Raw genomic sequence first — 72,089 nt, forward strand, 5'->3', positions numbered from 1 at the left:
CTAAAGAATGAAATATGATGATTTGATGATATGATTTTATGTTTCTCATAAAAAAAAAAAAAAACTGTACATTTGCATGCCGTATTTTTCGCACCCGAGTATAAGTCGCATCAGTCCAAAAATATGTCATGTTGAGGAAAAAAACATATATAAGTCACACTGGACTATAAAGCCTGGTTCACACCGGACGCCGAACCGGCGCGGAACGGAGGCCGCGTCCTTTTGGCGCCCATGTTAACCTATGGTGTCGGTCACACAAGACGCGGAGCCCGGCACGTGCCGTGAAGCGCCAGTTTCGGCGTCTGGTCTATTTTTTGCGCGAGCTGTGAGCGATCCGCGTCAATTCCGGAAGGAAGTCACACCAAGAAACACGAGACAATCTGGTGAATTGTCAAAATATAAGCAATTTTCAAATTAAAATACAGCGAGTGACAAATGCGATCATATTTGTGTATCTAAACAGACTAGAAAAACAAAAAAACAACACACGCACCCACAGAGCAACGGGAGTGGGCAGACTACAGGGCGGGTGGGAGGAGAAGCGCTTGTCGACCGTTGCGGAGAATACGCGTCTGGTTTGAACAGGCAGGTGCCGGACCGCGCGTGATTTTCCGTTCTGCGCCGCTCCTGCTTTGCTTTGCCGTCCGGTGTGAACCAGGCCTAAGTCACATTTATTTTGAACCAAGAACCAAGAGAAAACATTACCATCTACAGCCGCAAGAGGGCACTATATGTCTTCAGTGTAGACTACAGGAGCACAGAGCAACATAGAGCGTCCTCTGGCGGCTGGAGACGGTAATGTTTTCTATTGGTTCATATCTCTTGGTTCATTTCTCTAGGTTCATGTCAAATTAATTTTGATAAATAAGTCACACCTGACTATAAGTCGCAGGACCAGCCAAACTATGAAAAAAAGTGTGACTTATAGTCCGGAAAATACGGTAATTGATGATAAAAGTATGAAAAATGAAAGAATATAAAAATAAAGAATGTAACGTATATCTGTCTTTAAAAATGCTTTATTAATGCAAAAACAGAAAAGTAATGCGAAGGAAATAAGCAAAGCTTACAGATATATATTTTTTTCTAACAGATAAAAGTGCTGTTAGAGTACAATGCGGTAATTTTTCATGCATAAAAGAATTTGTGATGCAGGTCACAGCATGATCAGCTTTCCATAATTACTCTTGGAGTTTAACTTATCTGAGTTATTGCGAGCTAATTCAAGCCTTGGCAGGTCTTTAACCAGAACACCATTTCTTGAGCTGAAAATATCAGTCAGAGGGGCAGCCATTGGAGAAGGTATGTGTTCATCACACCGAGGGCCCTGTAGACTGGGTGCACATTTCACTTCATAGGTAAAATAGAAGGTGCCATATGTAAAAACACAGGCATCAGTCACAACTCCACTTCTAAGATCAAAAGAGCATGAACCAAGGAAATCTCTGTTCCAGGGGGTGTCTATATCATATAGTTCAAAAGTTAGTTTATTGGCCATTCTGATCTTAATAGGACCAAACTCAAATGTTTCTGGCCAGCATGGATTGTTATTATTATCAATGGTCTGAGTGCTCTTTTTTTGTTCATCATATTTAACTAAGACAAAACTATCTGTTTGTGTAAATGTATCTCCATACAGACCTTTGGCACTGAGACTGTAGACTTTCAGGGTGGCTAGTCCTTTTGCAGTTGGACAGCAGTTAGACTTTATCATTTGACTACTTTCACAAACACAAACACATCTGTCTCTTGCACTGCACTTCCTACCAATCTGGCAAGGCTCAGAGCAAACCTTCATAAGGGCATTTTCAATTATGTATTTTTCAACAGCTTTCTTCAGTCCGTTCCTGGCAGGGTGTTGATTACTCAGTAAGAAATGGAGGGGTTTTAGAGAGTAATGCACAATGTCAGGGAGACTCTTCAAAGACTCGTGCCAGTTTTTGAGGGAATTTGGGTGTGATGAACCAGAAAAAAGTAGATCTTCTCCATTTATGTTTCCCCCGATAATCTCTGTCTGACGCTCACTGAACATGGAGCTGAACTTTTCATTTGTGCCCATCTTTTTCTTCAGTTCTTTACAAAAATGTGCCTGTGTCTTTACAGTTACTACATAGTATGAACCAGAGGCTTCTACATCCAAACAGTCCTTCACTGCAGTGTCTGTAAGCCCATCCACTGCTGCCTGACAGGTTTTGATGGCTGTTATAGCTTTCATTTGCCCTCCTAACTCAACTTCTGTGATATAGTGAGTGCCATAGGTTGAGATCAGGTTGCGGTAGGCGTCTGGATCGTAGGATTAAGGGAGTGATTTGATTGATTCAAGAAACTCTGCTTGAAGAGGAGGCTTTTCAGCTACACGATATCTGTAAAAACAGTAACCATGTTTGAATTCAGTATGGTAATAAAGGGAGTGATTTGCAATTAAAGATTTAGTTTCTTTTCATAGTCATCTTTATAACAGTATGAGTGATGGAAAAACACCCTACTTTTCTCACCTGTAAAAACTGCACCCAACTTCATGTTTGGTAAAACTTTATTTGTCTTCTTTTGATTTTGTCATTGCAAATTTTGCTTCCCTGGAATGAGTGCTTCCAACTGCAGCTCCAACAGCTTTCACATCTAAACCAACTTTCCAGCCGACTGAGAGTGATGATGATGAATCATTGACCAGTGCTTCACTTGATTCAAAGATCTGACTCGAGACTTTCTTTGAACACTTTGGCAAGGTCCTCCAGTCTACAACTGCAGCTGGTAGCTTCTGTTTTCTTCCTCTTAAGTAATTATTTTTTGCCAATTTACAAGTGCCATTTCCCAAATCCCATTTTTCCAAGTTGATCACGTAAGAGCCTTTTCGCTTCATGGTCACAACATCAAATCCCTCTCCAGCAAGATTGTGTCCTGGAACAAAGGGAGCATCCTTACACTCCTTTGATGAACTTATATCATCCTCTCCAGAAATGGTCATGAGAAGCAATGCCCAGAAAACAATGTAAACCTTCAACTGCCCCATGATCTGTTGTGAGATAGAAACATTTATGTCAAATCATTATGGATGTAAAAACTAACATCAAAGGAACAATGACACAGAATTTTAACTTTAACATTGTTATAAAAGTAACAATACTGTTACTTCTAAATTATCAACATTCTAATACATCATATAACTACATTTGTTTCTTTAAAATCATAACTATTAATTTAAAGATTTTCCTTAAATTCACAAAAGTGTTAAATTGAACAGTTAAGAAATGTATCATGAAATGTTGTCTTGCTAACCCGTCTCCTTGAATAATGGATGAGTGGTTTTGGTTTTCAGGTTTGTGATATATATACTGGTGACATAATGACAATTCGTCAAATGACTTATTCATTTTGTGAGAACAAAGAAGAGCATTTATTTTCAGGTGATGTGTCAATTACATCAGCAAATGGATTGTAGTGTTAACACATGCACAGATGCCAACCCCTCAGAGGATCTCAGATGAGTCTAACCCTAATACAACATACAGAACTAACAAATATTGCTACAAGTGTGATTGCATCATATAATAATTGCTCTTAATTCGTTCATTGTGTTCATCATCTGGTTGACTACGTCTTGAATTATTTTTTCTGAAAATGTATGCCATATGTTTACATAAACAGACAGTCACCACTGATGAGCTACTACTAAATATTGTAGAAACTTAATTTTCGGGAAAGTTGCTTTTATACAAATAAATTTGAATTGAATTATATCATGTTATTTGAAGGGGGAAGAATCATGTACGAACAGCATAAATGCAATGCACAACATTTCCCCCCTTCCTACTCTTGTGCCCCAAATGACATGGGCATAAGGAACACAATTAACCTGTACCAAATTTGACTATTCATATATTAAAGGGGTCATGACATAAGAAATCAAATTTGCCTTTATCTTTTGGCATGTAAGTGGTTTTTGTACTATTAAATTATCCTGCATTTTACATAGCTTAAAATGGCCTCCTCATTATAAACAAAGCATTTATTTAATCAAGCTCCAAAAATGGCTTGTTTGGATCCGAGGGGGAATGTGACATCACAAGGGCATAAACATTTGCATAAACATGTAACGAATGCACACATGAAACGAGAGATCCAATCACAGTATTTTAATGGGGTGATCCAAAATCAAAATCCAAAAAACAGGCAAGAGGTCATAAACACAAAATTAGTGGTTATGCCGGGTGACTCCATGAAACACAATGAGACAGGCTGGTTTATATGGAATTTGTGATTAACAGTGATGAATGGGACAAAGGCTTGTGGAAAATGTAATGCCTGCAGTGGGGTGACTATGAGGAAGTGAGATCACTAGTAGACACCCAGGGAAACACACAGTGGCGGTTCTACATTGAAATACACCCTGGGCGAGACCCCTTTCGAGCGCCACCCCCCCCCCCCCCACACACCCCACACACACAAAAAAAATAGCAAAAAGTTCTGCACAAACAGCAATATTTTATTATAACAACTGTTTTCATATGATGTGAGATCATTGCATGCATGTTTCCAATTTGCCATTCCTGCACTTGTTCCTCTTGGAAAACAATTTGCAGCAGAAGCAAAAGAGGCTGTTGTTCTTAATTGAATAAATCAGCCAACTTCTTGCCATCTTTTCACCACTTACTAATGTCTTCTTAAAATATTCGTGGTGGCAACTTCTCCCATTACTCTCATTCCTACGGAAAACAAAGCCAGGTGGCACTTTACTTGGTCATCTGTGAACCAGCTCAGTCCGAATCCTGTCAGTCAGATGTGAGGGCTAGTGGGGCTCAGTGGGGGTTCAGCTCCAGGCATTTCTATCAGACAGCATATTGGCATATTACTCAAAACACATAGCAGTGAAAAAACACAGCCCTACTCATAAATTATCAGAAATATTAAAATTACATTAAATTGCAGTTGTCTTTTAGCTCATACACACACACACACACACACAAACAAACATGATATGCACACCTGAAAGCTCATGCTGGGTAGAAGTAGAGGCAAAGAGGTCTTCATCCTCAATATCAGATATTTGTGGAGACATATTTGTAGCGGAGGAGGTGGTTGGCTCATCCTGACCAGTGGCAGGGGATGCTCCAAAATATTTTAGAAGTGCCCCTGAAATTGCAATTTAACTGCATTTGAAATCAAAAGACCATAGGATAATGTTTTATAAAGCTAAAACAGCCTAGGGTCAAATTGACTCAAAACATAATAGAATGGTTACATAAACATGCTCTTACACACTACATGTCTGTCATTACACGCTATATCCTCCTAGACCCGGAAAAAAAACATTTATTTATTTTATTTCCCCCCCCCCCCCCCCCCCATGTCATCACATTGTTTAGAGCATAGAAACAAATAGTAAAAAAAAATACATTGAAAAATTATATTTTATTCACGTTATGCTATGGTCACTGGGACTCAGTTGTTTAAAAAAATAAAATGACTTTAAATTATATGTATAGGCAAAAACAAAAACTGTTTGGGTTTCAGGATATTTTTCAACCATAATTTGTATATCAATCTAACTTTCATGGAGGTGCCATTAGCCATTAGGTTACTGCCTCAAATGATACGCATGACACACTTTTAGTTATGACTTGTAAAACTATACTTAGGAAACTATACTTAGCATACTGTGTAGCAAATAAAATGCCATTGGTTATTTACAGGGCCTAATGTTAAACCAACTGATGGAAATGATAACTGAACTTTTAACAGTTTTATTGCAAAGCACAATATTATAAATTAGATCTCGTGATTGAGTTGAAACCAAATTATTGTTGTATAAGCATAGCAAGCATCACAGCAAAAAGGCTAACAAAGAGTTATACCCACCACCAATTAACATTAGCCCTTCATTCATGAAATGGATTCTGTAATCATACAGAGACAATAGTTGCATACCTTTATCTTTTGCTCGTTTCTCCTCTTCTTCCTTTCTTTTTTTTCGAAATTGGGCACCTGGCTTTGATCTTTTCTTCTCCATCTCTGTTTATTTGGCACTCGACAATCAACAGATTTCCCATCCCCCCAACTGTCACTCAGGACCAGAAGTCAAGGCTAAACCAATTCACCTTGATGACCGCATAATCGTTTTGTATTACCTAGTTTCATTTGCAGGAACTATAGGCCTGTATTATAACATTATGAATGAAATGTGCGTTATTTGGAAGAAAGTCGAGGTGTGTGACTGACTTTAGCCTATTATTAATTATATTACTAGTAGTAGTGTGGATCCCCCGTCCCCGTCCACCCCCGCCCTGTCCGTTCCATTTGAGAGAGACCCAGAGGTGAAAGGTCGCACGCGCCTCTCGCCCCACCCCCTTACACTTACACTTACAACACAAAGCTTCAGTGGATATTTTCAGCAAGCAGGGGCGCCGGCAGCTGCAGGGAGCGCCAATTTGCCAATTCCACACACAGTGAAATGATATAAATGACGAAAAACCGCTTCGCGACACAGAGGATTTTTTGTTTATCTGCTCGTGCTGCCGCCCCCAATGTGTCACGAAAAAATGACGCCCCGGGCGGCTGCCCGGTTCGCCCGTGCCTAAAACCGCTACTGGAAACACAGACCAGACACTTTGACAAAACACCACTTCCAGACCTAGATGTTGATGAATAGTCATCATTTCATCACAGGTCCTGTCCCCTGGCAGTTGCTTAACGGCTTGCATGTGCCTTACACTGGATTCAAGCATCGCATTGTGTCAAATCCAAATAGAATCCATTATAATAATTGCCACTGTCTTGTCAACACTGGATACAGTATACAGATACATGTTCACTTTCTGACATAGTCTGTCGACTGTCTGTCGTAATGGAAAGTTTGCAAAGAAACATTTGTTGAAAGAAGTTGGATCTGACTGTAGTTGCATCACAAACTGTAAGTAAAGTAATTTAATAATGCTTTTTCTCTTAATTATGGTTTTATATGGTTAATGTTTTCAAAACACTTTACATTTTTTAATAAGTCCATGTTTTACTCACCCTCAAAGAATCTTTCAGTTTAATCCAATTGGAGTTATACTAAAACTTTTCCTTGATCTTCCAAGCTTTAAAATGGGAGTAGGCCTCAAATAATAAGCAATCCATAATAAACTAAAAAAAAAAGTTTGTTGAGACAAACTTTAAGTTGGCTTGAGAAAGCCTGACCAGAAAGTTTGAAGAAGTTTAAAGAAGTTAGAAGTTTATAGTTTAAAGTTAGATTGATAGATTAGTTGAAAGAAAGAAAGATATATTAGTTAGAAAGAATGACAGATAGATTAGTTAGAAAGAATGATATAGATTAGTTCAAAAGAAAAAATGATAGATAGATTAGTTTGACAGAAAGAATGCATGCGACTAACATGTTTCTAGCATGATTAGCAAGTTACTAGCATGTTGTTAGCATGACTAGCATGTCGCTACCATGTTTCTAGCATGTTTCTAGCATGATTAACATGCTGCTAACATGTAGCTAGATTTTTTCTAGCGTGATTAGCAAGTTACTACCATTTTTTAGAATGACTAGCATGTTGCTAGCATGTTTCTACCATGACTAACATGTTTCTAACATGATTAGCAAGTTACTACCATTTTTTAGAATGACTAGCATGTTGCTAGCATGTTTCTACCATGACTAACATGTTTCTAACATGATTAGCATGTTAATAGCATTTTGCTAACATATTGTTATCATGACTAAGATGTTGCTAGTATATTTCTAGCATGATTAGCATTTGTCTAGCACATTGCTAACATGTTTCTAGCATGATTATCATGTTGTTAGCATGTTTTTTAGCATGATTAGCATGCAACTATCATGTTGCTAGCATGATTCTAGCATGATTAGCATGTTTGCTAACATGTTTCTAGCACGTTTAGCATTTTGTTAGCATATCGTTAGCATGTTTCTTGCATTATTAACATGTTGCTAGCATTTTGCTAGCTTGTTTCTAGCATGATTATCATGTGACTAGCATTTTGCTAACATGATTAGCATGATTTTAGCATGTTGTTAGAATGTTTGCTAGCATGTCGCTAACATGTTTCTAGCATGATTAGCATGTTGCTAGCATGTTTCTAGCATGTTTCTAGCATGACTAGCATGCGACTAGCATGTTGCTAGCATGATTAGCATATTGTTAACATGTTTCTAGCATGCGACTAGCATGTTGCTAGCATGATTTTAGCATAATTAGCATGTTGCTAACATTTTTCTAGCATGCATGTTGCTAGCATGATTAGCATGTTGCTAGCATATCGCTAGCATGATTAACATGTTGTTAGCATTTTGCTAGCATGTTTCTAGCAAGCGACTAACATGTTGCTAGCGTTATTTTAGCATGATTAGCATAATGCTAGCATGTTTCTAGCATGATTAACATGCAACAAGCATGTTTCTAGCATGATTAGCATGTTGCTAACATGTTTCTAGCATTATTAGCATGTTGTTAGCATGTCGCTAGCATGTTTCTAGCATGATTAACATGTTGCTAGCATGTTGCTAGCATGATTTTACCATGATTCGCATTGTTGCTAGCATATTCCTAGCATGATTAGCATTTGCTAGCATGTCGCTAGCATGTTTCTAGCATGATTAGCATTTTGCTAGCATGACTAGCATGCGACTAGCTTGTTGCTAGCATTATTTGCATGTTGTTAGCATTTTTCTAACATGATTAGCATGGGACCAGCATGTTGCTAGCATGATTTTACCATGATTAGCATGTTGCTAGCATGTTTCTAACATGATTAACATGTTGCTAGGATGTTTCTAGCATGACTAGCATGTTGCTAGCATGATTTTAGAATGATTAGCATGTTTCTAGCATGACTAGCATGCGACTAGTATGTTTCTAGCATGATTTACCATAGTTTACCACGATTTACCATAGTTTACCATGATTTACCATAGTTTACCATTATTTACCAGGGTTTACCATGATTTACTATAGTATACCAAAATTTACCATGTTCAAGTATGATTTACTGATTCTAGCATGATTTATCATAGTTTACCACAATTTACCATAGTTTACCATGATTTACTATTCACCTTATTCCGCCCCGCCCACTTTTAATACTTCGCATTTCCGCATTTTGTCATCCGACTTCCGCTAAACCGATAACGGCACATCCGGTTACTAGTTTAGTAGTTGTAAGATTGTTTATAGCTAGCTATAACTGTGGCGAAATGACAAAGAACGTTATGTTATAAATTGGGAGCACGATGAAAACGTCTTATGACGATCAAATGGTCTCAAATTGTCCCATCCATCGACGCTGTTAACGTGGGTAATGTTAGACGATATGAAGAAGTGGCCAGAGTTAACCACTTTAACTGCCCTGTCAGAAGGAGTTGATGGAGCAGCAAGGAAAAATGATTTAAAAAAAAATGTACCGAGGCTTACCAGTATTTACATAGTGAGACAGTGGGTAAACCTGTATGTACTGTTACACAGCGAAGGTTTTTTCGTCTTTTTAAAATTGAACGTGCAACCAGCCAGTCGAGCCGTCTAAACCTCTCAGCATGGTGCTGGTTAGTTTTGTGTTTGTGTGTGTGTGAGTGTGATGTTAATATACACGAAGTTATAAATGTTTAAAAGTATAATAACGTGTTTGATGACCATCATCAGACTAAGTATTTTGTCTAATAACTTAATTGTACAGTGGAGTAAGGTAAGTGAACGTTTATCAGTTACACATTAGAAAAGGAGGAGGCTGGAACTTGGAAGTGAAAAACGCCTTAAATCCAGGTATGCATAATTATTAGGCAGATTTAATTTACAGATTAAACGAGCCAAAAAAAGATGATATATCACTTCTAAAAGATTAAATGCAAAATTAATAGTTAAGATTGGTTTGGAATTGGTAAATTTTACCAAAAAATATGATCAGAAAATCAGCTTGCCTCTTAATTCTGCACAGTGTATATGCAAAAGGTAAGGTAAAGGTAAGATTTGGTAGGTGTACATTAAGTCTAATCAATGAATAATGTAGGTAAGTGTCAAGTGTAATAATAATGAATGATTCTGAAATAAGACAACTGTATAATCTTTGAAATGTATTTTAGGTTTGCCATGTTCTGTACAGGGCTGAGTTTCTGTAAGCTGCTCATCTGGGATCCATCACAGCAAGTTACATGTGCCACACAATCAGCAATTCTCTGCCAAGACTGTAGCTAGACTACAAACCTTTTATTTTAAGTGTGTGCTTCCTCGTGTCAGATGAGTTTCAGGCAGGCGACCTGCTGCTTTCAACAAGATAGTTGCAGCTTTGTAAATAAACAGGAATGAGAATAATTAGGTTAAGGATAGGATATTAGGTAATTGGGATCGGATGTAGAGGGTGTGGGTGAAGACTAACTATATGAAATAAGTTGTTTTAAATCAGTTGTGTTAAACAAGAGACAGACTGTGATTTGTTTTTTAGAACATGGATAATTTAATATAAGTTGTATAAAATCATTTGTGATGTGTTGATCAGTGTTTGTTGTTTCCAGGAAGCAAGAGACACCTCCTACTGACCATCCTATAAAATTTCAACATTTTATTTCCATATGTAATAAACCAAGATGGAATTAACTTGCAAACTTGACATGACTTATTCCTTCAAATCAGAGATTAAAGATGAAAAAAAAGATCAAATTAAGATAAATAAAAACTATTTACAGCAGGTAATGTCAGGTGACACTGTAAAGGTTCATAAAAATATCTATCACAGCAGGTAACTTCTGGTGACTTTGTAAAGGTTCATAAAAAATAACTATCACAGCAGGTAACTTCTGGTGACTTTAAGCAAGATCAGGGGCATGTGGATCTGATCACCCTCACAGCTGTCCACTGCATCACTGGCGGTCATCGATACATCTGTGGAAATAATTCAAAATTTTTACATTAGTACTTACAATATATCATGAGAATTAATATATTATGTGACCCGAACTTAGAACTGTGTGTGTGTGTGTGTGAGTGAGAGAGAGAGAGAGAGAGATGCATTAGAGACAAAACAGTATACACACTGTTAACTGTAGTGTTCAAACGTAGGTCAGTATCTGAATGAGAAATGTAGATAGCTGGCCTGCTATCACCTGCAATCTCTGTAGCAGGAATAATGTGAGCTATTGTAATGTACTATAATATCTTGTACTACCGTAAATATTAAATAAATAGGTGGACAATGGTAATCATGGAAAATTCGTGGTCTTTGTTAACTGCCTGTTACTGATCATAAATGTATTCATAGAACGGACTTCATAAATCTAACGTTAGGCGAGCAAACACATAGCTAGTTAAGGTTAGCTTACCCGAATCTGACAACCTTTTCATCCCCGGCGTGACCTCTTTAACGGGACATCGTAGTCGAGCCATTTCTCGGGGTAAGGGTGTTCGTCAGTCGCCTTCCCGTCCATGAAATGGTACAAACACACATAAGAGCGCTTGGGTGGGCGCTTCAAATTTAGCGCCGTCATCCATTTCCTCAGGTGTTTCTCTTCTTTAGGTGGTGGGTGTAAATTGTAAAGTGCACCACAACACTCCGACCGCGTCACAATGTGTTCGCTACATCGTTGGTGCAATTATTTTTTTTAAATACAATTGTTATGCAGCCCCTAACTGAGCATATATCATACTTCTCTTCGTTCTGCGATCTGTTATCTAGCCAGCCACTAGCTTAGGTACGTTACATCCGGTCCCTCAGCCGGAAGTAAGATGACAAAACGAGCGCAATGGCGGCACCGTTGTTGCCATGGAAAATAAGGTGAATAGTATACCATGATTTACCATGTTCAAGTATGATTTACTGATTCTAGCCTGATTTAGCATAGTTTACCATGATTTACCATTGTTTACCATGATTTACCACGATTTACCATTGTTTACCATGATTTACCACAATTTACTATAGTTTACCATGATTTACTATAGTATACCACGATTTGCCATGTTCAAGTATAATTTACTGATTCTAGCATGATTTACCATAGTTTACCATGATTTACCATAGTTTACCATTATTTACTATAGTATACCATGATTTACCATAGTTTAGCATGATTTACCATGATTTACCATAGTTTACCATTATTTACTATAGTATACCATGATTTACCATGTTCAAGTATGATTTAATATGATTCTAGCATGATTTACCATAGTTTACCATTATTTACCACGATTTACCATAGTTTACCATTATTTACCACGATTTACCATAGTTTACCATGATTTACTATAGTATACCACGATTTACCATGTTCAAGTATGATTTACTGATTCTAGCATGATTTATCATAGTTTACCATGATTTATGATCTATGATAATTAGATAGATAGAAATAGATAGATAGATAAGATGAGTTTGAATGAGTTTAAATTAATAAGCATCAAAGCTTGATTGAGTCTAATGGGATTTGGAGCTTGGGTCATCTGAACATCCGGTCAATGAAAGTCTATGGGCATTTTTTTATGATTTTTAATATAAATTTTTAAGAAAACCGTAACTCAAACCATTCTGAAAATATATAGCAAACCGAGCCAGAACAGTATGAAGGTCTGACCCGAGTTTGGAGTATGTAGCTTAAAGGTGTCCAAAAATTTTCGAAGAAGAAGATGAAGAAGAAGAAGAAGAAGAAGTTTAAATAGGGTTTCAGTAAGTTGGCTTTCTCAAGCCAACTTAAATTTTAAATAGGGTTTCAGTAAGTTGGCTTTCTCAAGCCAACTTAAATATTCCTCACACGGCTCCATGGGGTGAATAAGGCCTCCATCAGCGAATCAATGTGTTGATTTTTTTTTTTTTTTTTTGAGTTTTTAAAATGTCTTAAATAGTTTTTTCTCACCTTTGCATACTGTAATGTGTCTCACAAGCCTCTCACACACAATACCACTGTGTTCCCAAAATTCATTGCAGTCATTGAACCCTTATGATACTTTAATTGTCTGCCAATCTACACATACATTTCATTAAAAAAAAGCAGTGATATCATCAAAGGGTAAAAAAAAAACAACAAAAAAAAACACCTACATTCCCAACTAAAAATAGATTCGCCCCTGAGCAAATCAAAATGTTGTCCTCATTTTCCAACTGAACTGGCGAGTAAGCTGGTGAAAAACAGTCTGTTCCATGTAGCATACTATAGAAACTCAGTAAGAAGCTGTAGTTTTAAGTTAATGAATTGTGTTCTGTCATACCAAGGCTTTCAAGGCATGTTCCACGTATTGCAAGTTAGTACACTGCATACAGTATTCTCTGACATTTGCCCCTCAATTTGTCCATCCATTCCTGGCCACCAAAAATAACTCCAGGTGATCTCTTTCATGCAGACACCTCCACGCTGTCCTGTGTGTAACTTTTTTTTTTTTTTTTAAAGAACTTATTTACGCACCACAACAAACAGCCATACTGCACTGTAGGGGTGTGCTTGTTCTAGTATCGGTACCAAACCGTTCCTGGGCAAATTCCTGATCATCCTTATCCCCTTGGAGTGGAAACTTTGGAGTGCAATCCTGTCAACTGTCATTATCAAGTTGCTAGGAATGCACTTGGCAAAAAGAGTGACATAATTTCCTCATTATCTTCAGCTGGGATGGCCCCATGACAACGCAGCATGTGTTCATCAGGAGATTCGCTGATAGACACTGACACAAAAAACAATAGACATTTTATATTTTAAAAAGTTTTATATTTAGTTTTTATATATTATATAGCATATTTTTAAAACATTAAAATATAAAATGTACAGTGCCCTCCATACGTATTGGAACAGTAAAGACAAAATTGCTTGCTGTGGTCAAGAAATCTGTAAATAGGATTATAAAATGAATATGAGACAAAACTACAGAATGTCTTTCTAAGTGTTCAGCTGTGTCCTGTTGCATTAATTCTTCAGATACTAAAAGCAGGGATTGTATATTATCAGTTAGATCCATTGCTTCTGCATTCTAAGTCTTGCATTTGATGATCTATTCTATCAATTTGGCTCCTGCAATTGTCACGTAACGTGTTATGGGAAACACAGGAGAAGGAACCAATTTGCAGGTACGTCGTTTATTAGGGATAATCCAAAAGGGTAAACAGTCCAGGCAGGGTCAAAACCAGAAGATCAAAGCAGACATAAACAAGACACTAACGCAAGGCAAGACAAGGATGACGGGCATGAAATAACATAACATTAAACAAGGACTCCGTAACACAGACTAAGACAGACTGGGTATTTATACACAGAAGGATAATGGGGAAACAGGAGACAGGTGGGGGGAACAATCAATTACGCAACAAGGAGGAAGGTGACCATATAAGGAAACAGGAAGTGATCTGGGACAGACACCGTGAGAATGAGGACATCTAGTGGAACCCCGGGGAACAACAACCCAGACACTGTGACAGTACCCCCCCTCTACGGAGCGGCTCCCAGACGCTCCAAGACAAAACACAACACAGAGACCAGGAGGGAGTTGGACAGGTGGAGGCTCAGGGGGAGAGACGGAGGGCCGGAAAAGGAACACATGGGGGACAAACACCAGAAATGAAAACATAAAACAGGGAGACCAGGAGGGAGGAGGACCGGAGGAGGTACAGGGGGAGGAACGGAGGGCCAGACAAACACCAGGGCGGAGTGGAAGACCACCACAGCTTTGTGGTCAAAGTCAAAGCCCTCCAGGGCGGAGCGGAAGACCACCACAGCCTTGTGGTCAAAGCCAAAGTCCCCCAGGGCGGAGCAGACGACCACCACATCCACGTGGTCGAGACAGGAGTCCCCCAGAATGGAGCAGTAGACCATGCAGTGACTTGACTTGGCTCTGGAGGGTCCACTGGCACCCGACTCGACTCCTGAGAGTCCACCGGAACCTGACCCGACTCCGGAGAGTCCACGGAACTCCGAATAGACTCTGGACTGTCTGTGAAGACCTGAGGTGCCTCAGCTTCGGGCACTGCCTCTGGAACGGCCTCGGACACCACCTCGGTAACGGCCTTGGGAGCGGCCTCGAGCACCGCCTCGGCCTCTGGAACAGCCTCGGGCACTGCCTCGGCATCAGGCACCGCCTCGGCATCCGGAACAGCCTCGGGCACCGCCTCGGCCTCTGGAACAGCGTCGGGCACCGCCTCGACCTCCGGAACAGCCTCGGGCACCGCCTCGGTAACTGCATTGGGAACAGCCTCGGGCACTGCCTCGGCCTCGGGCACCGCCTCGGCCTCCGGAACAGCATCGAGCACCGACTCGGCATCGGGCGCTGCCTCGGCATCGGGTGCCACCTCGGCCTCTGGAACAGCGTCGGGCACCGCCTCGACCTCCGGAACAGCCTCGGGCACCGCCTCGGTAACTGCATTGGGAACAGCCTCGGGCACCGCCTCGGCCTCGGGCACTGCCTCGGCCTCGGGCACCTCCTCGGCCTCCGGAAACAGCATCGAGCACCGACTCGGCATCGGGCGCTGTCTCGGCATCGGGTGCCACCTCGGCCTCTGGAACAGCGTCGGGCACCGCCTCGACCTCCGGAACAGCCTCTGGCACCGCCTCGGTAACTGCAATGGGAACAGCCTTGGGCACCGCCTCGGCCTCCAGAACAGGATCGAGCACCGCCTCGGCCTCTGGAACAGCAACGGGCACTGCCTCGACCTCGGACACCACCTCGACCTCCGGAACAGCCTCGGCATCGGGTGCCACCTCGGCCTCTGGAACAGCGTCGGGCACCGCCTCGGCCTCTGGAACAGCAACGGGAACCGCCTCGGCCTCCGGAACAGCATCGGGCACCGCCTCTGCCTCTGGGACAGCATCGTGCACCTTATCTGGAGACTCAGGCTTTGAGTCGGCCATCTTGTGCTGTGGCGCTGGGCTGGCGGCCATCTTGTGCTGTGGTGCTGGGCTGGTGGCCATCTTGTGCTGTGGCACTGGGCTGGCGGCCATCTCGTGCTGTGGCACTGGGCTGGCGGCCATCTTGTACTGTGGCGCTGGACCGGTGGCCAATTTGGGCATTGGCGCTGGGTTAGCGGCCATCTTGTACTGTGGCGCTGGGCTGACGGCCTTCCTGGGCAGTGGTGCTGGGCTGACGACCACCCTGCCGGAAGAGACAGGAGTGGCTGGGGCATCCCACCGACACCGAAACTGCAGGTAGCGAACAAATTCCCAGAACTCCAGCGTCTCCAACTGCGCCATCTCTTCCTGAGGCACTGGATCATCCAGCCCGCCATTGAAGTGGTCTTTAAGGGCCGCATCATTGTATCCCATGCCTTCAGCCAGGGACCAGAACACTTGAGCCAGGGCACCCACTTCGTTGCCCTCTTGACGGAGGGCGGTCAACCGAAGATACTTGACCCGCCTCTCCGCCATCTTGGCTGGGGAACGGAAAAGTGACATACCGCTGGTTCCTACGTTGACGGAGTCCTTCTGTCACGTAACGTGTTATGGGAAACACAGGAGAAGGAACCAATTTGCAGGTACGTCGTTTATTAGGGATAATCCAAAAGGGTAAACAGTCCAGGCAGGGTCAAAACCAGAAGATCAAAGCAGACATAAACAAGACACTAACGCAAGGCAAGACAAGGATGACGGGCATGAAATAACATAACATTAAACAAGGACTCCGTAACACAGACTAAGACAGACTGGGTATTTATACACAGAAGGATAATGGGGAAACAGGAGACAGGTGGGGGGAACAATCAATTACGCAACAAGGAGGAAGGTGACCATATAAGGAAACAGGAAGTGATCTGGGACAGACACCGTGAGAAGGAGGACATCTAGTGGAACCCCGGGGAACAACAACCCAGACACTGTGACAGCAATGGGTAGGGGGGCGTCCCATCCCTGTGCGTTGAGCCGACTAGTTTAGCCGATTAGTTGTTTCCAGTGCTGACGGTCTTGTGCCAGCTGCTCTGCATCCTCCATATCAACTCCATGTTGCTGGAGGTTGCCCGCAATGACGTAAAGCCATCGGTTGCGGAGTTTACCTCTTGGTCGTCTCCAGCCTGCGGCCCTCGGATCAAAATGGAGAATGGCTCTCGTTCGATGGTCAGGAGGATGGTGTCGTCAGGTCAGCCAGGTGGTAACTGCCGAAGGACACTCCAGGGACCAGCTCACAAACCCTGGACATCAGATGGTCAATGATACAGTTGAAGAGGTCAGGAGCAGCCACACAGCCCTGGTGAATGCCACTGGAGATGGGAAACCAGTCTGAGTCTCTGCCGTTGATGCGGACAAAGCTCTCTGCATTGTTAAAAAGCAACTTGAACAGGCCAATGATCTTGGGTGCTGCTCCAAGGGCGTGTAGGATACTCCACAGTGAAGTGTGGCAGACAGTGTCAAAGGCAGCCTTCAGATCTATGAACTCAATGTAAAGATGGCGATCTTTATGGATTTCATAGGTCTTCTCTATCAGCATGCGAACGGTGAAGATTTGGTCTGTTGTGGAGCTATTAGGAATGAAGCCAGCCTGCTGGGGACGGTGGCTGCTTCTGATGGCTGGGAGAGCACGAGTGAGCAAGATCCTGGTAAAGAGCTTTCCGGGGATGGAGAGAAGGGTAATGCCTCTGTAGTTGCCGTAGACTAGCCTGTCACCCTTACGTTTCCAGAAGGGCAAGATGACTCCTCTGGTCCAGTTGCTGGGAAGCATCTCTGTCTCCCACACCCCATTGAATATTTGGGTAAGCCACTTAACGATGCTTTCACCACCTGATTTTAGCATCTCAGCGGTTATTGCACAGATGCCGAGGGATTTCCTGTTCTTAAGTTTTTCTAAACGGCTCTGACTTCCTCAGGTGTGACAGGGTCTGTACTGCAGACAGCACTAGGGGCTGCAGCGTTAACGGCAGATGAGGTGGCGGAACTGCAAAAGGAGGCTGAAGCGCTCTTTCCAGCGTTGCAGTTCGCTTCAGTTGCTATAAGGTTGCCATCAGAATCTTTCACCAGGGCTGACTTGATGTGTGGGCCATTACGGGCTTAGTGCAGCAGACTAAAGACATGGCTCATATTGTTGTTATTGGCCACAGACTCTAGGTGTTTAGCTTCTGCTTGCCAAAACTTTTCCCTATCCTCAGCTATAACCACATTGCGCTGGCAGTTCAGTCGCTGATACTCTGTCAGGTAACCACAGAGCCGGGCCTCACGCCACCGGTCGATGATGTTGAGTGTCCTCTCCGATATCCAAGGCTTTTTCGGGGAAGGTCGAAAGCATCCGAAGACATTGTGAGCTGACTTGATGACAGTCTTTCACCTTGTCGGTAGCCAGGTTATCAAAGGTGTGGCGGATGGTGCAGCTGAAGTCTGTGGTGATGTTTGGATCACTGAGTAGGGAGGAGTCCAGGTGATGCTGAGTCTTGGTGTGCTGGTTGGCTCGCAACTTTAACTTGAGCCGGGCCACTAGCAGGCGATGGTCTGTGTTAACAAGCTTTGCTCCTCGGTACACACTGCAGCTGGTGACAAATGGCTTCCAGCATCGAGAGATCTGGCCTTGAAGTGGCGTAGGGGTTACCCTAGGCGGGCTGGTCTCCAGGGTAGGTTCCAGACAAAGACCCCAGTAAGTCGGTACGCTGTGAGGTGGCAGCCCCACCAACCGACTATCCTGCATAGGGTTAAAAACCCACCCAGGAGAAACCATTTGTTACGAAACCGATCAGAGGAAGTAGTCAGACTGCCCAACACGGTAACAGACCCAAACCTGCCCTGACCAACGAGTACAGATCAACCTTTGTAGTAGGACCCGAGTCGCCACATGAAATGTCCAGACACTCCTTCACCCCGAAGCTGCCACCCTGCTGTCCTGAGAGCTCTGCCACTATAACATCTCCTTGGCAGGGCTCTGTGAAGTTCGATGGCATGGCAATGGCGAAACAACAGCAGGTGACCAATGCTACTTCTGGAGTGGCCCAGAGAGATGGACAGGCCTTTATGGCATGGCCCAAAGGCCCTCCACAAGTCCCTCATCAGCTGGACATCCCAGAGCGACAGGTTACTGTCGGCCCGCTTTCTCCACCAAAACAGCAAGATGACAGTAATCGTTGCTTATGCCCCCACCGATGTCGCTGATGAGGATACGAAGGATGAATTCTTTGACCAACTCCATCAGGCTGTTGGCCAAGCCTTGCAACACGATATCACCATCATCCTCACAGATGCCAATGTCACTCTATCTAGCAGTGATCGGTCAACAGGCTCACATGTCGGCTCAACCTTTGCTGACAGGTACACAAACGACAACGGAAACCACCTACTCCTTTTCTGCCACCACAACAACCTTTGCGTTGCAGATACCTGGTTTCCCCAGAAGCTTATCAATCACTAGACATGGTAAAGCCCAGATGGCAGAATTAGGAAAGCGCTGGACCATATCCTCATCTCTCGAAGTATTAAATGATGACACACACAAACCAGGATGGAGGAAGCCGACTCTAAAATAAAAAAGCAACCAATTTGGATGCTAAAAGAAAAGAGGAAGTCAATTGGAACTATAGATAAAACAAAGGGCATGGAGAAACTAACCAGCAATGACGACCAAATCATCTGAGAAAAACAACGGTAGTCGATGACAGGCAAATCATAAAAGCTGTGAAAATGAACCCTAAAATGCATGTCTGTAAAATCACCAACAACCTCCAGAAAGCTGGGATGATGCTCTGTCAATCTACAGTCAGCTGGAGATTTTGACACAGAATTACAGAAGCTACACAGCAAGATACAAACCTCTGATCATCACCAAAAATAGAAAGGCATGATTCTTCACAAATGCGTGCCAGTAGAGCTTTGGAACTGAGTTGATGGACCGTTGAGACAAAGATTAACCTTTATCTAAGTGATTGCAAAGCAAAAGTGTGGAAAGAAAAAAGAAAACTGATCCTAAGACCTGGATATGAGTCTGGTGATGTCTACGGGTTGCAGACTCGCTGCTCTGATTGCATGCAAGAGAACTAAATATTAACTTTTAATCTTTTACATCTGCCTTAAATTCAACTGTTCCAATACTTATGATCACATCAGATAGTGGGATAAACTCTAAAAGTGCTGTCCTTTTTATTTGGTAAAACATGTATGTGTTGAAAGACCTTATAATAAAATGTGACATTGTATGCATCTTCATCTTTTAATCATATTTGCAAATGTCTTGACTCCACAGCAGAGAAAGCAATTTTGTCTTTACTGTTCCAATAGTTTTGAAGGGCACTGTATATTTGAATTGTAGTACTTAAGTAACCCAAGTCTCATGTAGTTAGAAAATAAAGCTAGAGTAGTAAATACAATGAGACTGGCCTTGGGCTCGTTGTAGGGAAATACAACTTGTTTTATATGTTACTTAATACATGTATATTTGTAATACTATTGGCTATTCTTATAAAGACCACCACAACTGTATTTTGATTGCAAAAATATTCACAAATATTTATTTACAACATTAAATAAAAGATAAATGTATCTTAGAATAAAATAAAACAAATCACATTCCCTCTGAAAAAATGTCCAACCCCGTTGCAGTACTGTTCGATGACACTTTGTGTGGGGTGAGGCCTAAAAACTGGAATGGCCGCTTCACTCATAAACTGAGCATAAACAAAAAAAGCACGTGCATGTGAATGTTAGTACTCACGAATCCAGGATAACTTAGTACAGCAAAGGCAATGGTAATGGCGATGGTAATGGCAAAGGAAGAAGCACAGCACAGACGATCACGGCAGGGCACACAGAAACAGCAGAGCAGAAACAGCAGGGCAGAAACAGCAGGGCCTTCGGTTGGAAAACCAGTCTCTCTCTCACCAACGTCCATCTCCTTAGAGCATATTATCTGAATTGAGCCACATTATCAAACACTATTTATTATTGAATTAGCGTTAGCTTTGCTTTAGCTTTAGAGATATCACAATGCTAAAACTACTACTAAAACATGAGCACAAGTGGCACAGAATGCTACCGTTAAAGGTGCTGTAGGGAACTTTTGTAAAAAAATATTTTTTACATATTTATTAAACCTGTCATTATGTCCTGACAGTAGAATATGAGACAGATAATCTGTGAAAAAAATCAAGCTCCTCTGGCTCCTCCCAGTGCTCCTATTGCCATTTGCAGAAACTCCATCACTCCGGGAAAAAAATAACCAATCAGAGCTGGGGTCCGTAACTTTGTTTGTGTTCAAAATGTAGAAAAATTAACATAATAAGCGAGTACACCATGAATCCATTTTCCAAACCGTGTTTTTGGTTTGTCCTGAATCACTAGGGTGCACCTATAATAAGTGTTTATATTCGGACTAGATTGCTTCGGGGATACGGCGGCGGAGTAACCAAGTACCTTTGTGATTCTTCATAGACATAAACAGAGAGAAGTAGTTCCGGCTACGATGTTCTTCCGCAAGACGCAAGCAGTTCTGTTTATTAACCGCTAAAGCGTCAAAAGTTCCCTACCGCAGCTTTAATTAGCATGTCGCTAACCACATTATACATCCAGTCTCTTAACTATAACAGTTCGATATAGCACAAAATTACAGGCATACACAATCATATTCACCTCTTGCAGGTCACACCAAAGTTTTTTGTTGTAAGGACCACGAGTAGTCGACCATCATTACAAAACATTAATACCGGTTCTCCAAAGAATCGAACTCAGTCAGGGATTTTTCTCTCAGAAGAAAAGACTTTATTTTAAGCAAAACAAAGCCGAGACGAGGTCGAAACAAAGCTCGTTGCAAGGAGATCTCCCGAAATGCAATTTGGTTTCTCCTTATATACACTATTTGGGGCGTTTCCAAATAGTCAAACTTTTCCTTATGCTTGCAATTTTTATCCCTCCCTAGGGAGGAGAGGCCCCTACTTGTTTTGTTATAAGGAAAGGCCCTTTCTGGCCATATGTTTCTCCTCAGTTCTGAACATTCCAGCACGTAAACATCTTCCTTTCTCTCCATTACCTATAGGATTATAATGGAAAAACAACTAGCAACAAAAATGGCTAGATTCACATTGATTATGCTTGATTGATTAAAATCTTACTAATAAAAATCTTCCATATATTCTCCCCTTTGAGACTTAATAAGTCTCACATTTGATTATTCTTATCCAGAGTGCTACTCCATAATCCAGTCATATTAATTACACTACCTAGTGACTAAATAAGTCACATTGTATTTTCACCAGTGACTAGATTATGAAATTCCACTCTGAGGGATTACTGGACCAAACATCTCTCTCCTAATTTGACATGGAGTGAGTAAAAGATCCAGTCTCCCTAACCCCTCTTTAATAGTAAACATTGTTAAAAGCATGAATGTGCAATTGGTTCAGCATTTGCCTGGTTATCACAGTTTTGTATAAAAGGCATAAAAATACATACACATACAAATACAAATCACATCACACATTGAATATCACAAGATTATAAGAGTTGATCTTCAGCTTAGATACCTTATGTATCAATTTCCCATTATCTTGATATCTTTGAATTTAATTTGCTTAACTGTGGCTTTGACTAGTGACCTCAATATATGAAGTATAGAATAAAATAGTAAATCTCCTGTCATTAATGCAATTCCTAAAAACTTTCCCTATTTAGTTATAAACTATGCTCCCCATGCTCCTAACTGTAAATCGAACCAGTCTTACATTTTATTATCTTTTCCAACATTTTCTTTATCTACTATTCTTAGCCTTTTCAATTTGATCATTACTTCATTAAATGCTCCCTTCTATAAATACAGCATTGTCCCCAAACATAACACATACTTTTCCTTCTTCAATTCACAAATCTTGAGCTTTTCTATTTTGCTCCTTTCATTCTATTTGTTGCATCCAATTGCTCTATTTTCCCTTCAAGTCTTCCTACATCCATATTTCCCTTCTCATATCCTTCAAATTCTTCATCTACCATTACTTAAAATTCTCTTTCCACATTTTCTTTTCTATTTGTTGGCTCATATCTGCACGTATTTTGATCTCAGTAGCAGTCCCATCACTCTCTCATTCCATCTTCACCAGGGAGACTCTTTGCGAGTCGTTGCAATGGTCTTTCCCTCGTTGGCAAGGGTGGGTCGTTACTAGCACGCCCTTCATCCCTCACTTCATGCTGTGTGGAGTTGTTGAAGCTGGTTGGGGTATTTTAAGGTTAGAGATGTGAACTCAGTTGTCACTCTGTAACCGTTTTGCTGATTAATGCAAGGCTCTCTTGAGATCATTTCTGCACCCTCACTGGTTCTCTTTGATGGAGCGAAGCATTCCTTGGTCTTACTGGAACTGCTGTCACCTGTAAATGGAAAACTTAATTTTTTGTTAGTGTTATCAAGCATGCTAATTTGTTCATCTTGCCAGTCGTCCTTCTTGGTGTGACCTGTGGAAATGTAATGTGGGTTGAGGGCTGTCTTGGCCCCTTTTTGAGTTTTATATATATATATATATATATATATATATATATATATATATATATATATATATATATATATATATATATAGATTTTTTTTTTTATTATTATTTTTTTTATTATTCTTTTCAATTTTATTCTCAGCAATTTGCTTATTTAGTTATCTTTTTATTTTGTAAACTGAGTTCCACTATATCACTGGATATTTTATCTAGGCCTATGTTGCTCAGTAGCATAGGCCTTTTGACCTGGAAAACACTCAACCCACTGTATTTATTTTAACAGTCAGAAAGACAATATTTCATCCTTTTGACACAATCTGCTCCATCATGATATGCTGAAAAGAAAGTTAAATGTGGGGTGGACAGAGCAAGCTTGCTTTGCTCTGCCTTCCCATGTTATACGCTGCGCATGTGTGGCAGTGTTTTTCTTTCTGCCACAACAAAGACCTTGGTACTGACCAGGAAACTTAACCAAATTCATCCATGGTCATTATTTTACTGGGCATAAATTTGCCCTGTGGGCCCACATTCAAATTTGTATACAGCTGTTTGGGCAAATTGATTGAATTGCCTCAGTGTGTCGTCAGACACTCTCTTTCATGCCATACAACACCATCATTCATACTTTTTCACACACTTTCACTCCCCCTTTTTTTTTTTTTTTTTTTTGCCAAAAACTTTTCTTTTCTTTCTTTCCTTCCTTTTTCCAAAATCTCATAGATTAATTTGTTTAGAATATTAGGCCTAGGCATTGGGCATTTGAGAGAGCCAATTATCATTTCTCAAATGTCATGTGTTTGTCTAATTTAAAGTTTAGTCAAATACTTTTTTGTTATTGCTCATGAGCAACTCTGAGAAGAGGATTGGAGATCTCTGTAAATCTTGGATCCATGGCCATCAACATTTCCATCTGGTTATCCCCAGTGATGACAGTATATGTGATTTCATGATTTTGGATCTCTGGAATAATATTTTATTCAGTATTATTTTACTCAGTTTTACCTTAGAAAATTACCTTTAAACAAAATGGAGTGACCAATATTTCTATTTTCTCAACAATATATATTTTTTCTATTGTTCATCAAGATACCCTTTTTTATTTTATTTATTTATTCTCTTCTTTCCCAAAGAGCTCAGCATTGTTGTCAAGTATTTAGTTGTGCATTTTCCCCTAGTTGTTTAATGAAACTGTCTTACTATGCCAAATCCAGCTCCATGTTTATCTGATTGGTGAGTCAAGTACTCACTTCTGTCTGTCAAAATTATTTTTTCTTTAAGACATGAGGCTGGACTGGAACCTATTGAAAAGCAGATTGCGAGAGTTAGTTAAAACACAGAATTTAAGGAAGTGCTGTGAGACCAGTGAATAATCAAGATTAAAACATAGTAAATAAAATAATTAAATAAAATAATTAACATTTGAAGCAGTCTCTATGTGTTCATTGAATCTGCAGGACCTGTGCACTGAAGGGATGGAAGTCCTTCTGGTCAGATCATCAGCCTGGGCTGTTGTACTGGGTCATCAGTCTGTGATGGCACTCAAAGACTTGATGTTGTGGCGTACGGTCTCCGTTGTTTTTCTGCTTCTTCTCAGTCTGGCTTCTGGTTGCTTTCTGCCAGAGTTTTGCATTTCATAATGTTCTTTTCAACCTCAGGAAAAGTCTCAAGTGAAAGATTCACCTTTTCCTGCTTTAATTTCAGTCTTCTCCTTGCTGAAGTGTGTTCTTCTCTTTCAAGAGGGGAGGGGAACATCCACCAGCCCCTCCCTCTTCTTCTCTCTTCAGCTGTGTTTGCTGTTTTGCCATTCCTCGACAGACTCCATTTCATTGCTTTCCTTTGTCAAGGCACTGTTCCGGAAGTCATCTGAAAGTTGAACACTCAGAGACTGCATTAATCAAATGCACCTATGTAACTTCTGACCAAATTGTTTCTGAGCAATCAGCTCTTTTTCTAATTTTCACTTTTCAACCTCTTCTTTCAGTGGTCCCTTAATAAAAACAAAATCATCTGGTTGAAATCAGCAGTTCTCTTATTCTTTGTTAGTAAAGCAAGTTCTTCATTGCAGGAAAATGGCAAGCATTTTTTCTTCTTTGCAAAATGCAGAAATCAGCTAGCTTTATTATCTAAATATACTGGAATAAAATAAAATAAAATAAACCTTCCTTTTATAACAGTCAGACATGCATATGGTAAAATAAATACTTCAATCATAATTTTTCTTCTATATTTGCATACATGATTCAGAATAATCTGGTATTTGTGAATTAATGTTTCCTAACCAACATATTATAATTCCTATTACTGTAAATAAAATAATTACATTTAATTCTTTAAGCAACTAGTTCCCTTCCTATTGTAAAATGCCTATAGCTTTTGAATCAAAATGTCTATTAACTTGGTCACCCAATCTTGCTTTCATTCCACATTGCACAAGTTATTTCTTTTATTTTTTACATTTACACAAGCCCAATCTCTGAAACTCTGTAATGGATTAACTTTCATACTGTCCCAGGGATAACAAGATACAAATTTTAGATGTATTCACATATTAGATTTAAAGTTTTAAGCATGTGCATCTTTTAAATTCATCTATTAATAAAAGTTATTAAATAATAAATGCATATCTTATTTTAATAAATTTATTATTATTTCTATATTCCACTATATCTGCCATCTCTATATTAGTCCATTTATTGGAACATTTGTATTTATTTTTCTCTAAAACAACCTTCCTTCAGTTAACTTTATTGTTTTAGGGGTCCTGCACTTATCCTTTCTGGGTTGCCTCTGTGTTTTCACAGCTGGCTTCTTTTCCTCATATATTTCTATCTGCCCTTCTAACTCTAGTTCTCCGGTTACCTCCACTGTTCCCTTGAGTATTGGGAACTCTCCTTGTACTGGCAGCTAGGGGGGCTCTGAAAATAACTTTTCTTTTCTCATGTTATCTTTCTCTGCCCCCTTCAGGACTTTCCTAGCCTGTTTTATACTCTTCAACATATCCTCACCTTCTTTTTAAACAGAGCAATTACTCCTTTCTCTTTTACCCTCTTTGTGTCCCTTTTTTCTCTTTTCATACTGATGCTTTTAGTTTTATAGTTTTTTATCAGGGTTTCCATTTCCTCACACAATGCTACATCAAATGTCCCTTCCTTTGGCCATTTTGTCATCATATTCTTTGTTCTCTTCTGCCATTTTTTGAGATTTTGTTTATTTGCTCTTTACACAGTGGATATTTTAATCCAATTATTTCCACTGGTGTGGCTGCCATATCTTTATTTATATTATTACCCCCAAAAATCAACTTTTTAGTTTTATAGTCACTTGGTTACAATCTCTTCTTTACCTTTCACTTAATTTAACTATTTTTACCCATTTCACCCTACTTTTTATTCTTCACTATGTGTCATACCTTTTTGAATTTAGTTTTTTATTTTGTCTCTTGCGTTTACACTTTTTTATTTATTATTCTTTGACTATCTATTTTATTAACTCTATTTGCTTGCTCTCACTCCCACTGCACTGGGCTCAGAAAATTTTCTCCCCTTTGCCAAAGACATCCAAAATGCAAAAATCTATTATAGATCTTGGTTCAAACTTTATTGATACTATTTTCTAACCTCATTCACACTTTCTGCACTCTTTATTGAGCCAGAGTGCTTATTCTTGCATACTTTTTCCCTTTATTTAAGGGATAATCACACATTAATTGTCCTTTTATTATCAAGGCTCATAATACATTCATCCCTCTCAAGTGGATACTAGTTGCGTCCAACTCCACCCATCCACCCTGAAGTGACGGTCCAAGAATGGTGTGCAACTTTTACCCACCCAACACAGAATTTATTTGTTCACACATTCATTCGTCCGGACACAAATACATCCACACAACAAAACACAGCTCACCTAGAGCTCCTTAAGGGCCCACCTATTTCTGTCCTTCGAGAATTTCACTTATACATTCTCAAAGCGGTATCCGTGGGACTTTTCCTCGCGATTCCTTAATCTGCTTATCCGTTTATCACTGTCCTATCTGGTACAGCTATCCAATAAACACAGACACACAGCATGCCATGTCTTTCTGCCTACACCATATTTGTCTTAAATCGAGGTTGCCTTCCAAGGCCTTCCTATTAATAACCCAAATATGTGCATGCAGTTATTTCATCTGGAGTAAAACCCCTTTTTCAATTTGGATATCCTATTATTTTTCTAAATTTGGAAGAGCAGATTTTAAGTGTCCTTACCACTCAGAGCTGACCAGTTAATAACACACACTAATTATATAAGCAAAAATGCTTACCTTATTCTATGGTGGCCACCACTGTGTGTGTGTTGCTCATCAGTCAGCTCAAAAGCAGTCGTCCACTCTGCTCCTTTCCAGTCCCATCTGGGGTGCCAAATCTGTGGTGTATTTTGCCGGTTCTCCAAAGAATCGAACTCAGTCAGGGATTTTTCTCTCAGAAGAAAAGACTTTATTTTAAGCAAAACAAGGCCGAGAGCTCGTTGCAAGGAGATCTCCCGAAATGCAATTTGGTTTCTCCTTATATACACTATATGGGGCGTTTCCAAATAGTCAAACTTTTCCTTATGCTTGCAATTTTGATCCCTCCCTAGGGAGGAGAGGCCCCTACTTGTTTTGTTATAAGGAAAGGCCCTTTCTGGCCATATGTTTCTCCTCAGTTCTGAACATTCCAGCACGTAAACATCTTCCTTTCTCTCCATTACCTATAGGATTATAATGGAAAAACAACTAGCAACAAAAATGGCTAGATTCACATTGATTATGCTTGATTGATTAAAATCTTACTAATAAAAATCTTCCACATCAATCATAGCGTCTGTTCTCCGTTTCTCATACGTGCTCACTGCTCCTCACACAAACCTGTCCCACTAGTCCCGCCCCTTACACAGTGATGTTACTCTGATTGGCACAACCAAAAGCAAAACTGGAATTAAATGATTGACAGGTAACAGGTAACAGATTTGGTTACACAGATAAACACAGGTTCTTCTTTTCTACTTTTCTCTCAAATGAAACAAAAAAACTTTTTATAATGAATTTAACTTTAACTGTAAATAGTCTTATTTATTAAACTCTACATATTATATTTATACTTTTAACCAGCACACCTTTTACCCAATTTTAACTAACATGAACTCTATTTATAAACTTTTCTTTGTGTGGGTTGGTTACACTGTTAATGATCTTTTATACTCTGTAACTTATAGAAATTTTGTACAGGGCTACACTTGCTATTGAAATTCTATTATTAAAGGCGCAATATATAATTTTTCTGCTTTAAAAATAGCAGAAATCACTATGTTATATATATTTTTTAGTTGTGTACTTACATCATCCTGACAGTTTCCACGAACTTTCAAATCCGGAGAAAATTATAGTTTAATTAGAAGACACGGCACATTTCTTTATTTCCGTTTTGTCGCCCGTCTATAGCGTCATATAAACTTTGACCCCTCTAGTTTATCTAACTTCCTGCAGAACCGCCAAATACAAAGGTGAACAGAAACAAAGACGAGACGAAGAAGAAAAAGTAGTAGCCTTGATGGAGACTATTATATTTTATATTTATATTGTTTATATTCGTATTTAAACCTCAATCAATAAGTTAGTTATGGATCATGATTATGCTTTGCCTGCACGTTCTGTGAAGCGCAAACGTACGGGTGAAATAAATGACCCGAGATGGTTTTGGGAAAAGAGAAGCTACAAGACACGGGTAAATATTGGAGTTGCATTTCCAAGATAGAGAGAGCTTCGTGACAAGCTGAAACTACAGAGAGATGCCGAACTCGCTTGCATTCTGATAAACAGGTATGCATCCATTCAGCTAACTGTATCTATACGTATATTTTGTGAAATGAAATGATGTCTTGTGTAAAACGCAGACGGACTAGCTCTCATGTAAATCTACATTTGTTCTATATCTAGCTGAATAAAGTAGCTTCAAATCAGAGGGGTTACCAGGATGTCATGTTTAGGGGGGCATTTGGCTTCTTTGGGGGGGCAACATAAACATATATATAGATTCATATATATAACAGATCACAGTGATTGCCTGATGATGAATGACAGGTGTTTGCTTGTGAGAAGACGTGCTACATGAGGAGGCTTTTTTAAATGAATCTGAAGTCATGTTTGTATATGAGGTAAATTAATTTGTTTCTTCTAAGCTGTTCTAGACGTAGGTGTTACTTTTAGGGCTAAAATGCTTCATGAATTACTCTTAGTTAAACCCATTAGGAGTCTAAAGTTATGAGTGACCATTATTTTTAGGGTTTCTCTTAAATTCGCCAGTTAGGAGCTACTTGTAGCCTCTTATAAGATTTTTTGTGAATGCGGCCCGAGGTAAAAAAAAAAAGTATATATGCTAATTTGAACTGTATGAGGACAGTATTTGAATGGTATTCTCTGGTTGTAAGTGGGTTTGGATAAAATTGTCTGCTAAATGAATAAATGCAACATGTAGGCCTAGATAAAAGGAAACATATTAGGCTACAGGGGGTCAGGAGACCTAGAGAGTTGAAATAAAAGCTATTTTTGTGAAACTATAAGAATTTAATTTATGATATCATTAGCAGAGGCAATATAACTTTTTTTTAATAGTTTTATTTTATTTTATATTTGTATTTATTTTTTATTAGTGGTGTTTGGGCAAATATTATTATTTTATGGGGTGCCTGGAGTCTCTATGTTCTCCCTCAGCTAGGGGTGGGCGAAATGATAAAAATCTAACAAATCTTTTTTTTTAGAAATCATGATTTTATCCTGATTCTTTTTATCCTGATTCATGTTGGTTTTTCTATTCGGCAAGCTGTTTGAGCATCACAGCCAAACTAATTCCCCTATTATAAAACCTTTTCAGGTAACAAAATATGAAAAAGTATGGCGAATATTTAGGCCAAAGTGCATGGGTGAAGATAAAAATCTTTGTCATTATTTTATCTTTGTTATTAAAAAATGAGAACAAATATACACATTACAAAAACAGATATTTTACAAATAAAGTGTTTTATTTTCAGGTACAAGAGGTGTATTTAGCAGGAGCATTAAAAAAATGTATGAACAAATATAACAAATAAAACACTATATACACTGATTCCTATTAAAGCAATTGTATTAAAAAAAAATTTTTAGTCAAGAGTATTGGGTGATTTTTCTCTCTGTGTTTGGTGTTTTATTAACATTAAAGGAATAATTCACCCAAAAATTAAAATAGTGAAGAAGAAAAAAAACCTGAATGAGTATCCTTCTTCTGCTAAACATAAGTTATTTTGAAGAAAGTGGGAAACCAAACAGCTGCTGGTTCACATTGACTTCAGTATGTTTTGCTACTTCTGCACAAGAAAGAAGTCAATATAGGTTTTGGCAACATGTGAGTGTATAAACAATGACATATTGGGCCCTATCTTGCACCCAGCGCAATTGACTTTGTACACAGACGCATGTGTCATTCCTATTTTGCACCCGCGCAAAGCGCGCTTTTCCCTCCACAGAAGCACGTCACTAAACTAGTGAATGAACTTGCGCTCCCTGGGCAGTTCAGCGCAAAAAAGGAGGCGTGTTCCGGCGCAAACAATCCCTGGTGCTATTTTGCTGTTCCATTAAACAATTGCGCCACTGACCAGAAAAAACCTAGTCTAAAGTCAGTGGCGCGTTGCGCGTTGTTCATTATGCTATTTTAAGGGCGCATGCTTGACCATAATGTATAGCGTGCACAACGCGCATACACTTTGCTCATGTAATCTACACAGATGCAACAGTTATTTTTGCAAATCATAAATTGTTACACTAAAAAAATATTAACACATGAGTTGACGGAAATCATTGTGGTGTGCCACGGAGATGTGAAAAAAAATAGGCATAAATTTAGCTTACAAATTATTCAGGCTAATTATTCTCCCATCCCCATACAACACAACTTCTCTGTCTTTCACTGCTCTTACAAGAACATCAGTCTCCTCGGCTGTGAACCGCTCCTGGTGTGCGCCTGGTAAATACGCCATAATAATAGCAATCCATAATGGAACTTGCGCACCTGCTTTTAAAGGGAATGTTGGATGACGCTCTGATTGGTTTATTTCACGTTACGCCCAAACCACACCTATGAATAATGAAGCTACTTCAGACCAACCCATTTTAGATTTGCGCTGGGCGCAAGAGCCATTTATCCCGCTGGGAAAATTGCAACAGCGCCAAGACCCGCCCACAAAGTTACTTGCATTTCACGCTTTGACACTTGCGTTTCAGATCGTTAAAATAGGGCCCATTAAATTTTAGGGTAAACTCTCCCTTTAATTCACACGGCAGCTGTGACTACTGTCCCTTTAAGACCTGTGCGCATCTGACATGCATCCTCTCTCAGTTGTTTATTTTCATTTTAGACACATCCAACTGAGTCTATACAAAAACATTGTGTCTTTTGACAGTATTAGCACATAACATAACTTAGAAATCAGGCACAGTTTGAAAGGCTTTTTCGTTTTTGTGCCGCGCTTTGATTGGGCTCAGAAAAACCGCACGTCAGAAAAGCACACGAAAGAAACATTTAAATAACCAGTAAGGATTTAAAGCAGATACATAAAAGAAAAAAAAGAAAAAAAATTGTGATTAAGTGCAGTGTCCCTTGAGTGACTATACCACTGAGTTAACACTGATGTTATGTCGCAGTAGCCTATATTAATTCCGCTGGGCCAGAACTGCAGCTGATAGAATGTGCGCTGCAGCACAATACAACAATATTTCTTCAAAAGCAGATCGCGGAGACATTTTCATAGTCCACAAACAAAAATATTAATATCCTACCCTCGGCAGAAATCGAGGAAAGGGGGCAGACCGGACCGCGAGGGCACTTTAGCGTTGGACCTCAAAGTCGCAGTCGCAAAATTCTCTGACTTTCAAAAAAAAAATTGTTTCAGTCAAAATAACTGTGTTCCGCTCTCAATGCATAAAATAATTATTAACGAAAGGCGGCCGTGTTTTCTAACATATATTACTACTAGCTAGATGGAATATTGATTTGATAGGGTTTCATAATTCATATAGACGGTTTCATCGGGCGCACGCGCCTGAACCTAAGTTAACTTCCGGTCTGTGTTGTTTATATCGGTCTGGCTGCAGTGCCTTCTACAAACGCAGTTAAAGGCAAGGTGATGAGTAGACTGAAGTTGGGCTCAGGTGGTTGTGCTGTGGCATGTGTTTCCCATACATTTATTTATTTTTGGAGACTCACCACAATTTTAAAACTGATTTTTTTTTCAAAAAGGCTTCATTGAGTAACGTTAACTACTGCACGTTTAATAATAATAATTCCTTACATTTATATGTTTAAATATCAAAGCGAGGCACAAGTGTTTTTATATCGCTGTATTTCTGAAGGAAGACTTGCATGTTATATGCCTGATAGCAGCGTGTGAGCGTACCAGCTCTGCTTCGTTTACAGCTGTTACTGGGGAAACCTCTATATCTCGCGCTTTATGTCTATGCTTTAAAACATCTACTGTTGGCAAATAATGAATTGCATTTTCATTAAGTCCGCCTGATCCACGCAGCAAACATTTTGTTTGTTATCAAAAAATATCTACTCTAGAGGGACTTGGCTGTTGTTATTGATTCTATTTGGAAGTTAAGTTAGGTCCACAAAAGCGCTCATGCGCAGTAACATTTATGTTGTTGCCGTTGAAACCGTCTATATCTTTCCTTTCGAAAAGATGTGATTGTCAAAATACTAAGTTAAAATGAGTGAGGAATGATAGGGAGCGACAGAGCGCGTGTTCCAATGAACAAAAACTCCCATGAGCCTTACGCTCTTTCCCGACGTCATCAAAGTACGTCTTATGTTATTATTTTGATTGAGTGACCCCTGGTGGCCAAAAATTCCACACTGCGCGTTTAAAACAAATCTAACTACCTTTCTAATATTTTTGTATTCTATCTGTTTTCTTTTCATTTTTTATACAATTAACAAAAGCAAGTCCTAACACTAGCTTGCTCTATTATTTTCTATTCTATGTTTTCTTTTTATTTATTTTAATATTTTAAAGCGCTTGCTACGTTGTGACGGCTGGTGAAAGGACAGTCTGGAAACAATAGCGAGTTAAAGGTTTTATTGAGAAGATATGGCAATGGTACATAAACAGACAATGACGATGAGACAGCGATGCTCCGAGGGGATGGTGTAGCGGTGAAAAGTCCAGACTGTGGTGGAGAGAAGGTGAGGAATCCGGATGTTGACAGCGTGAGGCAGCAGGAGAGAGTGGCACCGGAACTGCGGGGAATAGAGCCGAAGGTAAGTGTCCGTGGCTGAGTGAACGGGCGAAGAGTGGATGAGGTTCTGGGAAAACACAGACATCCAAACGCAAAACAACACTGAAGCCAGAAGGGGGATAAACACAACGACATAGAACAACGATCTCACAAACACAGGACGTGAAACAAGCCATTATAAAGGAGATGGGTAATGAGTGCCAGCTGTTGCTGATACAATTAATGGAGACGCCCACAACTAATCAGTGCAGACGCAGAACACACAGAATTCACTACAAAGTGTAAACAACCCGAGATCACGGTTTACCAACCGTGACATACGTGTACTGTGCTTAAGCTAACTGAGACTTGTTTTAGCACTTATATATCATTGCTCTTTTGTTGTTTTTGATTGCTTCTATTGTCCTCATTTGTAAGTCGCTTTAGATAAAAAGCATCTGCTAAATGACTAAATGTAATGTAAAACAGAACATCTGCTGACGGACACATTCTGTGTTATCTATGTTAAAGATAATGAGGATACTATGTTGCTCCTTTTGCAAAGTGCATTCCCATGTATCCTGCTCATTTTAAGGGGATAGGGATGATCACTTCCATTTGGAAAGTGGAAGAGATAGATGGAAATAGAAAATATCAACCACAGGTGTGACTTTTATCTTGTCAGAGATCATGCCAGTCTGAACAGTCTGTCTGCATTGCAATGCAATTGTTTGTTTTTATCAGCATGAGAAGAGGACATGATGATGATTTCACTACATGCTCCATCATTACTCACTGTACACCAGTTAAGATTCAAAGAACGTGTAGGCAGGGTCAGGAACATTGCTTTAGCAACAATTGTATCAAGATTTTTTAAATTGTATCACTTTTTATTTGATAAGGTGACTACAAAGGTATCCTCCCCTTGGCAGGGTTTTCAGGTTTTTGCTTCTTACATTCAAAGCAGAGATCTTTTGCTGCTCAGTTTGCAGAACGTCTTGCAGAGACTACCCACTAGCTTGGGCAATGGCTTCCAGGCCCTCCAGGTATCCTTTCGTACCACTGCTGCTGACTGCTGACTCATACACACTCCCTAGGCTGTAAACAAGAAAGACAACATCAGCATTCTGAGTGCTTCACATAACCAAAGGCAGTGAGAGCTCCAGATTACTCATTTCAGATTCACAGATAAGAACAGACCACTGTACCATTGACATTCTGAACCTTGATAAATTGGTGATTCAGTTTTCCCATGTTTACTTCCTTATCAAGGTGGTGAGTGTTTAAATCTGTTGACAATTAACCTTTTATACCAAGCTTTTATACAATTTTTACCCGTGTAAGGGAAATAGGTCAATTTAGCTCAAAGATTTTAAAGGGTATTTGAACAGAATCACTGTCTCACGGCTGATCACAGAGACGCCCTGCGATTCACTGAACAAGCCGTTTAACATCAAATCTGCGCTGGATATTAATATCCAAAGTATAGTGAAACCCTATCAATTAGCACAGTAACAAGATTCTCTTTTCAATATGAATAAGGCTTTATTAGATAAATCTAAGACATATAAACTAATCTAACAAATAAACACACAAACTCACACATTCACACAAGTTGCAGGAAGATCGAGAGTTAGGGAAAGATGAGCTTAAGAGAATGGAAATGTGGAATCCCAAGTTTACAGCAATACGTGAAATTGCATAGACATGAACAACCATCAATCACTTAATTTACCCTCACATTGAGTTCCTCAATGAGGTTAAAATTATATTAGATACACCGGTAAAGGTCACAGTCTGGAGATACATTGCCTGTGTAAAGTTGTTGTTGAAAGGGGTTTCCCGATGTCGCTGATTGGCTGGAAGTTCAGTAGTCGTTGAAGTGACGTGTTGGGAAGTCCATGGTTGGGCGCTGGCTGATGATGCAGAGTTGTGTGGACTGGTTGAATGGGCAGTCGAGGTCAGACACGGCATTACAAAACTTAACTCAGAACACGAAACTCTCAAACGGAAAAGAAAAGAAAAGAAGTAAAGTTTGACGAGACTAGGTGGGGATTCTTCTCATCGTGGCTAAGTAGCAGCAGGCGTGCAGGCCGAAGCATGCTAGAACCACGCTCAAAGAACAGTGATGACTAACAGCATGGCTAAATGCTAAAGCTAAGAAGCAAAGCTAAAAGCAAACTAAAAGGATAGTAAAAGCTGGCATGACTGATAGCAAAAGCAAAGCTAAAACTAAAAGCAGGCATGACTAATAGCAGAAGCATAGCTAAAAACTAATAGCAATATTTGATGGTGTCCTGAGTATTTAAACTAACCTGTTGGCCACACCTCAAATGTTGTCTTGACCAATCAGATATTGTCTTGGCTCGGGGGTATCATAAACCATATGTTATCTTATCAAGCATGTGGTCCAAATTTTCCCGCTCTTGCAGGGTCTAATTTTGGACATGATTCGTATAACAATAATATGATACATTTGACAAATAACTGATGGTCATGACTGTTTCAAGCTAACAGATTTGAACATGTACACACTAAACATGACTATGTATCCTTGAGCTATCCAATAGTTATTAAAAGACATACACAATAAGTGTTTATAACATGATAGTCAAATGTGTGGGTTACACATAAAAGAATATGGAGTGAAGCGATGGACTGATATTAATTTATAAGTCTTTTTGAGTTCATCTTGGTCCATATATATGTAGAAAAGACAGTTTCATGTGTCATTATTTTTTGACAAAGATTTCTGTGGAGACCAGAGGTTCAAAGGCCCCCCCTTAGGAATTTCAGTCTGGTTCTGCTAGATGGGGGAAGTGTTTAAGGATATTGTGTATAACTCTCATGGGTTTACATGTTATGTCCGACGTTGCATCTCACTTGCCCCAAATTTGACAATCTCTTCTCCAAATTGAAATTGTCAATAATTGTTTTAGTGGTGTTAAAGGCCCCATTACATGGATTATTTCCTTTTCTTTAAATGCTTTTTAATGTTTCCTTAGGTGTATTTCTATTGTTAGTATGATTTTTACATTTAAAATTTAGAAATAAAAATAATTTTTAGATCCTGATATTAGCCCTCTGGCTTGAATACTCTGTTTGAAGGGGCGTGTCTGCGTTGAGACTCCGAGTAAACGACAACTGTTGTGATTGGCTGATGTCTTTGCATTCTAAATGCATATTACATGTGGAACCCCTCTCAAATATATATATATATATATATATATATATATATATATATATATATATATATATATATATATATATATATATATATATATATATAAATTTACTATTACAGCTGTCGAGATTAACAAATCATGTATTTGTTGATTATATAATTATTTTTCGATCTTTTCCCATCACATGAAAGGCTGCAGTGATGAGCAATGAGTAGACAGTGTCTGGTTATCGCGTGAATGCAGTGATCTTGTCATTATTGCAACACATTTTCTCTCACAAAATGCTTTCACCACAACTAACAGCAAACACATGAATGCACCACATTAATACAGTAAGAGCTTCGTTGTGCAGCATAACAGCGTCATTCAATGTAACGGCAGTTTAGGCAAGAGTGCAGATATACTCAAGATGTGTAACAGCTCCGGAAAAAAAGGGAGCTTTCTTTGGTCGCTCTCTGTAGTTAAATGACAATTTAAATAACAGATCTGTTTCATGCTACTAAGAGAAACAACGTGAAGTTGATCGTTTAGTCACTGGCTTGATTCACTCATGCATAAACAAAAAACACAAGACTTAGAAAGAAAGTCTGTGTGAACTTGAATGATTAGCTCAGAAATCACTGATCACAGATCAGGCATTAATGAACACTGTTACTCACTGTTTGTGCCGGTGCTGTCGAATCCATATCATAAAAAGTCTGTTTGTAACACCTGTGCTGACATTGCGACTGAATTATATTTAAATATTTGGGCGGGCAAAGCAGAGAAAAGGGAAGTAACAATTCTCCTTACAATGTCACAATGAGGAGATCCAAGATCAGCCCGGTTGAGAGAAAGATAGCAAAATCTCGATTTACACCGATTCAAATTTCTAGAAACTTGGGGAACATATACAGGCTTTGGGAACTCATGTTTAAAACAAAGTCCTGATCGACTCTTTTATTTGTCTGATTCGGGGTCAGATCCTCTACATATCCCCCTTTCGATCGGCGAGGTGTTTAGCTGAAGACATTGTCGATCGCTGGAGAAACAAAGGCAGAAGAAGCAGACAAACACAGCAAACAACAAGACAACACCTCCATGAGTTACAGTTACTGTGGTCTACTCGGGATCAGTCCAGCAAGGCAGGAAGTTCTTTAGCAGACAGTCAGATTGGGTTGCTCTGATCACTATCGGCCGATCATTAATGCGCATCTCCTCAGTAAAGCCGGTTCTCTAATCAGCGGTAAATTCCATCAGGTGCGTCATTTCACATAGAGCAGCTATTACTACACAGGACCGTTGTTAACTGAGAAGATGTGCAAATAAACACTAATAAAAAACATGGATTTGCGCATCTTCTCAGTTAACAACAGCTTCTTCTGTTTGTTATAGGCCTTCTGTGTTAGGTCACGCAACTGTTGGATAGTCATGGAGTTCGGACAGGCCATGACACCTAGATGGTGACTGACTCTAGGTAGCAGATTCTTTAGGAAGAGGCTTTTGAAGTTCACATCCTCTTCAAGGTCAGGTTGGTTGCGTGCACCAAAGTAGGCTTGTTGGAGTCGGTTGTAGTAAGCTTGTGGAGTCTCTTGTCCACCTTGTTTGATTTCCAAGGCAGTTAACAATTCATGTTCAGACTCTGGGTCTGTAAACTCTTTAATCAGGACCTCACAAAGTCGCTGGTAGTTTGCCTTTGTTTGACTGTGCTTTCGATCTAGAAAGTTTTGTACCTCTGGACTGGATGTGGCTCCAAGGAGGTATAACCAGTCTCTGTCAGTCACATGAGGTCTCATTTCCAGATGAAATTTGATATCTCGCAGGTAAGCCTGGATGTCAGGGCTTTCTGTGGAGTCCGAGTTGAGCCTTCTGATGTTTTTAGACAGCTTGTTGAGGTCTTTGATGGTCATCCCGTGTGCAGCTCCAATGTCTTGGACGGGAGGTTTTCTTTCGTTGGCAGGAAAGGGTTGTGTGGTGAAGGCAGGTGAGGTCTTGGGTTGTGGCCCTTCACTCCTTTCATCATATGCTAGTTCTTGGACGTGGGACTCTGCTCTGCTCAGCAGTGACGAGGCTAAGAGAGGTTTCTCTTTCCTTGGCTCTTGTTTGTGCTTGTAAGCATATTGGAGTTCTTTTCTGACCATGTAGAGCTCATCATCGGTATCGTCTAGTTGTTGAGTCAGAATGTCCGTTTCAGTTCAAGGTGGTCTTTCAAAGCACTGGTTTCAGAATTCTTGTTTCTGATGTCTAGCTTGGCTTTCTCTAGTAGCTGTTCGGCATACTGGAGTCTGTTTACCAGGTCTTTCTGAGCAGCCGTTGCATGTTGCTGGTCAAGCTGGGCTGCTGCCAGGGCTGTTAGGAGCTTCATAACTTGTTCCGCTGTTTCCTGCTCCCTCTCACTAGGTGCTTTAAGTTGATCTTGAACTTTCACTTCCAGCTTGTCTATGCGACGTTGAGCATGTGTCAGCTCCTCTTAAAGTTGGGTGATGTGCTTGTCGCTCAGTTTCAGCTGGGTTGTGAAGGCATAGCTTAGGGAGCTGCTTGACTAGCTTCTCGTGGTTGTTGTTCTGGCTATAATCTTGTGTCAGGAATCTTCTCAGGATTAGGATCATTATTAAAAATAATAACAGTTCAAAAGACTTGGGGGTGAGGCTGTCTGTCATGCCTCTCAGCCAAGTGTTCACATCTTACCCATGGGCAATGGGGTCTGCAGTGTGCAGCATGTTGGCACGCTAGGGAGAAGAGAGACTGACACAGATCTGTGTGGAGTAAAAGCCTATCTAGCAGTTTGAGCCTTGCAGAATATATATATACGGGACATTTTTTTTAACAATAAAGATTTCACTGCAACAGCTTTACAGTATCAATAATCGATCATGCAGAAGGACAATAGTAAACACTCAATTTTCTCATCATTGAATTCAGTGACGTCATCGTCCAACTCAGTTCAGTTTAAATAGTATCTGTAAAAGAGAATGTTCTTAAAACAAATAAAATGTCACATTTGAAATTTTTCTAATTTTACTAATTGTAAAATGTGAGAGTAAAGTTTGTAGAATGTTCTTACAATGTTATTTGTACTTGGTGAAAATTCATATAATATATCTTTAAAATGTTATTAATATTTGCTGAATGTTTTCAGAGTACTAGCATAATGAACAACATTCTTATTATGCTATTTGTACTTTATGAACATTAACTTATTAACCGAAAAAATCATCATCAATAGCCATTTTGTTGAATGTTTTTAGAATGTTAGCACAAAACATTGAGGGAACAAAGTTCATGCATATTATTTGATCTTGATGATTGGTCTAAAAATATTAAGATTAATATTAAGATTAATATTTTTGTGATAATACTACAATAAAAACTGTTCATACGCTTTTACAGAATGCAATTTGTTTGTTAAAATCATTCTCACAACATATTAGAAAGATAATCAATATATTAAGGGGCTAAGGGCTAGGTTTAATGCTTTTCAAAAACATTCCACATAAAAAAAAAAAAAAAAAAAAAAAAAAAAAAAAAAACTAAGAATACAAAATCACCACTATGCTTCATTCATGCATGGGTCTGTGCGTTCATCTTGCATCTCTGTCTGGTTTGTGTGCCTCTGTTAACTAGTGCTCATTTGCGCTGCGTATATATTTGGCTGGCATTTCTGGTTGTGTTGTCGGTTTGTTAATTCTTGTCCTGTCTCTTAGTCTAGTTTCGTTAGCTCCAGATCTTGTCCAGTCTGTATTTGTATTACTCACCCACCTCGGACTCACCTCCTCACTCTTGTATCTTAATAAACCTATTTAGTTCTCGCACTTGGATCTTGAGACTCGATCATTGTGACAGAACGAACTGACTAAGATGGATCCAGTGAGCACTGCAGAATTTAGAGACTTTTTGTCCAGTAGTAAAGCATGCATGGAGCATCAGGAAGAACAGATGATGGCCACGGGTTGTGCTGTCCAGGCCCTGGTCACTCAGGTTTCTGAGCTAAACACTCAGTTACAGCGGTTAAAGTTGGAGACCGTTTCGGCTCAGCAACTACCTGCGACCAACCCACCTGTTGCTGTGGATCAAATCGCCTGTTCCACTGAGCCCCGTCTACCACCAATAGCTTTTTACTCTGGGGAACCCCAATTATTACGTGCTTTCAGACACCATCAAAGATGAGATCTATTCCTTGGATTTACCCGCGTGGGTGGATAAGCTCATAGATCTGGCCATTAGTGTGGATGCCAGATTGAGGTGGCCTGGCCAGCAGACACTCCAGGGAATCCTAGTCACTCATCAGGGTCACATTCCATCAGTCACTGGCGAGAATGTGTTCACTTTCCCAGATCCTAAGCCCATGCAGATGGGAAGGTCGGTTCTTTCACAGTAGGAGAAGCAGAGACACAGGGAGAGGGGTTTACTTTCTGTTGACTGACATTCCCACTGCTCCTGTGGAAACAAGTGCTGTGGGAGTGGGGGCTTTCCTGCTGCAGGAGGATGGTGCAGGAGTAGAACATCCAGTCTGTTACTTCTCTAAGAAGTTCTCTAATTGTCAACAAAACTACAGTACCATCGAGAAGGAAGCTATCGCCCTGGGGATGGCACTTAAACATTTTGAAGTTCACGTTGGTGGTAGTTGTATGCCTCTTGTTTATACTGACCACAACCCTCTAGTTTTTCTCTCCTGCATGTGCAACTTCAATCAGCGTTTGATGCGCTGGTCACTTTGTCTGCAGAAATATAACTTCAACATTAAGCACAAGAAAGGTTCAGAGAACATCCGCCTCAAACTCCCTCCGGCGTACAGGAGAATTCATCAAGAGCTTCATGTATAAAAATTAAAACCCATTTTTTCATTCACCCATTAATCTGCTGGTTCCGGTCCCCCTGCCGTGTCTCGTAGATGGGGAACCAGCTTATTCAGTAAGAAGGGGACAAGGATTTCGATACTTGGTGGACTGGGAAGGTTCCAGTCAGGAGGAGAGGAGTTGGGCTCCTGCTAGAGACCTTGCACAACTCCCTTATCGAATGAATTCAATCACCAGGTAGGTTCTTCTGAGAACGCCAGGAGGTGTTCCTAGGGGAGGGAGCACTGTCATGTTTCATGGGTCTATGCCTTCATCTTGCGTCTCTGTCTGGTTTGTGTGCATCTGTTAAATGAAGTTTCATTAACAAGGTTCAGGAGGAGCATGTCAGATACTTAGCCTAATTAGCACAGGTGGAGCACACTTAAGATAATCAACACTAGGATATAAATACAGCTGACTTACCTGTCTCCATTGACGGTTTATCAGCATCCCCCTTCCACCCCATCTCCTCCACTTTCACACACTCAGTTCATTTTACACTTTTATACATGGAGGGGTACTCTAGGTTCAGGCCATTCGAGCCCTTCCCCGGACAGCACGCCAAATATGCATTACAGTTCTTCAGCTAATTATATATAAGTGTGAACTCATGAACTAGCACCACAGCTGTGGTCTATTAGAGTCCCAGGTGCAACTCTTTTGTGCTGCCTATATATTTAGCTGGCATTTCTGGTTGTGTTGTTGGTTTCATTAATTCTTTTCCTGTCTCTTTTATCTAGTTTGGTTAGTTCCAGATCTCGGCCAGTCTGTATTTGGTTTCCTCACCCAACTCTGACTCACCTGCACTGGGTTAGAGAATAACAGCATCTTGAGCAGGTTGGACTGTATTATGAAGTTACATATGCAATCATCTTCCAACTATTTTCACTGTTTGTTGTATCTTAATAAACCTATTTAGTTCTCACACTTGGATATGTATGTATGGCTTTTTTGCCATTTATCTCTTAATTAGACTCATAACATTTGTCACAGTTGACTCACAACTGTGACAAAAGAGGTATGCAACAAGAACTATAGCATAGCAAAAACATATTAATGAAAATATATTTTAAAAGACATAATAATATAAGCATGAATAAAGAATAATTAACACAAACACTAAATAATAAAGTCAACTTTCAACATAATGTACAGTAAAGTACATTTAGAAATAAACCAAAACCAATTATCCAAAAGGAATAATGAAGAAAAAAAGAAATAAATAACAACAAACCAAGAGGGATGACAGAAGGGGCAAACCAAAAGCCAAGAGACTTTCTCAAAGACCATTAAATTAAATCTAAATTTATGTGTTTTTTAACTTTATGCAGGGTTCAGGACTACCCCTTAAAAAGACACTTTTGAGCACATGGGCTTGCAGATCAGTTGGAAAGAATGTCCAAATTTATTTTAGCTAAGTATTTAAATGAATCGGTTTATTTTTTTATTGAGTTTGAAATATTTATTTTAAATATTGCCAAAATATTTTTTTTGTCTTACTGTAGGCCTATATTTTAAATGCTTTGAAATATGTTTATTGTCAGGGCTGCCAACTCTCAAGCATTCAGTGTGCTTGATTTTACGTGGTGCTGAGCAGACCGATCCATGTATGACATACAGTACGAGAGCAGATGGCTCCATGTGCTTTTGAATAGTGGTACTTATTTCAACCCCTTTAATTAAAGCTAAAAGTCTAAACTTCCATTTCATTGTGATTTTTATAATTTTTAATTCTGTTCTGGTGGCATACAGCTCTGTAAACACTGTGGCACAGACACAAAGATAGAGATTTCATTTCATCAAGCAGAATGTTCACTTAAACGGACATATTCATCAGATCTTTAGACTATTTCAAGACTTATTTGATGTGACACAAAACATGTTTACTTTCCTAAATAGTCAATAACGCAATCTGAGAGCTTGCATGAAAACAAGAGGCAGGATTTATTGCATGAACCAGTCACATCCAATCATAACCGATCATATCCTATTATACTGTAGCTTGATGGAAGCATCTCATCCTCTCATGTGACTTTCGCCAGTCCATTCTCAATTACAACCCAGTAAAGTCACAGCACACTATGAGATCTCTTATAAAAGTCTATAGGCTGAGGGGAAGCCAGCTTCTGCTGTAACTTTAACCGCGAGTGTAACTGTTGGACAGTGTTTATATATACAAATTAGTGACTTTTATACTTTTAATGTCATATTTAATAATATTTGCATTGTTGTATTTTGTTGATATTGATTATTTTCTCATAAATATTTTATTTATTTATTGCTTTTGCAGAGAGACTGCCCCCCTTGGATGGGAAATGCCCCTGATATATATACAGCCAACTCACCTCTGTCCCACAAAAGTTTTCACTCTCACTCACACTTAACTGTTCTCATCCCCGATTAGGGATGGAGGAGTCCTCCGGGTTCGGGCTGTATTTCGAGCTTGGATCCCTCCCTCAGGACAGCACACAAAATATACTTACTATTTGCTCAATCTGGTGAACATGACTGATGAACCCATGACAGCCATCTATTAGCTTTCCAATTGCATCCTAACAGTTGCTTGGGTGGTACAGAGCAACAGAGGTACACAAACTGGTCGTTATATTAAATTTTTTGAGCCATCACTTGAGAGGTGTTCTATAACCAACCTCTCCCTGTACATTTCAGGACTTATAAATGTATTTTTAGCAAAGTCCTGCTGTTTGAATAGAACCATACTGGACACCTAATTGTCTGTCATATTATAAAGTGTAAGGTAGCCACTCTGTGCTGCACAAACATGACTAGCATAATCCACTTTTAATGTGTAGTTTAGGTATCTTAACCACACATGAATGCAGATATGAGCTGTGTGTCATCCGAAGTTCCAGCATGCAAATGTTAGCCTGAAATGAAATATGAATCTGTAGTATGTTAAGAAAGTGGCTCAATTTGTGATGAGCCGTGTTGGGGAAAGTTCACAGGTCCCAGTCATTAGATTTAAGTACTTTTTAAATTGAACTTTTTGAGTTATCTAGAGTTAATTCAATGGAGGTTTTGTACCTATGTGATATCTGTAAAGAAACAATAAACATTTAAATTAAGTGGGATCATAAAAGAAACCGTTTCCAATGAATATTTTCATTTCTGTGCATAGTCATTAATCTTTTAACAGTATATGGCTAAATAACCCAGCTCTCTCACCTGTAAAAACTTCATTTTTGGTCATTGCAAATTTTGCTTCCCTGGAATGAGTGCTTCCAACTGCAGCTCAAACAGCCTTCACATATAAACCAACTTTCCAGACAGCCGAGACAGCCGAGTGACAGCCGAGTTGATGATCAATCATTGAATCCTGATGAATGATGAATCATGACCCGTGCTTCAACTGATTCAAAGATCTGACCGGAAACTCTCATTGAACACTTTGGTAATGTGCTCCAGGACAAAACTGCAGTTGTTTCTGTTTTATTCCATCTGTGTACTTGTTTTTTGCGCAGTTTACAAGTGCTGTTTCCCAAATCCCATTTTTCAGTGTGGATCACATAAGAACCTTTCACTCCTTGATCACAACATCAAATCCTTCTCCAGCAAGATTGTGTCCTGGGATATAAGGAGCATCCTCACACTTTTCTGATATACCTGTATCATCCTGTCCATAAATGGTCATGAAAAGCAATGCCAAGAAAACAACGGTAAATCTGGAACTGCCTCATGATCTATAGTGACATAAGAAAATGTTAATATTTCTGTCAGTTCATTTTTGGTGTAAAATTTAATTTAGCATTTAACAAGAACATCAGCCAAAAACTGTAACTATAATGTCTTTAAAAATGTACAATATTATTATTTTTATTGCTAATTTTTAAACATTAAAAGCAAGAAATAATAGCGTGAAATATGTTGTTTCTCTAACCTGTCTTTTCGCATGATGATTGTGTGGTAATGGGTGTCAACGGTTTGTTTTGCAAGTGATATGGCATCATGTGTTTTAGACAAATGTTCAGATGTTTAACACATTGAGGGGGCCAAATATGAGCAATGCTATAAATACTTTCAGTGATGAAAATGTCTTGAATGTGTCAATAAGCTCTGCAAATTCACAGTACTGTTACTAAGCGGAATAACCGTTATGCTCAAGACAAGAGACTCAAAAGATACTTTGGTTCAGTTCTAAAAGTCTCAGTAAATGAAAGCAGATGCAAGGTAGCTGTGTATTTACTATTACTTCACATAATAGTTGTAATCATTTTGGACACTTATCTATGAAAGCACCCGGTATGACACTGGCTGGGAGTGCTTGAAAACAGTAAATGAAACTATTGACAACGACAAAGAGTGTAATAAAATGGAAGTCCTTTGTCAACAATATTTCTGTCTTGGCCCACATTCTGGTGACCACCAGTCCACCAGTAAAAAAAGGGGTTCCTGGAGGTTTGACAGTATAGCAAAAGCAGCAGGGCATCATACTAGCACAATTTTGAGAAGGCTGGAGCAGGCAGGGATGAAACTTCAAACACTGTCCAGTTTGTTATCTCAAGGAGCAGTATTCCTGACACTGCTTGATTTCTCCAGTGATGAGGAAGTAATATATTATGGAGCCAAAAGAGTCTCAATAAAGATAAATGCACACACTACATTCACATATGCACACACAGGATTCATAAATGCACACACATAATTCATAAATACACACACAGGATACACAAATGTGCACGAAATTTACAAATGCACACACAAAATGTAAAAAGCACAGAAGATTCACAAATGCATACAAAATTCAGAAATGCACACAAAATTCAGAAATACACACACAATTCAGAAATGCAAACAACATTTACAAATGCACTCAAGATTCACAAATGCACAGGACAAGATTCAGAAATGTATTTCTGATGCACACACACACACACATATCTTGATTTACAAACTGCTTGCAGTCTGTGAACTTCACTGCATTTGTGTGTGAATTTTGAGACTCCTCTGACTTGGCTCGACACACAAATGCATGGAATGATCAGATATCTCCCTTCTTTTAGCCAATCACAAGAACGCACTCCATGTGGGGGATTGTTTACTTATAAGCCAATCACATGAACGCGTTCACACAGCGCGATATGCCTGTGGTGCGGCATATTTTAGCCTACTTATTTATGAAACTGTATGAAAATACAGATATTTAGATTACAATTCAGGTTCATTTTTTATTATTTTTTACAAAATATAAATTTAAAAATGTCTCAATACATATAGCCCAGACTGTGACTGCAGAAAAAAAGTTAACCATGGATTCATAAATTTGCAATAGGCAATTATTTCATTTTATTGAAATATTTTAATGAAAGTAAAAAAAAAAAGAAAAAGTAACCTTTTGAAATATTTAAATATATTTAAATATTCTTTTGGATGCAATATAGAAGTCACTTTAATTATAATATTCGGTCCCTACATGAAGAGAGAGTCAGTGGTCCGCTGCGAGAGGAAAGTGACTCTCCGGCTGCGCAAAGTGAGTCGCCGGCAGTGTTGGGCAAGCTACTTGGAAAATGTAGTGAGCTAAGCTACCAGTTACTCTACAGTAAATGAAGCTTCACTACACTGACGCTACCCCCTGGGAAATGTAGCAAGCTAAGCTACATCAACAGTAGCTTGCTACATCTGAGCTACTTTTAAAATTACATTTTTATGTTGAACACGTTTTATTACAAGTCAATGCTATCTCAGTGCTTAAAAGTGTCAGTCAAACAGATAGGCAGGTGTAATTGTTTAGTTTAATAGTTTTTTGTGTTCCTTATCAATTTGGCAACAAAAACCTGTTGCATGGGCATGCTTAATATACTGTAGGACTTTGCAGAACAAAATGCAAGACCACCAAACAGTACAAAAAAAAATGGCCAGGCTGGCCCTTATGAAACAAAAATATATTGCAGTATATTGGAAAATATAATGTAATATATTAGGCATATATTCTTTAAAATAAATATATTTATTAATATATTTATTTTTTCTAATATATTGCAATATATTGAAAGCGCCAATCATTTGTATATTTTGCAATATATTATATAATATATGTGTCATCAATATATTATTAAATGTATTCAAATATATAAAATATTAGGAATAAAAAGGGAAATAATATATTACAATATATCACAATATATTTTAAGAAATATATTGGTAAATATATTTTCCTTTCGTAAGGGGGACCCTGATCATTTTTACAAGCAGCATCTGAAAACATATTTTCTCTCTGTTATCTCGGTCAGTGTCATGTACTTGTCGAGGTACGGCCACGGTGACTCACTCCTCAGGATTAACTGTTCTCCGACCTCATGCTATGCCATCATTTCATCAAATATTTTTTTGCATGACTGGCCAAGGAGTGGTGCCAACCGGAGCAGAAGGTGGCGGTAATGCATCTTAAAGATGGTTGGTTGCTATCCACCATAAACATGAACAAGATGAAGTGGCGCCGTCCCGTCACTACTGATCCATGATCAGTGATCTTAGCAGTTGTATTTGCCGATTTGAGTTTGAGCTTCAGAAATGCTTGCGAAAATGTAGCTTGTGTGGAAGCTACCGCACTACTTGGTAAAAAAAAAAGAGCTTCGCTACTGAAAAGCTATTTGATTCAGAAAGTAGCGAAGCTACGATCAAGCTACTGAGAAATGTAGTTAAACTAGTAGCTTCGCTACCTGTAGCGACGCTACTGCCCAACACTGGTCGCTGGCTGCGTGAGGAATGTGAGTCGTTAGCTGAGGAAAGTGAGTCGTTCGCTGCGTGACTCGTGAGGAAAGTGAGTCGTTCGCTGATTGAGGAAAGTGAGTTGTTCGCTGATTGGCTTATAGGTAAACTATCCCCCACGTGGGGTGCATTCTTGTGATTGGCTCAAACAAGGGAGATATCTGATTGGTTGCTGATCATTCCCTGTTTAAAAAAAGGCATTTGTGTGTCAAGCCAAGTCAGAGGAGTCTCAAAATTCACACACAAATGCAGTGAAGTTCACAGACCGCAAGCAGTTTGTAAATCAAGATATATGTGTGTGTGCATCAGAAATACATTTCTGAATCTTGTCCTGTGCATTTGTGAATCTTGAGTGCATTTGTAAATGTTGTTTGCATTTCTGAATTGTGTGTGCATTTCTGAATTTTGTATGCATTTGTGAATCTTCTGTGCTTTTTAAATTTTGTGTGTGCATTTCTGAATTTTGTGTGCATTTGTGTATCCTGTGTGTGTATTTATGAATTATATGTGTGCATGTATGAATCCTATGTGTGCATATGTGAATGTAGTGTGTGCATTTATCTTTATTGAGACTCTTTTGGCTCCATATAAAGGGCCACAGGGTTGTTATTTTCAACCTCAAACAGCTTGCTTACTGACAAAATTATTGGTTCCAATAGACTAGTATATATATATATATATATATATATATATATTTATATATATATATATATATATATATAAATTAAGCAGTTTTATTTACATGGGGTTTTATTAACAAAGTTCGGGAGGAGCACAATCAGATAATCATCCAATTTGGCACAGGTGCATCTCGTTTAGCTAATAATCTAAACTAGCACACAAGAGTATATATATTCAGTCTTCCTACCTCCTGTCCCACAACAGTTTTTCGACATCCCTTCTCCACCCCAACTCCTCACTTCTAATCTATTTATCCCAAATTAGGGATGGGGGAGTTCTTTGGGTTGGAGCTTATCTCCGGGCCCGGACCCCTCCCCCAGGACAGCATGCCAAAATATGGCTACTATTTGCTTTCAGATTAGATGTAAGGGTGAAATCGTAAATCTTCTTTGTTAATCTAAAAAGTAGGGAGCCCCGCACATAACATACAAGAAAAAATAAATAAATTGCGGGCACGATTTACTAATTAGTTTCCTCAATTTACTCAAACGTGCACGCGATTACTATTGCGTTCCCTCGATTTACTATTGCGTTCACTCGATTTATAAATGGTGTGCACGATTTACTAATTCGTTCCCTCAATTTGCTAAATCGTGCGCACAATTTATAAATCAAGTTTATAAACAATTTAGCCTTATATTTTTTCCTGCGTGTCATGTGCGGGGCTCTGTAAAAAAAAGTGTTATCACAGAAGAATTTAATTTTACATTACTCAGAAGTCAGGTTTTAGTTGAAAGTAAAAACCCAACCTTTGTTTAATGTCAAGTTCCAGAGTAAATAAATAACTCCAAATACAGCATTACCATCATCACTTACAAAACAGACTTTATTTCTGTCAAATATTTACAAATGTTCTTATTGAGATTAACAGAGGTTTAGATGTTGATGTATGTTTGAAAGTAATAGTTTGGTTTGATGTTTGATGTAACTATGTTTGTTATGTCAAAAGCAGCAAGAAAAAATGTGGTAAGCTGCAGTTGGCTACTAGCAGATATTAATAAAGATATTTTCACCATAAAGTGATCTGTGGGCCTGTGCGTGTGTGCTGCATGTAGACTCCACTTCTTTGAGATATAGGCTTTGTTGAACACGGATTCATTCTGTGGATGTTGTATTTCACTGTGGAAATGTGATTGTTTGTGGATTTACTTAGTTGTTCATGTTGGATTTCCTTGGGAATGTTTTATGCTGGGACAGTGTTTGATTCATCACTGGATTAAAGTCAACACATTTGTTTCTGGACAAAAGGATGTTGTGTGTTTGGATAAATACTTTTTATTGGTGCATTTGAGGATAATTTCTTCCTTCTGGATTTAATCATTGGATTTGACTTGTTGGATTCACATTGTGGTGTATATTCTCCCCACATTTTACGAGTCTCTGCCTTCTTGATGTTGAATTCTGAATAGAAGTCAAATGTTCTGTTATAAGCCTACTCTGTGGGGAGGTCACATGTCTAATAAAATGCATAACTTATTAAAGTGTCTTTGTTGTTTCCATGTTACGGAAATCGATGGTGTTCGACGTCATTGTGACACAATGACACTATGGACACGGTCCGTGTCACTAGTTAAAATTCTCTGGATTTAAACATTCTTCGAAACATTTGGGATAATGTACAGTCAGGTCCATAAATATTGGGACATCGACACAATTCTAATCTTTTTGGCTCTATACACCACCACAATGGATTTGAAATGAAACGAACAAGATGTGCTTTAACGGCAGACTTTCAGCTTTAATTTGAGGGTATTTACATCCAAACCAGGTGAACGGTTTGTATATGTACATCCCACTTTTTAAGGGACCAAAAGTAATGGGACAGATTAACAATCATAAATCAAACTTTCATTTTTTAATACTTGGTTGCAAATCCTTTGCAGTCAATTACAGCCTGAAGTCTGGAGATCAATTAGACATCAGCGTACGCTGGGTTTCATCCCCGGTGATGCTCTGCCAGGCCTCTACTGCAACTGTCTTCAGTTCCTGCTTGTTCTTGGGGCATTTTCCCTTCAGTTTTGTCTTCAGCAAGTGAAATGCATGCTCAATCGGATTTAGGTCAGGTGATTGACTTGGCCATTGCATAACATTCCACTTCTTTCCCTTAAAAATCTCTTTGGTTGCTTTCACAGTATGCTTCGGGTCATTGTCCATCTGCACTGTGAAGCGCTGACCAATGATTTCTGAAGCATTTGGCTGAATATGAGCAGATAATATTGCCCGAAACACTTCAGAATTCATCCTAATGCTTTTGTCCGCAGCCACATCATCAATAAATACAAGATAACCAGTTCCATTGGCAGCCATACATGCCCATGTCATGACACTACCACCACCATGCTTCACTGATGAGGTGATCATGAGCAGTTCCTTTCCTTCTCCATGCTCTTCTCTTTCCATCACTCTGGTACAAGTTGATCTTTGTCTCATCTGTCCATAGGATGTTGTTCCAGAACTGTGAAGGCTTATTTAGATGTTGTTTGGCAAACTCTAATCTGGCCTTCCTGTTTTAGAGACTAACCAATGGTTTACATCTTGTGGTGAACCCTCTGTATTCACATGGTGAAGTCTTCTCTTGATTGTTGACTTTGACACACACATACACCTACCTCTTGGAGAGTGTTCTTGATCTGGCCAACTGTTGTGAACGGGGTTTTCTTCACCAGGGAAAGAATTCTTCGATCATCCACCACAGTTGTTTTCCATGGTCTTCCGGGTAGTTTGGTGTTTGGAAAGCAACCAAAGAGATTTTTAAGGGAAAGAAGTGGATTGTTATGCAATGGCCAAGTCAATCACCTGACCTACATCCGATTGAGTGTGCATTTCACTTGCTGAAGACAAAACTGAAGGGAAAATGCCCCAAGAACAAGCAGGAACTGAAGACAGTTGCAGTAGAGGCCTAGCAGAGCATCACCAGGGATGAAACCCAGCGTACGCAGATGTCTAATTGATCTCCAGATTTCAGGCTGTACTTGACTGCAAAGGATTTGCAACCAAGTATTAAAAAATGAAAGTTTGATTTATGATTGTTAATCTGTCCCATTACTTTTGGTCCCTTAAAAAGTGGGATGTACATATACAAACTGTTGTAATTCCTACACTGTTCACCTGATTTGGATGTAAATACCCTCAAATTAAAGCTGAAAGTCTGCAGTTAAAGCACATCTTGTTCCTTTCATTTCAAATCCATTGTGGTGGTGTATAGAGCCAAAAAGATTAGAACTGTGTCGATGTCCCAATATTTATGGACCTGACTGTATGTACACAAAATATATAACACTGTTCTAGCAGTTTTTTTTATATTTTATGGAAAAAATCTTACATATTATGTTTTTAAAGTTATGTATTCTGTAGTATGGGGAAGTCTTTTTGGCAGGAGCTGTTGCCATGGTCCATTGATCATGGCTTTTCATAGTCGTGGTGCACGTACTAAACTCAGAGTTAACCTACTCAGAGTGGATTGAACTAACTCTGAACCCAAAAAGAGTTTCTCATCTCAGGGTAAGTCAACTCAGATTTCAAGTTTTAACTTTTTTTATGGAATACACCCTGGTTGACTGGATTATAGGTACATTTGTTGTTCTTTTTTTTTTCTTTTTTGTTTAAGGGTGGGTAGCTATAATGCTAAGGTGCATTATTCATCACCTGCTCTGTTGGAATGTGGACCAAAGCATTCCCACTTCATAATAATAATAATAATAATAATAATAATAATAATAATAACAACTACATTCTCTTTATCAATTCAATTCAAGTTTATTTGTATAGCGCTTTTTACAAAACAAATCGTTACAAAGCAACTTTACAGAAAATTATGTTTCTACAATATTTAGTAGTAGTTAGTAGTTTTTGCACATTTGACAGGATTTTAGAAAAATAAAATATTAATAATACAAGACGTAGTCAGCTAGACGATGAACTATCAATATTATTAATTAAGTTATTATATGATGCAGTCACACATTTAGCAATAATTGTTAGTTCTGTTTGTTGATTCAGGGTTAGCATCATCTGGGGTCCTCTGAGGGTCAGCATCATCTCTTCTCAGGTGTTCTGGATCCAGACTGGAGCTTGTGTAAATCCTAGTAACCACGGGATGTGAATCCCGTGGCGAAACATAGAAACAAAATACAGACATCATTAGCATAGCTGCTGATCCAACAAAGTAAAATTAGTTTAACCCAAGCTAATGAATAAAAATGCACCTTTGATCAGATGCAACTACACTCACAATTTAAAAGATACATTATTCGAATGCTTGGCGAAAGACATGTGTTTTTAATCTAGATTTAAACAGAGAGAGTGTGTCTGAACCCCGAACATTATCAGGAAGGCTATTCCAGAGTTTGGGAGCCAAATGTGAGAAAGCTCTACCTCCTTTAGTGGACTTTGCTATCCTAGGAACTACCAAAAGTCCAGAGTTTTGTGACCTTAGGGTGCGTGATGGGTTGTAGCGTGGTATAAGGCTAGTTAGGTATGCAGGAGCTAAACCAATTAGGGTCTTATAGGTAAGTAATGATAATTTGTAACTGATACGGAACTTAATAGGTAGCCAGTGCAGAGACTGTAAAATTGGGGTAATATGATCATATTTTCTTGACCTCGTAAGGACTCTAGCTGCTGCATTTTGGACGACCTGTAGCTTGTTTATTGAAGAAGCAACCACCAAGAAGTGCATTACAATAGTCCAGTCTAGAGGTCATGAATGCATGAACTAGCTTTTCTGCATCAGAAACAGATAACATGTTTCGTAGCTTGGCAATGTTTCTAAGATGGAAGAATGCAGTTTTTGTAACATTGGAAATATGATTTTCAAAAGAAAAATTGCTGTCTAATATAACAACTAGATTTCTGACTGTAGAGGAAGTAACAGTACATCCGTCTAGTTGCAGATTTTACAAGATTGTTTCCACTCTGTAATAATACATGCTTTGATACATTTGTTGTTTCTGTCGTGCAACATCAAAATGGCCATATGATATTACGTGTGCACACAATCAGGTCAAGCGTAATTCCAATGCATTGGTTGCCAGGGACATTCTGACTGACTTTACTTATGTGTATGAATATTTGTTCACAAATGGTTGTAAAATGGAAAATGAAAGTGTATAACAGCTGAAGGGGTTACTGAGTCAAATCAATGCTTACCTAATTTTGAAAACGAATCTGAAATTGGGAAAAGACCTGTTACATTAACAGCCAAATATTTGGTGGAAACTTGACACATTGAAAAATTTAAGAAAGGCTAAGTTAAGCAATCCACATTAGCCAGTGTTCATTTTGCCATGTCTTTGCCAAAACTGCCCCAGATATATATTTGGTTTGCATTATTTGGGCCATATTCACTTTTTACCACATGGGCAATATTAGGGTCACATTGAGATTACACATTGCCGTGAACACCACATCTTTACCTACAAAGGCCTACGTGTGTATTTGATACATTTCGGCCATTTTTGGTGTTCAGACATCCATTTTGTACGGGCCATAAGAAGGCAAGCAGTGCCGTATCATTGCCTTAAGTAGCCGACATCTGCATGCTATCTCGGCAGATAGTGTTCTTTTGCACCCTCAACACTGGTGAGGCAAGATGTTAAAGTCAATAAAGACACAGGACACACCGCTGCTGCTTCACCTTCTGAGTCTTTGAATTGTCAGAGAATTTTGCTAATATTTCTGGATTCTCATATATCGGTTAATGTATAACATGAGACCATAATATGGGATCAGAATCCCACCTATAGTATTGCAGTCACAGATATATATATATATATATATATATATATATATATATATATATATATATATATATATATATATATATACAAATATATCAAGCGTGAAAACAATATTTAAAAGCAAAAGTAAAAATATATTGTAGAAGATTTATAAATGAAAGCAAAGTTTTCAGGATTTGAAACAAAGTTACGGATTTGAAAATAATAAGTGTAAATAAAAAAATTAATAGTGCATTTTAAAAAATAATAAGCATGAATCGAAACTTTAAACATTTAAAATTATTGCACAAAATCGAAATATTAATGCAAATATTGTCTGACTAAATCATCTTTTCCTTGGTTATATTTCAGTTTTTTTTTTTCTGCTTTCAGACATTTTGTGCTCATATATTAAATTTTGGTATGCTTATGCTGTTTTTCCCTTCGCTCTTGTTTCCATGTTCTATGCTTGCTTTTCTAAATGTTGTGTTAGAGTTTCATGTAAATCAGGGCGGGTTTAAGCGACATCATTGGTCCACTAGTTCTAGATTGACAGCTCCTCTTCTAGCCAATCATATGAAGAGGGGCGATGACATCACTCCAACGCACCTCATTAGCTGCTCAGTGTTATTCGCTTGTACAGGTGAAAATGATGGTGATGCAGTAGCGATCCATTAACGTAAAATTTGTGTTGCTTGTAGGAAAATCTTCTCTTGTTGCTTTGTTTGGACTGTCCATCAAGGAAAATTAGAAAATGGGTACAATTTTAAACTCACTCAAAATGTACTTCTTGTTATATTGATTTTACACAACAGTTCAATAAAGATTTTCAATGGAGCTGATATTCAGGGGAAAACACTCTTCCTCTTGTGGTACTGCTTGACCACATGCAAAATATCATATACTGTATCTCACAAGACCATCAACCTTATCAATGATATACTGTACGTGAAAGAAAAAGCTGCAAAGCTGTTGGCAAAAAAAACAAAACAATACATGACAAAAAATGGCAAAATATTGCCTACATACAGTTAACAATAATGATCAATATACAGCAAACTAATCAGTTGTGACTGGGATGTATTACTCTTACTCATATTATCCTCTCCTAACAGTAATAACAATATGCTCATTGTGGATGCTCCCTTTCGCAATGTGGCCATAGGCGAACATGTTTAAAGTTTTTATTCATGCTTATTATACATTTTAAATGCATTTTTGATCTACGCTTATTATTTTTCAATCTGTGACCATTGTTTGCAATTATGAAAACTTTGCTTTCATTTATAAATCAATCAATCAATCAATCACCTTTATTTATATAGTGCTTTAAACAAAATACATTGCGCCAAAGCACTGAACAACATTCATTTGGAAAACAGTGTCTCAATAATGCAAAATGATAGTTAAAGGCAGTTCATCATTGAATTCAGTTATGTCATCTCTGTTCAGTTGAAATAGTGTCTGTTTTAATTTGCAATCAAGTCAATGATATCGCTGTAGATGAAGTGACCCCAACTAAGCAAGCCAGAGGCGACAGCGGCAAGGAACCGAAACTCCATCGGTGACAGAATGGAGAAAAAAACCTTGGGAGAAACCAGGCTCAGTTGGGGTCAGTTCTCCTCTGACCAGACAAAACCAGTAGTTCAATTCCAGGCTGCAGCAAAGTCAGATTGTGCAGAAGAATCATCTGTTTCCTGTGGTCTTGTCCTGGTGCTCCTCTGAGACAAGGTCTTTACAGGGGATCTGTATCTGGGGCTCTAGCTGTCCTGGTCTCCGCTGTCTTTCAGGGCAGTAGAGGTCCTTTCTAGGTGCTGATCCACCATCTGGTCTGGATACGTACTGGATCCGGGTGACTGCAGTGACCCTCTGATCTGGACACAGACTGGATCTGGTGGCCACGGTGACCTCGGAACAAGAGAGAAACAGACAAATATTAGCGTAGATGCCATTCTTCTAATGATGTAGAAAGTACGGTGTTATGTGAAGTGTTTCCGGTTCCGGTTTACCTAATTAATGCAGCCTAAAAATCCTTTAAATCCTTTAAATCTTGTGCAATATATTTTTACTTGCGTTTTAAATTTTTGTTTTCACACTTGTTTTTTGTTTTTTTGTTTTTATCCATGACAGCAATTCTTTAGGCGGGATTCTGATCCCATAACCATCTCTTCAGTCAAAGTCACAATATACAGAAACAGTTGCTCACATAAAGCTTCTCGTCAGGTGCTGTTTCCACCAATTAGGCTTATAATTTCACTGAACACTTGAAATACAATATGCATTCTAATATATAGCTTAGAGTATTCACATAGGATACTTTGTCTTACTTTTGAACTTATGAACCATGTTCTATGTTTTCAGCTCTTAATCTCTTAATATAGTCCTTGCATGAACACATTTATTACCCTTATTTTCATAAAACAAAAAGTTTCTCTTTCTTTTTTTATTTACACTGTCACTTATGTAACTTATGACTCTCTAATGTTACATTACCAATCAAAACACATTATATATCCATAAATTCACTCTATGTCCACATTCCTGCTATCCCATAGTACTGGCAATTAGCTACATTCATGTGTAGCACACATGGTATTCAGATAGTTGAACCAAACTTTTAAACATCTATTTATGGACTATTTACACACTTTAGAGTACAAAATTTGCCATTTTCACAACTTTGACATATATAAAATGCATTTCCATGACAATTTATACATCTCATACATGGCGATGGAAGATATTAATGTCAATAAAGACACAGGACACACCACTGCTGCTTCTCCTTCTGAGTCTGTGAATTGTCTGAGCACTGCCCCCCCTCCCTTCCACCAGCAGGTTAACACGTCCCAAGACAGTTGTCAAATAATCAATAGTATGTAACACTCTCAGCAAGAAATATAAATAGCAAATATTCACAAAGACCATACAAGGTCTGCATTAACAAAATTCACTTTATATATTTTAATATATAATATATTTTGATGACTAATCATTTCTTTCTATTTTTCTTTATTATTGGTAACAACTACATGTTTCAGGTGTTCATGTGTAGTTTTAGTAATTTACAGAAATACAGATATGAGCTATGTCAAGTGAAGCTGCAGTCTGCAACAATAATATCGTAGAGAATGAAATATGACTGTTTCTTATAAAAAATAAATAAATAAAAATTTCAAAAAAAGTGTACATTTGCATAACTGATGATAAAGTTGAGTTTCTCGTTTCTCATTTATGATGTCAAATGAGGCAGGAGCAGCACTCCCTGTAGTTAGTTGCTTTTGCATTAAGTATGAAAAATGAAAGAATTAAAAATAAAGAATGAAACATATATCTTTCTTTAAGAATGCTTTATTAATGCAAAAACATAAAAGCAATGGGAAGAAAATGAGCAAAGCTTACATATATATATTTTTTTTCTAGCAGATAAAAGTGCTGTTGGAGTACAATGGGGTAATTTTTCATGCATAAAAGATGGATTTGAGATGCAGGTCACAGCATGATCAGCCTTTCATAAGTACTCTTGGAGTTTAACTTATTGCGAGCTAATTCAAGCCTTGGCAGGTCTTTAACCAGAACACCATTTCTTGAGCTGAAAATATCAGCCAGAGGGGCAGCCATTGGAGAAGGTCTGTATTCATCACACCGAGGGCCCTGTAGACTGGGTGCACATTTCACTTCATAGGTAAAATAGAAGGTGCCATATGTAAAAGCACAAGCATCACGCACAACTCCACTTCTAAGATCAAAAGAGCATGAACCAAGCAGATCACTGTTCCAGTAGCTGTCTGCATCATACACTGTAAAAGTAAGTTTTTTGGACGTTTTGATCTCAATAGGACCAAACTCAAATGTTTCTGGCCACTGCGGATTATCATTATCATCAATGGTCTCAGTGCGCTTAATTTGGTTGTCATATTCAACTGTTACAGTGCCATCCGTTTGTGAAACTCTATCTCCATACAGACCTTTGGCACTGAGACTGTAGACTTTCAGGGTGGCTAGTCCTTTTGCAGTTGGACAGCAGTTAGACTTTATCATTTGACTACTTTCACAAACACAAACACATCTGTCTCTTGCACTGCACTTCCTACCAATCTGGCAAGGCTCAGAGCAAACCTTCATAAGGGCATTTTCAATTATGTATTTTTCAACAGCTTTCTTCAGTCCTTTCCTGGCAGGGTGTTGATTACTCAGTAAGAAATGAAGGGGTTTCAGAGAGTAATGCACAATGTCAGGGAGACTCTTCAAAGACTCGTGCCAGTTTTTGAGGGAATTTGGGTGTGATGAACCAGAAAAAAGTAGATCTTCTCCATTTATGTTCCCTCCGATAATCTCTGTCTGACGTTCACTGAACATGGAGCTGAACTTTTCATTTGTGCCCATCTTTTTCTTCAGTCCTTTACAAAAATGTGCCTCTGTCTTCACAGTTACACCATAGTATGAACCAGAGGCTTCTACATCCAAACAGTCCTTCACTGCAGTGTCTGTAAGTCCATCCACTGCTGCCTGACAGGTTTTGATGGCTGTTATAGCTTTCATTTGCCCTCCTAACTCAACTTCTGTGATATAGTGAGTGCCATAGGTTGAGATCAGGTTGCGGTAGGCGTCTGGATCGTAGGATTTAGGGAGTGATTTGATTGATTCAAGAAACTCAGCTTGAAGAGGAGGCTTTTCAGCTACACGATATCTGTAAAAACAGTAACCATGTTTGAATTCAGTATGGTAATAAAGGGAGTGATTTGCAATTAAAGATTTAGTTTCTTTTCATAGCAGTTTTAACAATACGAGTGAATAAAAACACCCCAGTTGTCTCACCTGTAAAAACGGCACCCAACTTCATGTTTGGTGAAACTGTATTTGTCTTCTTTTGATTTAGCCATTGCAAATTTTGCTTCCCTGGAATGAGTGCTTCCAACTGCAGCTCCAACAGCATTCACATATAAACCAACTTTCCAGCCGACTGAGAGTGCTGCTGATGAATCATTGACCAGTGCTTCACTTGATTCAAAGATCTGACTCGAGACTTTCTTTGAACACTTTGGCAAGGCCCTCCAGTCTTCAACTGCAGCTGGTAGCTTCTGTTTCATTCCATTTAAGTAGTCATTTTGTGCCAATTTGCAAGTGCCATTTCCTAAATCCCATTTTTCCAAGTTGATCACGTAGGAACCTTTTCGCTTCATGGTCACAACATCAAATCCCTCTCCTGCAAGATTATATCCTGGAACAAAGGGAGCATCCTTACACTCCTTTGATGAACTTATATCATCCTCTCCAGAAATGGTCATGAGAAGCAATGCCCAGAAAACAAGGTAAACCTTCAACTGCCCCATGATCTGTTGTGAGATAGAAACATTTATGTCAAATCATTATGTATGTAAAAACTAACATCAAATGAACAGCGACACAGAATTGTAACTTTAACATTGTTTTAAAATTAACAATACTGTTACTTTTAAATGACCAACATTCTAATACATCATATAATTACTATTTTTATATTTCATATATATACTATTAATTTGATGATTTTCCTTAAATTCATAAAGTAGTTGAATTGAAGAGTTAGTAAATGTATCATGAAATATGTTGTCTTGCTAACCTGTGTCCTTGTTGGTGGATGAGTGGTTTTGGTTTTCATGTTTGTGATATATATGCTATGATGTGGCTATGACAATTCGTCCGATGACTAATAGATTGTGTGGGAACAAAAAAGAACATTTATTTTCAGGTTCATAGATGTGTTACATCAACAAATTGATAGCATGCACAGATGCCTACCCCTCAGAGGACCTCAGATGAAGTTTACCCTGAAACAACATACAGAACTAACAAATATTGCTACAAGTATGATTGCATCATATAATAATTGCTGTTAAGAGTGTTCATCGTCTGGTTGACTATGTGTTGAATTAGTTTTTCTGAATATTTCTGCCATTTGTACATAAACTGACAGTCCCCATCGATAAGCTACTACTAAATATTGTAGAAACTTGCTTTTATACAAATAAACTTGAATTGAATTGAATTATATCATGTCCTTTGAAGGCAGAAGAATCATGTAATAACAGCATAAATGCAATACACAACATCCCCCCCCCCCCCCCCTTCTTACTCTTGTGCCCCAAATGACATGGGCATAAGGGACACAATTAACCTGTACCAATTTTTCTATTCCTATATAAAAGGGGTCATGACATGATAAATCAAATTTGCCTTCATATTTTGGCATATAAGAGGTCTTTGTACTATTAAATAATCCTGCATATTTCATATCTTAAAACGTCCTTCTCGTTATAAACAAAGCATTTATTTAATCAAGCTCCAAAAATGACTTGTTTGGATTCGAGGGGGAATGTGACGTCACAAGGGCATAAACATTTGCTTAAACACCACTTCAAGACCTAGACATTGATGAATAGTCAATCCAAATAAAAAACCCATTATAATAACTGCCAATATCTTGTCTACACTTGATACAGTATACAGATACATGTTCACTTTCTGACATAGTTATCGACAATAGGACAAACGGAAGAGTGAAAGAACATTTGCTTTGTCATGTTTGGTTCCCAGGATCCCAGCATCAGAAACAAGTGGATCAGAGGATTATTCATTAATTCAAAGTATTCTGTTTTGTAAATATGGCATAGTGTAATGGAAAGTTTGCACAGAAACATTTGTTGAAAGATGTTGGATCTGACTGTATTTGCATCGCAAACTATAAGTAAATTAATTTAATAATGCTTTGTCTGTTGTAACGCACATGCAGGTCATCGATTCATGGGTTAAATTCAGGCATATAACGTGAAACCTTTTTACACTAAATGCCTGGCCTGGCGCCAGCCTGGCTGGACTTAAATTATTTACGATACCCGTGGGAGCCTCAAAGGAGACACGAAACCCCAAACATTCCACACAAACAAACTTTTCTTAAGGTTCTGTACCTTCGTCATTTTATTAATATGTATTTTGAATGTTTGTGTATTGCATAAAAATGGTTAATCCTGTGTAAATGGTTAAAGTTGTTGACTTATAAATTGGAAATGTGTCTCCTAATCTTAATGTTCTCAAATAGAGTCATGTTTTTGTAACCCCACTCCTGACCAGGTCGTAAAACTTTATGATCCAACTGGGAAACAGGACAGGAAGGCTAACTCTTACAAAAACTATGGTAAAATGTACTCAGATGTAGTCTAAATGTATATAGTATTATTTTTGTTGGTGCATTGAGATGTTTCCCATATAAATTGGGACTATCTGCAATTTATTAGCGTGTGTTAATCTTTAAATGTGTGTAATTCTGCATTTGAATGTAACTTCATGTTTTGATCATTTATATATGACATTTTTGGTGTCTGTTTAATCGTCATGCTTTGACGAACTCATTTATCTAAAGCAAATTAATGAAAAATTTATTTAATCTTGAATTACGAACTTGCTAGAATATCACTGCTGAGATCTGACAAGCCTAAGTTATTTAGGGTGGGTGTTTCCACAGAAACAAAGGAACTTTTTCTCGCTTCAAATCGCGGACGTTCATTGATTGTTCACGCGAACAGAGGCGTGAACCATCTCAAGCCATAAGAGCTGACCGAACAAGGTCCGCCCTCTCTTCGTTCTCTTTCACGCTGCTCTCCTGCTTCGATCCGTGTCGCTTCCGCTCGTCCCTCTGAGCGGCCTCGGGCCGCTCTAATATCGCCGTCCCTCTTAGCCATCTCTGTCTGTATTGTCGTACGCGTATTTACTCTGTGTGATTTGTAGTTTGATGTATTATTAGTTCAATTATTAAAAACCAATATATTCATGATTGCCTCCGAACCGCTCACATTACGAGTCAATGAAGTGTGATCTTTAGCTACATGCTGTTTAAAGTTAAATACTAAATTTATCATAATGATAGGATAATGTTTTCATGGCCAGAGAATATTTTTCCTTGAATTATAAGAAGTGATAACTTTATTGAAAATTGATAAGTAAATCTTACGACCGTTTGCTAGACAAACCACTGTTTGATTTGCAGTAATTTACAGTAAGAGATATCACAATAATTGATATGAAGAATGGAATATTGACATATTAATGAGTAGATTGCAGTGCCCTGTAATGAGTTATTGATGAATGCAATTGAGCTATTTTTCATAATCAATCAAATTTAGTGTAACTGTCATATGAAATATGTATTAATCATATTCCTGATTAATTATTCAAATTCCCTATATATCATTTGAGTTAATTATTATGTACAACCCAGTGCGGCTACACTGTAAATCATGGTTTTATATGGATAATGTTTTCAAAACACTTATTCACATGGAGTAGTGAGGGGGTATTAATACTGTTTCATATACAGTGACGTTAACTGATCTTAACAGTGGCCAGTTACTTAAAATCCTTAAAGGACCTGCTCACAGAATGAGCATTGAAAATATAAATTTTTCCACATATATATTTGTTTTTTGGGCAAAAAACTTCATTAACATTATGATTGAATCTTAATGAACATATTATAGGTTTAGTTCACCCCAAAATGAAAGTTAGCCCATGTTTCACTCTCCCTCAAAGCATCTTTCAGATGAATCCAATTGGAGCTATACTAAAACTTTTCCTTGTTCTTCCAAGCTTTACTGTGGGAATAGGCATCAAATAACGTGTGTGTATCCATAAAATATTCCTCACACGGATCTGGGGGGGTGAATAAAGGCCTGTAGCGAATCATTGTGTTTTTGTAAAAAAAAAAATCATAAAAAAAAATCATTACATAGAGTATTTAAAATGTATTAACCTGTTAGCCAGCACCCCCCATTATGGGACTCACAGCTGAAAGTGCTCTACATAACTTATAATTGTAACAGTTTGGAAAGAAGACCCTTTGGGCTTTACTTTTTATCAACCAGATTTGATAATGCTCAAAAATATTATTATTATTTTTTTACCAGACTTAAATATTTTTTTTATTTGATATAAAAATACATGAAATGAGTCCTGGAGCAATCTATAAAAGTAATGGGTTGAAAGCCACATGTCCCATGAGTTTCTGTTTCAAATCTGAATAAGATATCATGAAAAATGAGACTCCTTCAAATATTTTTATGAGACGATTGTCTAGACCCCCCACCCCCCAAATATACAAAAATATATTTCCAAATAGTATTGAAGGCTTCTACAAACTATTTAGTCAGTAAACATACCACTGCATAGTTTTTTTCAAAAATAAAACACACAACAGAAACTGATTTATTTGAGCACTAGAGAAATACAATAAGAATCATTTGAGTAAGAAAAATAAGAATAATAAGAAAAATAAAAAAAGATTTAACTTTGTTTGCCAATTACAGAAAATCATGAGATTGTTATTAATTCAGCATTTACAATGAATTACAGTGCAAATAAGTGCTGATGGCCACTTTTACAGATGGTAATAACACAAATGCACCATATAGTAAATAATCCACTCTCTCTATTCATATAGACACGTTCATTTTGATCAGTGATGGGAATAACGTTATAAATAACGCCGTTACTAACGGCATTACTTTTTTCAGTAACAAGTAATTTAATTGATTACTCTTCTCATCTTAATAACGCCGTTACTGTTACTGCCAAAAAATGCGGAGCGTTACTATAACTGATGAAGCGTTTTTGTTTTTTTCATCAGACCAACTAGATCTCTGAGCGAGAGGCTTTTTTTTACTGTTCTTCCTTGGTTAGTGGGCAGAGCATGAGACAAGCGCATAAATGCTGACGATTGGCTGAGGTAGAGTAAAATTTCATTGTAAGCCAATCAGAGGTAGAGTTGGTCGAGTGTTTGAAAGCACGCATAGTAGTGATGGGAATTTGGCTCTTTTGACTCAGCTCACTGAAAAGAGCCGGCTCTTTTGGCTCACAAACGGCTCTTTAAATGACTTTTACTATAATATTTCAATTTTTATTACATAATTTAATTTCTATAGGCTAAATTAGTAAAAATAGAGTCGGCTCTTCAGATATGCGAGCCAGCTCCCGACGTTCAACTAAAAGAGCCGGCTCATTCGCGAATCGTGAACGAGTCGATCCATCATAACGCATAGTCGGACAGGACAGGACACACAAGGAATAACACAAGCCAGTCAGTCAACGAGAGACAGGTATGGCAACGAGCCCAATTAATCCAAAAGTAGCCTTCTCTAAATGGAAGTATAGACATTACTTTTTCATTCAAGAAATTAAAGGAACAATTAAAGGAAATATCAAAAGTTCCAAAACATCTATTTTGTTATTTGCATTGATCCACTATATAAACATAATATCTACATACATGGCATTTGATTGGAGGCTAGTCTCACTTTGTCCCACAGCAACATTTTTATTTATTTATTTTTATTTATTTATTTATTTATTTTTTATTACAATGTTTCATGTTTCTGTTAATAATGTATTGTATCAAGTGTCCATTTCATTATAATATTCAGATTTATCATAAATAATTGAACTTGCACATGTATTTTAAGTTCCGTTAAAGAAGGGTAGAGGTGGGGTCACATTTGAGCATTTAAAATGTAATTTTACTTGAAAGTAACGCAAAAGTTACTTTCTTAAGTAACTAGTTACTTTTAAAATTTGTAACTGAGTAACTAATTTAGTTACTTTTTGGAAGAAGTAACTAGTAACTGTAACTAATTACTTTTTAAAAGTAACTTGCCCAACACTGATTTTGATAGCCTTGATCATACAGTAATAGCGAGCTGATTTGGGCTGATTTGCACTCACACACATGGTAATCATGCAGATACATTCACATTCAACATAAAACACACTCTCACATATATTAAAACTGTTGGAAAATAAAAGAAACAAAGAAAAAGGCCAACGCTATAAGTTCCGCCTCCATCAGCTGACAGGTGCATCAGAGCGCATCACGAGGGAGCGGCAAAATTCAAATATACTATCTTTCGCCTATCTTTCATTCATTCTTTTTTCCGGTGGATCGTCTCATTCTGTTTGTGACACTGTACGCAGCAAAACCATGCCATTTTTTTTACTACAAAGATGCAGTTTCTGACCGTGAGTTATTCCATAACGGACACAAACAGTTCTGTCGCTGAAGAACTGAAACGTAAACAAAGGAATTATGATCCATATAACAACGTTATTGCTTAGTTGGACTAAACGTGCTTCATGAGATGTCGTTCAGTGGACCCTTACCTTTCTAACTAATCCAGGATTTACAGCTGTGGATGTGTTTATGACTCATTATTACGGCCGATCTGGTATGTACAGCGTTTTCATTGCTCATGTTTTTATGTGTACTGCTTACACAAATGTAGCAAATACGGTCTTTATAAACTTTCCATTGAAAAAGGTTAAATAGTCTTTTCTCACTTTCGCTGACTGTCATGTGTGCAAGCTGTTCTAGGTTAAAGACATACGACGTATGCATAAATGTAAAGCAGCAGTTCTTTATCCTGTTCCTTGCAACCCCCTGCTCTGCACATGCTTTTTATGCTCTCTCTCTATCTGTCACGCTGTCTAGTCTCTGTTTCCCTGGGTGTCCACTAGTTGGCTCACTTCCCCTTAGGCACTTCACCATAGGCACTATAATTCCTCTAGTCTGGTCCTGTCTTCACAGTAATTGCACTCCATTTAATTGCACCAGGTGCAGGAAATCTATTGTCATGACCCTCCTTATAAATACCTTTCTTTCCCTGTTGTTTGTATGGAGTCCTTACCCTTCTTGTTACCTATGTTCTCGTCTCCCGAGACTTACCCTTGCCTTCTCGTCCTCCGAGTTCCCGTTCCGTTCCTTCCGGTTTCCTCTTTTGTTCTGTTTGTCTCCTTGGACTGTTTATTTTTGGATTGCCTTTTTTGTTAATAAAGTTTACCTACAATTGGATCTCTCCCTCTCCTTGTGTTTCCCTGGTGCACGATCGTCACTCTCTCTCTCTCTCTCTCTCTCTCTCTCTACCTCACCTGATTCATCAATGAACTGTATTCGAATTATGCACTTTATGTGTATAGACAGACAAGATATTTTCATGCAGCTATGAGAAGCATTGAACATGGATGTGCAAACGGTTCCCGTGATAGTGAGCAATACTAACTGGCAAACATTTCTTACTGTTACAAAAATCCTACAACGCAATCATGTATTCTGCTTTATTAAAGATCAAAATAAAACTGTATATTAAAATCTAAAATAAGCAGTAGCATTTACAAATAAGAGCATATCTAAAAGTATAAGAAAAAAAAAAAACAACACACAGGGCCAGCTAACCAATCTGAGCCCATTTTGTATTTCAGACAGGAATCACTTTGGCAAGTTTACTTGAGTTTATTGAACACAATTTATCTTTGGTTGTATGGTTCCTTATGGGGGTTCTTGCTCCCAGAATAAATTAACATACAAGAGCTTTAACATTAACCCCCATGGAACCATGAATTTAGAAATACATAACAATTAAGACTTGTCATTTTTTTAAGTCTTTAAAGCAAACAGTGATAATCATGTAGAAGTGACAGTGGGCCGTCTATCCTGTAGCCTGGTTATGAAGATGGGGTATCTCAGCAGTGAGGTCCATGCCAGCTAAGATTTTTGGAAGCCTTAGTGATCTGTAACAAACAAGACGACAGCCAGAAGGTGTGCAGTAGTGTGCTCATGCTTATAATGGGGAGGGAGGGTTGCGAGCCTTTGAGTATACTTAACGAGCAGTAGTGCCACACACACACACACATATATATATATGTATGTCCCATGTCTAATAGGAGAGTGGTAGTGATTGTAGCGATTTGACAGCTGACCGCATCAGCTGTTCACAGCCTTGCCTCCGTGGCCTGACTGAACTAATGCTACACTCGATTTCAGACAGGTACCACTTTGGAATGTTTACTTGAGTTTATTGAACACAATTTATCTTTGGCGGTATGGTTCCTTATGGGGGTTCTTGCTCCCAGAATAAATGAACATACAAGAGCTTTAACATTACCCCCCAAAACATAATAAGAGGTATAACAGCCTGAAGAAGAACCCCCAAAACCAACCTTGTTCCAATCCTGCAAAGAGAAAAGACAGTGTTATTGAGATATCCTTAATGTAGCCTACTGGCTAGCGAATGGGTATTCTCCCTTCTAATGAGGCAGATAATAGCGGGCCTCTCTATAATTAAGGTAGCTGGTAATAGCAGCGAAGGGTATGCCTTTGGAACTGCAAACGAGCATGTCCCTGAGCTTGATATGAGTGGTAGGAGAGTAGCGTTTCCTTGTTTCCTTCCTGCAAAAGGGAAAGATAATGTTATAGAGATGTCCTTAATGCAGCCTATGGTAGGAGAGGGGTGTTCTCCCCTTTAGAAGCGAGGGAGAGAATAGCAAGTCCCCTCTTATTTTAAGTAGAGGAGGTGTTCATCCTCTGCTGAAGGATGAACAGCAGTCCCCTGCAGCCAAAGCAGCAAAGGGTGTTCTCTCCAGCTGGAGAGAACAGCAGGTCCCTCGCTTGAGGGATAACAGCGGCCCCCTCAGGTATCGCGGCAAGGGGTGATCTCCCAGTGAGAGAAAACAGCAGACCCTTTTAATTTTTTTCTAAATTCTTTCTCCACCATATTCAACTTCTCCATCTCCTTTAAGTAGCAGGGGTGTTCATCCTCTGCTGAAGAATGAACAGCAGTCCCCTGCAGCCAAAGCAGCAAAGGGTGTTCTCTCCAGCTGGAGAGAACAGCAGGTCCCTTTCTTCTGAGGGAGAGTTCGTCCCTCACTTGAGGGATATACAGCGGCCCCCTCTGGTATCACGGCAAGGGGTTATCTCTTTTTTCATTCTCTTTCTCATTCAACTTTGCCTTCTCCATTTAAGAAGCAGGGGTGTTCATCCTCTGCTGAAGGATGAACAGCAGTCCCCTGCAGCCAAAGCAGCAAAGGGTGTTCTCTCCAGCTGGAGAAAACAGCAGTTCCTTCCTCGTTCTTCTTATTTTCCATCTCCTTCTCATTCGCCTCCTTATTCTTCTCATCCTCCATCTCCTTCTCCATTGAATTCTTCTCATCCTCCTCCTTATCCTCCTCATGCTTCTCCTGATTCTTCTTCTTCTCCATTTCCTTCTTCTCATCCTCTTCCTCATTCTTCTCATCCCCCTCCTTATCCTTCTCATCCTCCTCCTCATTTTCCATCTCCTTCTCCATATCCTTCTCAGCCTCATCCTCATTCTTTTTATCCTCCTCATTCTTCTTATCCTCCTCCTCATTCTCCATTTCCTTCTTCTCATCCTCCTCCTCATTCTTCTCATCCTCCTCCCCATTCTCCTCTTTTCCTTGCGGTCAGTGTCATATTTTATTATTATTAAATGTACATATAATGAAATATCCACTGGTTATACCCAACGTTTATATATTTAGCTGTAGATCAGCTATAGATCATTACTCTGCTTCAGAAGCCTGTCTCAAATCGGTTCTTGAGGAGAAACAGCTATGTCACAAGTATCACTATGAAGTAATTAAAATGCAGTATTGTCAAATATGCAGGCGTTTCAGACATTTCTTGAGCACAGACACTCTACACTGCTTAATACGGTGCCATATATTTCAAGAATAAAGTTCACATGATCAAAAGGTTTTTAATTCTTAAAAAGAAATGTATGCTAATACAGAGGGGTATATACGCTTTGATCGGTGTAGGATGATGACGTGACTCAATATAACGGCTTACTACATTAAGCTTTTACCGTTCTAAATGCAGATTTTTGTCCATTATTGGGCTCAAATGTTGAATAACCCGGAAACACGTGTTCATAGTCATGTGGTGGGCTGGCCAATCGTGAACAGCTGTGTCATCATCAGCGTTCTAACTGTCACTCTCGAGAAACTGCAGGCTGAATCAGCCGGCTGCTCTCGAACACTCTCGCAATACTTGATGCCACACGTGACGTTCATGTGTGTCTGCACAGTCTCAGTCGGACAATATTCTACCCGATATTCACTGCTTCAGACAGATTGTGATTGGTTTGCACAGTGCTGGTGAATCGAACACTTCTGATGCTCAGCGCGTTAGCTGCCTAAGATCGGATGCAGTCAGTACTTCTCACTAGTGATAGCCAATGGCTTCAGAGGATGGTCTTTTTTGCCCTCTGTTGTTCAGAGAGTGTACACCAGGGTTCTTACGCCCTAGAGTAAATCCAAGCACTTCCAAAGACATTTAATTTTCCAGCACTTTAGACTGGTTAAATTACCCCCCCCCCCTTTTTTTTTCTCTCTCTGCATGAATACTCTTACCTTAGTTAATCACATGCACAGATACCCCACGTACAACCTTACTTGTAAAACGTACTAGCAATTGCATTGTTCTAGACAAATCATCAAAATGCCAACAGGCGGTGCATTTAGACCGGTACAACGGTTTGTATAAATGTTCTTAGATTTTGTCACGATAACGATTAATGTTTGTGGGAGAATGACACATCATGTTCATACATCCTTCAATACATGATTTTTGTAGCATAACAAATGGTTAATCCATTCAGGATTTAATTTACAGAACGTGCAACATAACCCTGATTGATGACTGATGATTCCACTGCATTTCGCGGACTATGCCACAAATTAATTCTCGTTTACATCGTTCTGCTGTTGTGAAGACGATGTTCTAGAGAATCCAGTCCAGTGACACATGATCTGCATATGATTGTATGCATTGCGGTCTTAGAATGTAGTTTAAATGAGCAGGGAATTTTTTTTTTTTTTTAACTCAAATGCACGCTCTCCCATGGAAAACAAACCAAGCAGACTTCTCTTTATTGGAGGTCTCGCGTTAATAGAGCACTCTGCAGCCACAGGCGCAGACTCGAGCAGAGGTGCTTATAAAATTAACCATGGTTACCCATTCAGTAAGAAGTAAATATTAACCCAATGCGCGCATTTCCAGGCAATTATTTAAATCCAAGCGTTTATATAATTAACCCTGAAAACACAACATTAAATCCCAGCATTTCGAGGATTCGAACACCAATACTATTACCCTGTATGACGGCGAATGTGACACGTATGAAGCCTTGACCGTTTGATCAGGTGCACGCTCGGTTAGCGGAGGCTCGCAGTGGAGGCGACAAAAGCATGAATCCCTCCTATGCACGACAGGACTAGCACATGATGCTGGACAATATATAAACCTCACAAGCAAGCAGTCCCATATCTTGAAAGCTTTAAGCAAAGACTTTCTTAGTGTGTGGAGTGGGGCGGGAGTAGAGAAGGGTGCTCTTTAAATAGCTGAAGATCAGCGTATACCTGTAAAGCAGTACCCATTGTATTTATTTATTTATTTAATGTATATATCACATGGTCAGACTTTAATTTAGGGAACAGCATAAGCCCTTGTCGGATACGTTTTAGCATTTATACGAGCAAAATTTCAATCTGTATTGAGCACTTGATCGTGATCACTGATTAAACCCCGTGTGTTGGAGTTGGCAGATAAGTTTGATGAAAGCATCCCCAATAGATGAGCCTGAAGAGACATTAGTTAATATCGACAGACTTGACCACAGAGTAACAAGGCTCGTGGGTATATTTAACTGTGTTACCGGTGTGGTAATATGATAGCATGCCTCGCAACATAACTGAACAATAGCTTTCACAATAAGCAATGTCTGAAGCACGTTCGCCAAATAATACTAGGCAGTAAAATTAAATAACTTTGCTTAGCTTCGTGAAGTCCAGAGATGAATTAAAGTTGAATTTCCAGTTATTTTTGGATGCTTTGATTTTGTTGAATACATAGCTTCTTCCAGCGGGGAGCAGATATCATGTAAAGTAGTGAGTCAGTTGTATTAGTACACTCTAACGATGAATCGTGAGCGAAGTATCTATATCAAGAGCTTGCTAATATCAATTCAGTCTGTTGCTTGACAAACAACACAGCGAATTTGCTTAAGTTCAGGACTGAAATCTGGTGAGATACTCTGTGGGAATCCTGCCAAAACCTGATTTAACGCTTCCTTTGGAGATAAATTCGCCGTCTGATAGTTCCTGAGCGAGCAATGGCTCTCGTGAGCAGTTTGAGCCTTGCGAGCCATTGAGACACAAGGGTACAAAAATACAAGCACAAATCAAACTTGGCAAATGGATACACAGGGAGCACAGGCTCAAGACTGAACACAATACCAGGAAACAAACAGACTTATAAAGGGTCAAACACAGGTGTGAGGAATCAAAGCTGATGAGCAGAACACTGAACATGGTACATGATGGCGCACTCCTAGAGGAGCGAAGAGACCAGAGGCAAGGGCAAGAGCCAGCTGCAGTTCTAGAGGGAACATGACAAAGTAATCAAGAAGAGTGACCCCTGCAGGCCAGGATGAAAACCGCAATGCAGGTACAAGCCCATTACTGTACGAGCCGACCAAATGCCTTCCAAAACCA

The 72,089-nt window shown here is 38.9% G+C and overlaps 2 protein-coding genes across 3 annotated transcripts; both read right to left on the reverse strand.

Moving 5' to 3' along the window:
• Positions 1 to 1,009: 1,009 nt before the first annotated feature.
• Positions 1,010 to 60,038, reverse strand: LOC127979324 (perforin-1-like). Of its 2 annotated transcripts, XM_052584691.1 has the most exons (3): positions 59,890 to 60,038; positions 2,496 to 2,847; positions 1,010 to 2,363 (listed from the first exon to the last, which is right to left on the reverse strand). In XM_052584691.1, exon 3 carries the CDS (start codon positions 2,213 to 2,215, stop codon positions 1,157 to 1,159), a length of 1,059 nt encoding a protein of 352 aa, XP_052440651.1. In that variant the 5' UTR covers positions 2,216 to 2,363; positions 2,496 to 2,847; positions 59,890 to 60,038; the 3' UTR covers positions 1,010 to 1,156. The 2 variants fall into 2 exon arrangements, with proteins under 2 accessions (XP_052440651.1, XP_052440650.1); XM_052584690.1 differs by lacking the exon at positions 59,890 to 60,038 and having other exon boundaries at positions 2,496 to 3,036.
• Positions 58,055 to 60,461, reverse strand: LOC127979319 (perforin-1-like). Its single transcript, XM_052584681.1, has 3 exons — positions 60,322 to 60,461; positions 59,538 to 60,055; positions 58,055 to 59,409 (listed from the first exon to the last, which is right to left on the reverse strand). The coding sequence occupies exons 1-3, from the start codon at positions 60,358 to 60,360 to the stop codon at positions 58,212 to 58,214; spliced, it is 1,755 nt and encodes a 584-aa protein (XP_052440641.1). The 5' UTR covers positions 60,361 to 60,461; the 3' UTR covers positions 58,055 to 58,211.
• Positions 60,462 to 72,089: the final 11,628 nt, after the last annotated feature.

Source organism: Carassius gibelio, chromosome B19, assembly GCF_023724105.1.
Source record: "Carassius gibelio isolate Cgi1373 ecotype wild population from Czech Republic chromosome B19, carGib1.2-hapl.c, whole genome shotgun sequence".
Lineage (NCBI taxonomy): Eukaryota > Metazoa > Chordata > Actinopteri > Cypriniformes > Cyprinidae > Carassius > Carassius gibelio.

Excerpts from the sequence above, each read along its gene's own strand:
- LOC127979324 (XM_052584691.1), bottom strand. The coding sequence starts at position 2,215 with ATGAAAGCTATAACAGCCATCAAAACCTGTCAGGCAGCAGTGGATGGG.
- LOC127979319 (XM_052584681.1), bottom strand. The coding sequence starts at position 60,360 with ATGAAAACCAAAACCACTCATCCACCAACAAGGACACAG. Across the intron at positions 60,056-60,321 it reads ATCCACCAACAAGGACACAG|ATCATGGGGCAGTTGAAGGT; the intron begins GTTAGCAAGACA and ends ATCTCACAACAG. Across the intron at positions 59,410-59,537 it reads GTTGGGTGCCGTTTTTACAG|ATATCGTGTAGCTGAAAAGC; the intron begins GTGAGACAACTG and ends CTGTTTTTACAG.